General features: G+C 37.0%; 3 protein-coding genes across 4 annotated transcripts in view; 1 reads left to right on the top strand and 2 right to left on the bottom strand.

Moving 5' to 3' along the window:
* Positions 1 to 3,856, top strand: part of LOC138334708 (myophilin-like) — a 16,336-nt gene extending 12,480 nt beyond the window's left edge. For both annotated transcript variants that reach the window (XM_069283398.1, XM_069283404.1), the window contains exons 3-4: positions 139 to 373; positions 2,150 to 3,856. In XM_069283398.1, the coding sequence (XP_069139499.1) occupies positions 139 to 373; positions 2,150 to 2,335 (421 nt within the window). In that variant the 3' untranslated portion in view covers positions 2,336 to 3,856. The remainder of the gene's footprint in view (positions 1 to 138; positions 374 to 2,149) is intronic.
* Positions 3,857 to 11,063: 7,207 nt separating this feature from the next.
* On the bottom strand, positions 11,064 to 39,685 carry LOC138334724 (myophilin-like). Its single transcript, XM_069283416.1, has 4 exons — positions 39,526 to 39,685; positions 35,478 to 35,614; positions 34,934 to 35,147; positions 11,064 to 12,117 (listed from the first exon to the last, which is right to left on the bottom strand). The coding sequence occupies exons 1-4, from the start codon at positions 39,577 to 39,579 to the stop codon at positions 11,941 to 11,943; spliced, it is 582 nt and encodes a 193-aa protein (XP_069139517.1). The 5' UTR covers positions 39,580 to 39,685; the 3' UTR covers positions 11,064 to 11,940.
* An 8,080-nt stretch (positions 39,686 to 47,765) lies between these two features.
* Positions 47,766 to 50,028, bottom strand: LOC138334893 (mucin-2-like). Its single transcript, XM_069283765.1, has 3 exons — positions 50,001 to 50,028; positions 49,600 to 49,735; positions 47,766 to 49,161 (listed from the first exon to the last, which is right to left on the bottom strand). Exons 1-3 carry the CDS (start codon positions 50,026 to 50,028, stop codon positions 47,766 to 47,768), a joined length of 1,560 nt encoding a protein of 519 aa, XP_069139866.1.
* Between the last annotated feature and the right edge of the window lie 22,061 nt (positions 50,029 to 72,089).

The raw sequence follows: 72,089 nt of genomic DNA on the forward strand, positions 1-72,089 counted from the left end.
CCATTGTCATCTCTTCGACGTCGAGCACCCATTTTGCAAGGTATATTTGGTGGCAGAGGTGGGATTTTATCTGGCGGTATGTTTGTATGTATAAACGTGAAAATATTGTTGTTATAGATTTTATATTTTGTTTTCCAGATTTATTGATACGGTTTTGCCCCAAGACCGAAAGTTGGACTTTTCAGTAAAAGCGTTCCAGCCCACGAATACTGTAGCCTTTGCCTCAGCTCGGGCTCGTGAAAGAATTGGGATATTTCTTGAGAAAGTTCGAGAATATGGAATTTCTGGTACAAGTTCATTTCAAACAGACTACCTGTATGAGAGAACGAACCTTGTTCAAGTGTGTACATGTATAAGAGCTATTGGAATTGAGGTGTGTATATAATTTTTTTTGCTTTTTTTTGTTAAGATTTGACCTATTGCTCCCTCGATATAGGAATACAGAGCACCGTCATAAATCATTGTAACACTGTGACTTATATGTTCATTCCAGGAACAATAGTATTTGTAGTGGTTTTAATGCAGCACCAATAATAAATTTACTTTAAAGAAAGCTCTACATTGAGATTTTCAATGTGAATGAAATAAAGGTATAAAGTCTAACTTAATTATCCTATCCAAATTTTCTTCTTACTCAAAATCAAAACCTTACAATTTTTACCTATATCCTTTTAAACCTTTTTCTGAAACCCAGTTCAATCCTTTTCTTGAAAAATGACGAATTCAGATTTGAAAAACCTCTTATTTGTAAGGTAATTAAAGCCTATCCTACCTGTATTACATACTGTAATAACTCACAGAAAGTGCTTGGTCACAATGGCAGGTCTTATACTCCAGAAATACATACGTATTGATATCGGGGTAATTTAGGATGATTCATCAATATACGGTCATATTGAATAAACACCACAGTACCCCAAGAGGAATTATAACATAAGTTGTTTAAATTTACTTGAATTTGATTAGTGTTGTCGAAAATCTTCAAATTCGAATTTTTCGCTCTTTATACTACATGAATGTGTAATACACACTATAGCTGTAGTTCAATCGCTATAGTAACATCATCATACGTCCATCATTTCTATCCTTGTGCCCGTTTTTGGCTTTACTTTTGGCCTGGTTTAAACTACATACCGACTTTTTGATTTATCCCTTGGTATAATGGCAATATTATTTGGAATATATACATTAAATACGGCAGTTTTGTATATAATGATACCTATTAGCCAGTTTTGTAGTATACATAAACGGCTGACAATAGCACCCATTTACTCACTGACTCACAGCTTACTAAATACTGTTCCTTATCATGACTTCGACAGCAATTTAGATAAAAACTTGGCTAATGAATGGCCCAATTCACAAGTCTCCTGGTAAGAAGAGGGATAAAGCGCCCTTTAGAGGAATTTGATGCATTTTGTTTCAATGTTATCGACTCGGGTCGAACCTAGATCGCGGTCGTTACGTATTAGTAACATAGCCTCCAAGAATGAAATTCCACTCTCGTCTAGATGCTAACAGTGAGACATAGGTGTAGCATTTTTATCCCATTTAGCTGTTTCTATGTGAACGGACTAATTGGAAGTGACATACAGCTACTCCCCATCCCTGTATCGGAATATCCTCTAGTCAATCTATTTGACTGAATCAGAAAAAAACCGTAATATTTCTGTAAATTCCGTGAAAGCACCCGGTGACTCCCGGATTTCAGATATCGGGAGAGAATGCAAATCAAAATACATTTAATAAAGTTAAAACAGGTCACGTTTTGTTACATATTTTGTGAGGGAAGTCGGGAATCAATGAATTAAGTATACATGTAGGTTATGTTGATGGCAAGTGGTGCAAAACATTTCTAAATACAACATGTATGTTACAACATGTATGTTACAACATGTATGTTACACCATGTATGTTACAACATGTATGTCCCTGTAACCAGTTCGATAGAAAATAATCCTTAAACGATATTCATTAGGCTTCCTGCTCTCCTTTTGTGTAGAAAATTTTCCTTTCGCCTTCTTTCATCTCCTACTTCCAAATTATTTATCTGTTTCCCCTGTTTATTCTCAGTGTCAATGTTAATTACATTACATGGCGTTCTATGACTAATTACATTACATCGCGTTCTATGTGCTTACTTTACCAGGCCCAGACGAGGTCAGACTATCATGGACCATGTATTTGGCCAAAGAAAGCCACGGAAAACAAGCGGTCATTTTCTGAGGAGCAACTACAGGCAAGCAAACAGACCATCAGTCTCCAATACGGAACAAACGTCGGCGCGTCACAAGCAGGACTTAGCTTCGGCAAACAGAGGATGATAATTGATTGACCTTGATATGTGACCTTCATGTTGTTTGACCTTTGTATATGACCTTGATGTACCAATTATACATATGTTTGCGGCTGTGACATTTGTGTGATATTAAGCTCTCACTAGAGTAGAGTTTTATGTTAACACACAACATGGATGTGACATTGTCATATGACCTTGAACTGTTCAATGGCACATACCTCGAATTACAAATGTAATTAGACAAACAAAAATATATATCTGTTTAGGGTTACCCGAACGACCCTAATTTTTTTCATACTTTTCTACGAAAAAAAATAAAAATCGGGATTTTGATCTCAGACTCCGGTTCCGGCCATTATTTTAAAGTGAAAGACACTAAAGAAGAAAAATAATCCTGACCTACCGACCCAATTTGTTTGGCCAACGTAACCCTAAACAGACATATATATTGGTTGGCCTTATTGTATATTTTGTACCTTGTTTCATACCTTGACCGGTTAATGACCTTTATGGTAAAATTTAATTTGATAATATGTAAATTTAGTGTTAAGTAGGCCTGGAACACTGCTGTGCCTTTCCATTCTGATATGTTTTGAATTAGTTTTACAACCTTCGATTCTCATTCTGTATACCAGGAAGTGTTTCCGATAGGCGTTAAAATAGCAGTAGCATTAGTGATGGGTCTGTTGTGCTTTTTAAAACATTTTCGTGATGTTTCCAATTTGTCTACATTATGTTACATGTTAATTATAATAACGGCTAATATCAGCGTTTTTGTCCAGACCTTACAGAAATCGATGTATCCAATTTAATTTAACCTTTTATCACATCACACTGCAAAGTATGTACATCATTAGAATTCAATGTTAATCATTTCCTTTTTCATGTACATCGTGTGTTTATTGTAATATAACCATATGACCGATAAGGCACTACTCACTAAAGTCATATAAAGCTATGATTGATTCAGTTCTTTGGTGTAAATCAAAACTTTATGTATAGATTGTATCACCTGTAACCAAATTACCTTATTAGGATACTGATACCTTAATTAAGTTTTCATTTCGTTTCATTTCGTTTCATTTCTCGACATTTTTCGTTTATTAAAACATGTGCAGTCTTTTTATATTTTTTTAATATTTATAGTTTAAAAACGTCATGATGAGATGTTACAAATAGTGAAATGTTACAAAAGAGTCTGATAATTGTGACATCATACTAAGCAATCTCTTGTCAACAAATGGTATAGTAGATTGCACCATGGATCGAAGAGTTATTTCCCTTGGATTGAAATGTTCCAGCGTCAACAATACACAAAGTATTTGCTAAACACCTTTCTTGTGTTTGTTTTGTTTGATATTTTCCTATTATGATAAGATACAATCATGTTCAGTTTAAATTCGTCAGACAGTGACGGGTATACTTGAACTAGTTATTACTGATTTGAAATCTAACTAAAGTTGCACAAGAATGTTTAAATTTTTCTTGTTTTAATTATTTGTAATACTTGATATACTGTTGATTATTTCATATCAAATAAATCCTCGCAAAATCAAACATTGATTTTATCTCTCTGTATTTTAGATAGGTACATGGCATGCATCCACCATACATTTCTGATAAAAATAATATGAATTCTATATGAACATAAAGGCCACGGCAAAACTCCATGAGTGATCAACATAAGCTCAAGTGATCACCCTTCCATTAGAAAAAATCGTTTACTAATAGTAGGGGCTAGTTATAATTGGCGGAATGTCCCATAAGAGCAAATTTAAAGATCATTCAAGGACAGCCCACCCCTGAGTGCGATGTGGTGTGTCCGTATGTATTAACCTGTTTTTTGTTTTACCTGATCTTCGGTCTATATAGGCAACAATACCTCTGGACCTCCTCAATTTAGACTTGAGTCACTTGAATTATCACTGGTTGCACATACATCGCGTATTGAGAGTCTGCGGTATATTATAGTTGTAGTGAACACTTGAAACGGCTAGACAAGTTGTTATTGATAATGGCACAAGCCTTTAATTATGTGATTATGGATTTATCGATCACAGAATAATACTCAGCATGAATGGTAGAAACCGCTGATTAACGGATTATCAATCTTGACGAGATGATGGACTACGTATGATGGGCAATATCGAGTATGATTAAAACACTATAAAACGTCATTAACTCTGTCCATTTCTACTAAAACTATTCCCTGATACTGTGGCAATCTATGAGCAATACCACCCATATCTGTTGATCTGACGAGTCGGATCGCATGAGTTTGTTGTGCGGAGGAAAATATCACGAGTGATGATATTTTCTATCACGAGTGATGATATTTTCCATCCGCGCAACAACCGGTTTCATTTTTTCCAAACAGCTTCCAAGATTGCCGCCATAGCTTTTTATTGTTCCAAATTGAATTGCTTATAGATATGTAACTACTCGTCCAACTTGCCTGGAATCGGTTTCAATGTGTAGTTTAAATCATACTCAAAAATGTTAAAGTGAAAAGAACCATAATTATGAGTAAAAAAAAATGAGACTATTTCATATTTTCTAAAACCGGTAAGAGTGTAACGTACCGGCGGGGGTTGTTACCAAGATATGCTTGGGTCCCTATTATGAATTACCAACTATACTACAGCAGCCAATATATACAGATAAGCTAGGTTACAACCAGCAACACCAGTCAATGTTCTATGTACAATACACGTTATAAGCACAATATGACAGAGTACCTCCCTGTACTACAATGAACTAGATGAAGGGAGACAACTCCTATAACAATAGAGCGCAACACACTCAGTGCTGATCACGGCCCTTCACATCAACAATATAACGACTGCCTGTCGTTAAACGTGTACACCGACACACTGTTAGCTCGTAGCCCGCTGACTGCGAGCGTGTCGCCAACACTAGCTGTTACCAGCCCTACTCACGACTACCTATGTCGTGACCCTACTCACGACTACCTAGCTAGTGGTCGTGAGCTGATGTCGCGAGTAACTCGACCCTACGTATAGCTCTAACCTCAACAGCTATACAATACAACTACTGGTCCTATCGCTCGGTATGACACTGATCAAGGCAAGACTTATTCAGCCACTTCTATCTTTCAGTGCCACTACCTACTACCTTGTCGATGTTAACAGCTCGACGTTCAGGACCAAAAGGTGAACAATCCGCCAGCTCGCTCCCTTTTATACTGCGAGAGAAAGCAGCGCCATTAGCGGCAATTATCGTGATTATCTCGGAACTCCTCGGGTTTAATTAACGTATTAGGTGTTCGCTACATTAAAGTCACCAAAACGCTTACACTGTATACTGCCCCGACAATGAAGCGTCTGCCTAACGTTAACAATAACAACACACGTACAGCGAAGCATATGTGTTACACATGACATAGCGGTAAGACCTATTTTCGCCACACTACCCACGCCTCCGAAAAACAAGCGACCTCGCTTGCAAACCAACATTCATTAAACATGAAACCAACGAACTATGTTCAATAATTACAACCACCTTCACCACGATATGTACCTCTGATAAGTATTTCCTGGACATTGCTCGAGGAAACAGAAGTAAAGAATCCCTTGCTCATAGGCTAATATGATTTTGCAAAGTCAGAGTGCCACGCTGGTGGGCGTCTCGCTCGCCCTGTCCGTCTTGGTGTTACTAGCGTGTCCTCATCCTTCTCACTATCTGATGAGGTGCTGTCTGCCAACTTCCCTGAAGAGTTCTGCATATGGCATGTCTCCTGTGATGTTGTAGCATCTTCTATGAAACAACTCTCATCGACCTGGACCTTTGCATCCTTTAGTCCGCTACGCTCCCTGGCACTCTCCCCTTGAAGAATCTGCATCTGTCTTCGTTTCAGCCGGTCTGCATGTACCGCTTGAGACTTCCCTTTGCGACCACAACGTACCCTATATGTTACATCAGTCAACTTGGATAGTACTTTAAATGGTCCACGCCATCTGCATGCCAATTTCGGACTCAGTCCTGCTTTCACATTGGAAAAGAACACAAAGACTTCATCACCTGGTTTAAACTTTTCCCAGGACAGTTTGTTGTCATGATTAGTTTCAGGCTGCTCACACAAGATGTCTATTGCTATGCGCTCCATAGGAAGTCCAGTTTCAACTACCTGCATCGGAGCTCTCTTTGTCTGGTTAGGAGTTTTGCCTCTACAACACTGTAGGCAACCGACAACATAGCGCTTCACATCAGCCTGATTCCCCGGCCAGTAATATGACTGCCTGATCTTTGCAAGTGTTTTTCTCAACCCCAGGTGTCCTGCAGCCTTATTGTCATGGGTATGCTCTAATGCAGTTCGTCTTTCCGATTTGGGAAGGACAACTTGCAAGGTCCCATTAGGACTTTTCCTATATAGCAGGTTATCTTCCAAGGATAATGCCTCAAACTGAGACCAAAGTGATTTCACAGTCATGTTGCGGCTCTCAGTACTCTTGAATGGAGGTTTATTCTCATCCTTTACCCACTCAATAACAACTTTAATATCCTCATCTGCTTCTTGTTGTCACTGTAGATATGGCTTTTGTTCGCTGTCTGCTCCGAGATTCATCATACGCACAGGTACAGTAGGCATGTTCTGAACTAGTGACCTTCCGACTAATGCTGTGTCTCGTCGTAAAAAGGTTTCAGCACCTTCAACTAAAAGCATTTTTCCTCGGATATGATCACCTGGTGGGGTGCACACTTTCCCCGGCACAATAACCTCACTATTTGCCGGCAACAAAACTTGCTCGATAGAGTAAATTCGAAAGCAACTTATTGCATCCTCGTACTGGGTGGCGATTTCAATACCATCCAATACTAAACGACCTTTCTCAAAGTCTAGAGACCCATGCCTCTCCTTCATGACATCAAGCCCCAATATGCCATCTGTACTGATTCTGGCTACGACTGCCTCTATATTCATATTCTTGCAGGCTTCGAGTCGCACCATGAAACTACCACGCCCGACAACGTGTAGCTTGTCACCCCCTGTCGTGGAAATATCTTGGTGTACCTTGGTAAGTCTCGGTCTGGCTGATGGTGTGATGCTATCAAACACTCGTTCTGAGATTATACTAACAGTTGCCCCGGTGTCTACCAAGAGTTTTACCTTGGATCCATGTACATCTGCTTCTATGTACATACCAGCTTCATGAGCTGCTGCAGAGGCACCAATTGAAGCTTTAGATAGCTTCTTCCTACGCCTCACTCCAACTCGCTGGGCTGTTGGTCGGCTATCCTTTTTCTTCAGCTGTGGGCAATCCCGCTGGAAATGTCCTTCTTTCTTACAATTGTAGCAGTTATTTCCACTCGGTCTGCGCCTCCTCTCTTTCATTTTCTGAAAATCCGTCTCCAGTGTAGCGAGTTTCTTCTGAATATCTTCCAACAGTTTGACCATCTCACTGGACTCAGATTGTTTGGTAATATCACTACCATCGCCGGCACCAGCCCCTTTGACCTCACACACGCTAGCCTCTGTCTCAGTGGTGGTGGCACGTAGGAAATTACGTCCATCTCTATGTTGTTTCTCACAACGGTTGTATGCCTCGAGTTCCACTGCTAACCGGGTTGCATCGGTCAAATTGCTGGGACGAGCTTGTTTTATGCGAATTTTCATGTCAGAATCGCTCAATGCCTCTATAAACTGCTGCTTAGCAAGAGTCTCCCGTACATCACTGGGCACTGTGGGGTATGCCAGCTTTACCAGCCTCCTAATTGCTTGTCCTAGCTCAGGCAGTGTTTCTGAAGCCTTTTGCTTTCTTTCCATAAGCTGTACGCGGTATAGCTCTGTCTGGTCAGGCGGAGAGAAGCGCTCCTCCAATGCAGTCATCAAAGAGTCGTAATCCTGCTGCTGAGAGACATCGAGATCCCCAAGTATACCTTGAGCTTGTCCTCGTAAAGCAACAGCCAGGTACAAACCCTTCTCATAGTCCGACCAATTGTTGATTCTAGCACATGCTTCAAAGTGCGATTTATAATCAATCAATGCTGTAGTACCATCATAGGTCGAGGCTTTAACCGATATATATTTAGGAGATCTGTCTGAGTTGGGTCTCCTTCGTTGTTGACGTGTATCACCTTTCCTATAAGTCACTGGGCCATCATCTCCATTGCTCTGATCATCATCAAATCTCAGGCCATGAGATTTCCTATCCTTGCTGTTGGAGTGAGTTTGACTACTCGTAGCATGCAGTGGGTTATGCAACATCTCCATACTATGTTGCTTCATAGACGAAATCTGTCTCCTTAGCATCTTGATCTCATCTTCAATTTTCTGAGTATCCTCACTAAAACTCTTTCCATTTAGCTCATACCCAAACTCAGGGTCCTTGGTTTCAGAACTGGGTATAGTCATGATACCCGAGTCCGACATTCTCAATATTCCGCTGGACTTGGTCACAGGGGTCGAGTAGTCACGAGCCATTGTGTCAGAGACATCATGATCATCATCCAAATGTTGGCCATCTAAAGCAGTTTGAAGGTCCTGACCGATATCATAACTGTACTTTGCTGCCATATTTACAATATAATTTTGACAAAATAACAACGACCTCTAAAATATCAAATATTTTAATGTATGTCTCAACACACAATAACTAACAGCAAACTATGAATAAACAATACATGTACTACTGTAGCATAGAGAGTTAAAGGTTAACAGGGATCCCGCAACGCTGCCACCAAATTTATGTAACGTACCGGCGGGGGTTGTTACCAAGATATGCTTGGGTCCCTATTATGAATTACCAACTATACTACAGCAGCCAATATATACAGATAAGCTAGGTTACAACCAGCAACACTAGTCAATGTTCTATGTACAATACACGTTATAAGCACAATATGACAGAGTACCTCCCTGTACTACAATGAACTAGATGAAGGGAGACAACTCCTATAACAATAGAGCGCAACACACTCAGTGCTGATCACGGCCCTTCACATCAACAATATAACGACTGCCTGTCGTTAAACGTGTACACCGACACACTGTTAGCTCGTAGCCCGCTGACTGCGAGCGTGTCGCCAACACTAGCTGTTACCAGCCCTACTCACGACTACCTATGTCGTGACCCTACTCACGACTACCTAGCTAGTGGTCGTGAGCTGATGTCGCGAGTAACTCGACCCTACGTATAGCTAAGAGCTGCAAAGCTCTAACCTCAACAGCTATACAATACAACTACTGGTCCTATCGCTCGGTATGACACTGATCAAGGCAGGACTTATTCAGCCACTTCTATCTTTCAGTGCCACTACCTACTACCTTGTCGATGTTAACAGCTCGACGTTCAGGACCAAAAGGTGAACAATCCGCCAGCTCGCTCCCTTTTATACTGCGAAAGAAAGCAGCGCCCCTAGCGGCAATCATCGTGATTATCTCGGAACTCCTCGGGTTTAATTAACGTATTAGAGGTGTTCGCTACATTAAAGTCACCAAAACGCTTACACTGTATACTGCCCCGACAATGAAGCGTCTGCCTAACGTTAACAATAACAACACACGTACAGCGAAGCATATGTGTTACACATGACATAGCGGTAAGACCTATTTTCGCCACAAGAGTTACCTCCCTTCATTTACTGATCAGCAGGGATCCGCTCTAGGTCCAAGTTCATTTTGTTGTATTTAGTGACATAAAACTATTTTGAGATCATATTGGTGACCTGTAGATGTGCAACTTTTGCAGACCAGGAACCAAGATGGCCGTCACGACATGCAATTGGTCACAATTGAACAAAAAGGAACATGGTTAAGAACACAAATCTAATACGATTATAGGCATTGCTGTGCCTAACATATTAATTTTAAATGATGCAACTTTTCCAAAAGCATTTTCTTCTGCGAAATAAAATTTATTTACCGGTAAAACAATGTCACGTCATCATTCAGGGGAGGTCACTCTTGTTAAATTAGGCTCTGTGAAGATTGGGAGAACTTTATGTGACGTCATACGTCACAATAAGATCTTGTTATCCTTGTGCGGTATCTGACCTGCTTTCATGGGGTACATCAGTTTTAACCCTTCCATCTTCCTATGTCACTACATCTATCATTCCTCTTTTACGTTTTGTTTCGATATATAAATATATATTGAAAGTGTCCCGCCCACTCTACGCCCGCCTTTGAAGGCGTTGTTCTACCAGTTCAAACGAGGAGATAATCCACCAGGTAAACTCATTCTAACAATACGTTGGTGTTGGCCCGGTTAATCCTGGAATGACACCTATGTGTACATTTAGTATTTCATTAGAGGAACATTAACATACACGAGGTCACTATAAACGGTCCTCTATTTCCTGGTCGTAATACATTTCTAACGATAAAGGCGATGGACTGGCTAATTACATGTTCCTTTGCCTTCCAAGCGGAGACGATTTTACAGCTCGGTTCGGTTCCGTGTCAGATTAAAATTCAACAATTTATATAATGATGCTTATCAGTTTCACTAATTATCATAATCTATTTTACTTACTATGTGGTACTAATCAAACAATCCGGAAATATAAATATGGAATGAACTGCTTCGTTTTGAATGAATTTCATTAAAATCGAAGGCAATCTTTATTAATTTCTGAAATATACCTTAAAGTCCTTGGAGCATTGGAAGTTTGATAAGTTTAGATCCATCTGATTATGGGGAGTCGAAATCTGATGTGTGTGTTGGTATTTTTTAACAATGCATTCTTTACTTTATCTAGTTCTCCATACCAAAACACCAAACAAATAATAAACCAGCTGTAATTCGTGTATTTCGCAATATTTATTTAAATGTAAAATAACAAATTATTAAATGATGATTTTTGTTCCCCAAATGAAGGAAATATGTAGACTGACAATATTGTAAGGCATTGGTCCGCTAAATGCGTTTACTCTCTCAAATCAAAGTCTCACTCCCTCACATGTAGATTTGTTCTTTCGGCAAATGTGCCGCCATAATCCATCCTTGCATACGCAAATATAGGTGTATAACGTCTACGTCTGCGTAAACACACGTGTGGTACATGCAGCTCACGTTCTGCTTTGAAATGCATTAAATACACGCGTGCACTTGTAGCACCGAATTTAACTTAAAACTGGCGCGCACACACACGTTTAAAGTTGCTCCACCGCTGACAAATGGTAATTTTTCACTATCAAAAAACAGTGGCAGACGATTTAGTACTTTTCTTCAGTTACAAAAGTTACTTACTTTACACCATTACCACCATTGAAAAGTTTGAGCTTCTAATTTTACTTCAAGTTAAAAACATGAAATATAATTAACTGCATCCCGAAAAAAATCCGTGTCACTATATCCTATATGGAATGAAGTACTAATTGCGCATGCACCAAAGGCGAAATAGACTATTTTATATTATTTTTTGTGTTAATTACACATATATATACACGATTAAACACCATTTATTGTTCAAATAATGAATATCATTTATGCTCTGTCGGCGGTGGAGCATCTTTAACATATATGAAACATACATATAATGATACATAAAGAATATCCAATGATACCGAATCTGTCCTGTTACTAGCATGAAAAGTCACTTTTTCAAAGCACATTTTTCACTAGAATTGTAATTCATTGCTGATAAGTCCTTGTCCTAAGATGGCCATTGGTTTTTGTCTATTGCTTTTGATCAGGCTCCACTATGTGACGTTGGCGGCCAAAGTTTTGTCCCGCCTGGGACGCTCCTTGGTTTGAACCGTACTGTAGACTTATAATATTTTTTCCTGCCTCTAATTGTTCTTGTGTAAATTGTCGCTCGTTCTTGGCAGCTTCTTTCACTTTTGATGTACCCAACTGGGAAAAAAAGAATCAATAATAGCAATACAGGGGAACATCAATGGAAATATTAAATCATTGTTGTCAACTTTTCGAACGTTCCTTCATTAGCAGTCTCCTTATGTAAAAGTTATTTTGAGGTAATTTTGAGAACAGTTATTGAATTTCCACCCGCTGGCTATCTATTTTTCTTCTAATGTTTGATTCCACATGTTTGGAAGTGTGTGGGGATATCACGTTATCAATCTTCAGATGTAGCCACAGGGACCTGCACGAATTTTTAACCAAATATATATTATAGTAATAGTAATTATAGTAATATTGTAGTGATATACGGGGCGTAGGAAGCCCCCCCCCCCCGTTCCCCAGGACCCCCGGGGGGGGGGGGGGGGGGGGGGGGCAAACATGTCTTTTTGCCCCCCCCCCCCCCATTTTCGCCGACTGAAATTTTCTAAAAATGCTTATTTGAAAGAAAAAAGGGTCCTGCACATTTTTCGTACTTCATTCTAGAAAATTTTCCGGCGCATTTCCTAAAACATAATGTCAAACCTTAAATAGTAAAATTCAATACACACGAACTAGACTAAAAATGTCGATCAAGGGATTCTATGTACTATTTTTAAAAAAAATGCCTCTTAAAACATCAATTTGTTTATGTCTTAGTGAGACAATTAATTCATTTTTTAATGTTACATAACAATGTGCCGATGGTGTGAAGCCGGTATATTCAGATCGAGTAGGGTTGCATAATGTTATGACGACACAATTAAAATTTCTAAATGCAGGTAGCTTTAAATCGAAAAATTACCATGTTAAAAACGCTTTATAATCTTTAAAATACATCGTAAAACTCATCACAGCCATTCTAAATCGTATTTTTTTTCCGGGGGAGACCCCCGGACCCCCTAACACCAAATTCTCGCGCCTTTGGGCGCTCGCAAATTCATCAAAATGCATCGTAAAACTCACCTAAGCCATTCTAAATCGTATTTTTTTTCAGGGGGAGACCCCCGGACCCCCAAAACACCAAAATCTCGCGCGTTCGGGCGCTCGCAAATTCAAAATCATCTAAATGCATCGTAAAACTCATCTAAGCCATTCTAAAAATCATCAACATTCTAAATTTTTTTCAGGGGGAGACCCCCGGACCCCCAAAACACCAAAATCTCGCGCGTTCGGGCGCTCGCAAATTCATCAAAACTCATTTAAGCTATTCTAAATTCTAATATTTTTCCCAGGGGAGGCCCCGGCCCCCCAAAACACCAAAATCTCGTGCTTTCAGGCGCTCGCAATATCATCAAAATACATTGTAAAACTCATCTCAGCGATTCTAAATTACAATATTTTTTCCCCGGGGGTCACCCTCAGACCCCTAAAACACCAAAATCTCGCGCTAATCTGGCCAATTTGCGTATTCGTTAATTTTCTTTTAGTGACCCCACTGTCTATAACAAGGACTAAATTTAATGATATATGAAAAATGCACATAAAGCATATATGGTTGGGAGTTGAATTAATTCAAGATTGGTTTTAAGCACATCTTGAAGTCCTTTAGCAGCACTGATGTTCACCGCTAAGGCCTGGGCAGCCCTGGCAACTTCGGGGGGAGACTTACAAATGGCAGACATGTTGAATACGGAATGCCGAACTCTCGTGTTATAACCGGAAGTGTGCGAGATTTGAGGATTAGGGATCATTTATTATTATTATTTTTTTAACTACTGTTATCATTTGTAACTCTAATATTGTCAGCATAGTCATGCCAAAAAGTTTCAATTGGATCTAAATATCTTTTATATCATGTTGATATCTTATGTTAAAATATCACTGAAAGTATTCACCGCGTGAGTGTTCAAAATATAAAACACATTTTCTCTATTCTCATTGGCTAAAACGTACACGTGGGGAATCACGTTACTCAAAATGATATGTTTCACGGAAAGATGGCGAAAACCCTGCCACTTCAGGCATATTTTCCGGGTAAAACAGCTGGTCCAAAATATTATCATTCAATCTAAAACCATCTGTGTATTGGTAATTATTTGCCTGTGTACTCTCGTGTACGAAATCATACTTCGCTGATACTTCGCTGATGTCGGCCTCGTTGAAAGTGTACACACTTGTAGAGAGGCATTGATGGTATTATAGATCTTGGTGGAGATAGGGGTTTTTCCCCCTCCTACACCGACTTTTGAGTTCCGGCTACGCACGCACAGATATTATAGAGTTATTTACAAAAATTTAAAAGTATCACTATTAACAAAAAAATAAAATATCTATAAATTCCAGTCATAGGGACTGAAAATATTTATCATTTTAAAATATTGGTGTCAAATGAATTGAGGGTACCCTATGTGTATACGTACTAGTTAATAGATTTAGTTTCATAAAATTATGATCTATCTATAGGGTAGATTGATACAATGATATATAATGGGGAACACTGATACAAGTGGCGGGGCAATCCCCAAACAACTTGTACTACTTAATAGTAAATGAGTATATAAACCTGAGTAGACTGGCAATCAGAATTGGTCTATAGGCTGCATATGTGTTTAATAGAGTCTCTTTTGCAGTTTCCTTAGACCAAATCTATTTTAAAGTTACACTACCGGCCTCACTAAGGATGTTCACTTAGGACAAACTTGTTGTTGGTCTTCCAATATTTGTTTAGCTGAGTCTTAAAGCTGTTGATTGACTTGGCGTTGACTACCTCGTTTGGTAATGCATTCCAGTGGTTGACGACTCTATTGGAGAAGGCATTTTTTGTTGTATTCAGCCTGACCTGTCTCTTGAACAGTTTGTTGGTATTTCCTCGGGTTGACTGGTATGGTCGACTACTAAACATTGTGTCTGAGACTATTTTATCATGCTTATTAATAATCTTGTATAGTTGAATCAAATCACAACGTTTTCGTCTATACTCCAGTGTAGGGAGACCCAATGTTCTAAGTCTGTCTTCGTAGGACAAGTCTTTGATATTTTTAATCCTCTTTGTAGCTCTCCGTTGGACATTTTCGATTTTGATGATATCTTTTTGTAGGAATGGTGACCAGATGGTAGTGGCATATTCTAAGTGCGGTCGTACCAGGGATTTGTAAAGAGTTCTGAATATATGTTGGTCCATGTATGTAAATGACTTAAAAATTACTCCCATGATACGATTTCCTTTTTGTGCTGCTATGTTAGCTTGTTCCGAGAAGTTCAGCTTCTCATCTATGATCACACCTAGATCCTTTTCTGTTGAGACTTTCTGGATAGTTATGTTTGAGGATTCGTTCCGAATGTTGTATTGGGATGTTTTCTCGTTGTTACCTATCTCCATATGTTTACATTTGGTAAGATTGAGAGTCATCAGCCAGTTCTCTGCCCACTTTACCATTTTATCTATGCTATTTTGTAGTTCTTGTCTGCTACCCGGAGTAGATATTTGTTTGTAAAGTTTGGTGTCGTCAGCAAACATTTTAACGAGGCATGGCACAACTTCTGGAATATCATTTACATAGATCAGAAACAGTACAGGTCCCAGAACACTTCCTTGGGGAACTCCACTTGTTACAGGTAGACTATGGGAACATGTTCCGTTAACAATTACTCGTTGTTCCATGTCCGTGAGAAAATTTCTTATCCATTGGAGTACTCTCCCTTTAATACCATATTGTTCCAGTTTGTGTAGCAGTAAGCTGTGACATACCTTGTCAAACGCCTTGCTGAAGTCCAGGTATATCACATCGGTATTGTGCCCTTCATCCATTGATATTGTCCAGTCTTCCAGGCATTCCAGTAATTGAGTGGTGCATGAACGTCCCTGTCTGAAACCGTGTTGCTCTTTTGTGAATAGGTTGTTGGTATCCATATGTTTGACAATTTCGTCTCTCACTATTCTTTGTAAAATCTTGCTAGGTACTGAGGTCAGGCTGATTGGTCTGTAGTTACTTGGGTCTTTCCTTGAACCTTTTTTGAATATTGGGCAGACGTTGGCTTTTTTTTTTCCATGGGTCTGGGAGTGTCCCTTCTTGGATTGATTTGTTGAATATAATAGTTAGTACACTTTTTATTTCATTAACTGTTTTTGCCAGCAGCATTGGATGGATATTATCTGGACCTGGTGATTTGTTAGGGTTGATTTTATTGATGGCTTTTTCAACTTGTGCGACAGTCACAGTAATCGTCTCAAGGGGTTCAGCATAATTTCTGGTTGGAAGGTGTGGTCTTTCTCTGATTCTTTCCTCTGCAGTAAACACACTGGCGAAGTATTTATTCATAGTGTTGGCTATTTCTTCGGAGGTCGATGTTAGCTCTCCTGATGGCATTGTAACATTTCCAATCGTTGTAGCTGTGTTAGTTTTAGTTCGAACATATTTCCAGAAAAGCTTCGGATTAGTTTTTATTTTGTCAGCCAGGTCTTTTTCGTAGTAGTATTTGGAATGCCTCAGAGTTTGTGTAGCTCGGTTCCTAGCCATTTTATATTCAGCAAAATGGTATATCTCCTTCCCATACGTATTATTATACATGTATACTGTATAAATACAGTTGTGCCAATATGTGGTGTTTTTAGGGATGTAGCACGACGTCGTTTCCGTTTTTTCTTCAATATTAAAATAGAGATATGCCTAATAAGCAACAAGAAAGAATATAACATATGATTTTTTAGCCCACCACCATCAGATGGTGGGCTATTCAAATCGCCCTGCGTCCGTGGTCCGTCGTCCGTCCGTAAACAATGCTTGTTATCACTATTTCTTAAACACTACTGCAGGGATTTTGTTCAAACTTTACATGGAGGGTCCCCTTGGTCCATATTTGTGCCATACAGATTTTGAGGCTGATCGGAAAAACAAGATGGCCGCCAGGCAGCCATCTTTGATTTTGGCAGTTGAAGTTTGTTATCGATATTTCTTGAGAACTACTGAAGGGATTTTGTTCAAACTTCACATGGAGGTTACCCTTGGTCCCTAGTTGTGCCATACAGATTTTGAGGCTGATCGGAAAAACAAGATGGCCGCCAGGCAGCCATCTTTGATTTTGGCAGTTGAAGTTTGTTATCGATATTTCTTGAGAACTACTGAAGGGATTTTGTTCAAACTTCACATGGAGGGTACCCTTGGTCCCTTGTTGTGCCATACAGATTTTGAGACTGATCGGAAAAACAAGATGGCCGCCAGGCAGCCATCTTTGATTTTGGCAGTTGAAGTTTGTTATCGATATTTCTTGAAAACTACTGAAGGAATTTTGTTCAAACTTCACATGGAGGTTACCCTTGGTCCCTTTTTGTGCCATACAGATTTTGAGGCTGATCGGAAAAACAAGATGGCCGCCAGGCGGCCATCTTGGATTTTGATAGTTAAGGTTTGATATCCCTATTTCTCAAAAAGTGCTGAAGGGATCTGTCTCAAATTTAATATGTAGGTTTCCCTAGGGACGTAGTTGTGCATATTGCATTTTGAGACCAATCGGTGAACAAGATGGCCGTCAGGCCGCCATCTTGGATTTTGATAGTTAAAGTTTGTTATGGCTATTTCTCAGATAGTACTGAAGGGATCTGTCTCAAATTTCATATGTAGGTTTCCCTAGGGACCTAGTTGTGCATATTGCATTTTGGGACTGATCGGTCAACAAGATGGCTGCCAGGCAGCAATCTTGGATTTTGTTATTCAAAGTTTGTTATCGCTATTTCTCAGAAAGTACTGAAGGGATCTGTCTCAAAATTCATATGTAGGTTCCCCTAGGGCCCTAGTTTTGCATATTGTGATTTGGGACCGATCGGTCAACAAGATTGCTGCCAGGCAGCCATCTTGGATTTTTATATTCAACGTTTGTTATCGCTATTTCTCAGAAAGTATGGAATGGATCTTTCTCAAATTTCACATGTAGGTTCCCCTAGGGCCCTAGTTGTGCATATTGTGATTTGGGACCGATTGATCAACAAGATGGTCGCCAAGGAGTCATCTTGGATTTTCATAGTTGAAGTTTGTTACCGCTATTTCTCAAAAGGTACTGAAGCGATCTGTCTCAAATTTTATATGTAGTATGTTTGAAAAAGTTTAAAAAGTAGAGAAAAGATCCATCTTTCCTTTGTCAGATATAGATCATTCTTTGGTGGGCGCCAAGATCCCTCTGGGATCTCTTGTTTTTATTTATATGTACAATTAATAGAGATTTAGACAGTATATCACCTTAATTTACAATTATTGTCAGTGTAGATTGTAAATTGAAAAGTCTGCATCATATAGTTTAGAACAGGGATTTAATTAAATCACAAATAGACTATTAGAAGTGTACCATTTTTGGCATCCTCGATACTCCAGGGGTTCCGATCACTTACGATCTCTACACCCCTGGACTATCTCATAGTGAAACTGGAGGCAACAGAATAGAACAGGTAATTTATACATCAAAAGAGCCGTATAACGGTACACTGTGGTTGACTGTGTGGCTTTGATGTTAGGCGTCGCTCTCTCTGTAATCTTCAAAGGAAATGTTTGCTAGCCAGTGATTGGTCAAACATTTTCAGCTGAGCTGCCTTCAAATTTCACTATGAGATAGTCCAGGGGTGTAGATATCGTAAGTGATCGGAACCCCTGGGGTATCGAGGATGCATTTTTGGTAGCGTACCAATTTGGGTAGTCTAGTAGTGTTACGTTATAAGCAAGGATTTATAAGTCTCATATACGTCCTTTGTTATAACAATCTGATTAATATACATATCCTTATTATCACTACGTTTGATAAGAGGATCTGACAACATCCCATTAGGGCTCACGTCCAGATGACCTTTGGAAATGGCCAATCAAATTGGCACTGCCAGAATCTTGACTGGGGACGAAAAAGTTTGAAAAATCTGTCCAAATCACTTTCTTGTACGTAGTCGTTTAGCCCAAAGAGCACCATCCTCGATACTCCAGGGGTTCCGATCACTTACGATCTCTACACCCCTGGACTATCTCATAGTGAAATTGAAGGCAGCTCAGCGGAAAACACTTGACCAATCACAGGCTAGCAAATATTTCATTTGAAGACTACTGAGAGAGCGATGTCTAACATCAAAGCCACAGAGTCAACCACAGTGTACCGTTATATATATATAATATACGGCTCTTTTGATGTACATCAAATGACTAAGTTACCTGTTCTATTCTGTTGCCTCCAGTTTTACTATGAGATAGTCCAGGGGTGTAGAGATCGTACAAGTGATCGGAACCCCTGGAGTATCGAGGATGAAAGAGCACAAAAAGCTAAATCACAGTCTTAATGTACTGGGACGAAATGGCGTATAAATAGACGTGGCAATAATGTGGAAAATGTATGAAGTACACGTGGTGGTATCCGAATGGGACCCTTTATGGATGTTCTGATCAGATCCTCTATGTTTTAATCAGATTGTAGTTATAAGTTATGTCATCCACGTCCTTTAACATTGGAAAAACAAATTAAAGGCCCACTAGATCTACCTTTCCGAAACAAAAAATAAAATCTTCTTAAATAGCTTGACAGCTGATGGGAGCCGAGAAAGAATAAGATGAGGTTACAGCACCAAATAAATGCAAGATCCCCTGCGTAATCTAACAGTTCCACTAGGCCTATATATCAGAGATTTAGATACATTTGTAGTATTATCTATGTTTTGCCGTCTGGCCCACAGGAAGACGGGGCCTGCGTGAAAGATAAATTAAACGACTCGCGTTATGAAAATTAACATTTATTTCATTTTAAATTAATTGTTCAGAAGAAAATGATAAGTGTAGTTAACGCATAAATCAATATTTTTTCTGACTCCACAAAATTATCAATCTCGTTTACTACAGTACCCATTTAAAAAAAGAATCAAAAGCCAGTTCGGAAAGTTAGCTCATCATCATGATAGAATTACATTAAAAAAGAGTTAGATAATGGTTATTAATATATACGTCCTTGATATTTCTGATCAAAGTGCATGTGATATCATACGTTGTGTAAATTACATCAACGCATCGACAAAAATAATGAACACTCCCCAATACGTCACCGGAAGTAGAGTTCACATTCGCTTCATTTGAGGTAAGACTAGCGTATAGATTTCCCATAGGCGACAATGCTAGCATTAATAAGTGTATCTAAAATTCTGTTCATACAAATATGACTTACTTATACTTGTTGGAAAGGTAATTCAGTCACGAATACAGTTACGAAGTGAAAAAAGCGTGTTCACCAATAAAACTTCTTCCAAAATCCATGCTCGTCTAAAATAAAGCAGTCCCGCACAGAATACTAAGTGAAAACACAGGAAATTGTCAAATTTTCAAAAATTACCCTAAATATCCCCCAAATGCAAAAATTAATGCTCAAATATTATTTTCAAAGAGTAGAAAAACATGCATTTAATATTTATGGCATTAGTTGACAAAAATGGTTTATTTTAAGCCAATAGTCCACCCTCTAACATGAAGTTCAGTCTCGAGCCATCAACATTAATTTTTGGCCAATCAGAGGCGAGATTCTATTTATAGGTGTCTTACCTATACAACACCCTGTTGTAACTGATTGTAAAAATTATTACCCAAACCTATACAGTATGTTATACCAAGTACACATCAAAAGAAATTTTTCAAAAAATATGAAATATTAAAGAAATGGGGCCACTTTTACTCCAAGTGTACCATGCCCCCTTGGGCCGCGGTGGCCAAGTGGTTAAGATGTACCGACATATTACCACATGCCCTCCACCTCTGGGTCGCGAGTTCGAATCCCATGTGGGGCAGTTGCCAGGTACTGGCCGCTGGTCGGTGGTTTTTCTCCGGGTACTCCGGCTTTCCCCCACCAACAAACCTGGCTCGTCCTTAAATGACCCTGGCTGTTAATAGGACGTTAAACTAATCAAACCAAAAACCAGTAAAAAATTAAACTCCATAGCCCCAGGCATTAACCCCTCCCTGCCACAGTAAACAACTATGTATGTTGTCATGTAAAATACTTTTTCTTGTAAAATAATGTTGTTTGTTTTCCCCAAAATGTCTCCATAATATTAAATTAACTAAACAGTGAATAAGCTATGATTCTAAAATGAAATAACATGCATTAAAATCCGCTTGTGATGAGATAATTGTCAAAACAGTAAAATCCTGCAATGTCGCTCTATAGGTAAGACTAGCGTATAGATTTCCCATAGGCGACAATGCTAGCATTAATAAGTGTATCTAAAATTCTGTTCATACATATATGACTTACTTATACTTGTTGGAAAGGTAATTCAGTCACGAATACAGTTACGAAGTGAAAAAAGCGTGTTCACCAATAAAACTTCTTCCAAAATCCATGCTCGTCTAAAATAAAGCAGTCCCGCACAGAATACTAAGTGAAAACACAGGAAATTGTCAAATTTTCAAAATTACCCTAAATATCCCCCAAATGCAAAAATTAATGCTCAAATATTATTTTCAAAGAGTAGAAAACATGCATTTAATATTTATGGCATTAGTTGACAAAAATGGTTTATTTTAAGCCAATAGTCCACCCTCTAACATGAAGTTCAGTCTCGAGCCATCAACATTAATTTTTGGCCAATCAGAGGCGAGATTCTATTTATAGGTGTCTTACCTATACAAAACCCTGTTGTAACTGATTGTAAAAATTATTACCCAAACCTATACAGTATGTTATACCAAGTACACATCAAAAGAAATTTTTCAAAAATATGAAATATTAAAGAAATGGGGCCACTTTTACTCCAAGTGTACCATGCCCCGTTGGGCCGCGGTGGCCGAGTGGTTAAGATGTACCGACATATTACCACATGCCCTCCACCTCTGGGTCGCGAGTTCGAATCCCATGTGGGGCAGTTGCCAGGTACTGGCCGCTGGTCGGTGGTTTTTCTCCGAGTACTCCGGTTTTCCCCCACCAACAAACCTGGCTCGTCCTTAAATGACCCTGGCTGTTAATAGGACGTTAAACTAATCAAACCAAAAACCAGTAAAAAATTAAACTCCATAGCCCCAGGCATTAACCCCTCCCTGCCACAGTAAACAACTATGTATGTTGTCATGTAAAATACTTTTTCTTGTAAAATAATGTTGTTTGTTTTCCCCAAAATGCCTCCATAATATTAAATTAACTAAACAGTGAATAAGCTATGATTCTAAAATGAAATAACATGCATTAAAATCCGCTTGTGATGAGATAATTGTCAAAACAGTAAAATCCTGCAATGTCGCTCTATAGGTACGACTAGCGTATAGATTTCCCATAGGCGACAATGCTAGCATTAATAAGTGTATCTAAAATTCTGTTCATACAAATATGACTTACTTATACTTGTTGGAAAGGTAATTCAGTCACGAATACAGTTACGAAGTGAAAAAAGCGTGTTCACCAATAAAACTTTTTCCAAAATCCATGCTCGTCTAAAATAAAGCAGTCCCGCACAGAATACTAAGTGAAAACACAGGAAATTGTCAAATTTTCAAAATTACCCTAAATATCCCCCAAATGCAAAAATTAATGCTCAAATATTATTTTCAAAGAGTAGAAAAACATGCATTTAATATTTATGGCATTAGTTGACAAAAATGGTTTATTTTAAGCCAATAGTCCACCCTCTAACATGAAGTTCAGTCTCGAGCCATCAACATTAATTTTTGGCCAATCAGAGGCGAGATTCTATTTATAGGTGTCTTACCTATACAAAACCCTGTTGTAACTGATTGTAAAAATTATTACCCAAACCTATAAAGTATGTTATACCAAGTACACATCAAAAGAAATTTTTCAAAAATATGAAATATTAAAGAAATGGGGCCACTTTTACTCCAAGTGTACCATGCCCCGTTGGGCCGCGGTGGCCGAGTGGTTAAGATGTACCGACATATTACCACATGCCCTCCACCTCTGGGTCGCGAGTTCGAATCCCATGTGGGGCAGTTGCCAGGTACTGGCCGCTGGTCGGTGGTTTTTCTCCGGGTACTCCGGCTTTCCTCCACCAACAAACCTGGCACGTCCTTAAATGACCCTGGCTGTTAATAGGACGTTAAACTAATCAAACCAAAAACCAGTAAAAAATTAAACTCCATAGCCCCAGGCATTAACCCCTCCCTGCCACAGTAAACAACTATGTATGTTGTCATGTAAAATACTTTTTCTTGTAAAATAATGTTGTTTGTTTTCCCCAAAATGCCTCCATAATATTAAATTAACTAAACAGTGAATAAGCTATGATTCTAAAATGAAATAACATGCATTAAAATCCGCTTGTGATGAGATAATTGTCAAAACAGTAAAATCCTGCAATGTCGCTCTATAGGTACGACTAGCGTATAGATTTCCCATAGGCGACAATGCTAGCATTAATAAGTGTATCTAAAATTCTGTTCATACAAATATGACTTACTTATACTTGTTGGAAAGGTAATTCAGTCACGAATACAGTTACGAAGTGAAAAAAGCGTGTTCACCAATAAAACTTTTTCCAAAATCCATGCTCGTCTAAAATAAAGCAGTCCCGCACAGAATACTAAGTGAAAACACAGGAAATTGTCAAATTTTCAAAATTACCCTAAATATCCCCCAAATGCAAAAATTAATGCTCAAATATTATTTTCAAAGAGTAGAAAACATGCATTTAATATTTATGGCATTAGTTGACAAAAATGGTTTATTTTAAGCCAATAGTCCACCCTCTAACATGAAGTTCAGTCTCGAGCCATCAACATTAATTTTTGGCCAATCAGAGGCGAGATTCTATTTATAGGTGTCTTACCTATACAAAACCCTGTTGTAACTGATTGTAAAAATTATTACCCAAACCTATAAAGTATGTTATACCAAGTACACATCAAAAGAAATTTTTCAAAAATATGAAATATTAAAGAAATGGGGCCACTTTTACTCCAAGTGTACCATGCCCCGTTGGGCCGCGGTGGCCAAGTGGTTAAGATGTACCGACATATTACCACATGCCCTCCACCTCTGGGTCGCGAGTTCGAATCCCATGTGGGGCAGTTGCCAGGTACTGGCCGCTGATCGGTGGTTTTTCTCCGGGCATTCCGGCTTTCCTCCACCAACAAACCTGGCACGTCCTTAAATGACCCTGGCTGTTAATAGGACGTTAAACTAATCAAACAAACCAAAAACCAGTAAAAAATGGACAACTCCATAGCCCCAGGCATTAACCCCTCCCTGCCACAGTAAACAACTATGTATGTTGTCATGTACAATAGTTTTTCTTGTAAAATAATGTTGTTTTTTTCCCCAAAATGCCTCCATACTATCAAATTAACTAAATAGTGAATAAACTATGATTCTAAAATGAAATAACATGCATAAAAATCCGCTTGTGATGAGCTAATTGTCAAAACAGTAAAATCCTGCAATGTCGCTCTATAGGTAAGACTAGCGTATAGATTTCCCATAGGCGACAATGCTAGCATTAATAAGTGTATCTAAAATTCTGTTCATACAAATATGACTTACTTATACTTGTTGGAAAGGTAATTCAGTCACGAATACAGTTACGAAGTGAAAAAAGCGTGTTCACCAATAAAACTTCTTCCAAAATCCATGCTCGTCTAAAATAAAGCAGTCCCGCACAGAATACTAAGTGAAAACACAGGAAATTGTCAAATTTTCAAAATTACCCTAAATATCCCCCAAATGCAAAAATTAATGCTCAAATATTATTTTCAAAGAGTAGAAAACATGCATTTAATATTTATGGCATTAGTTGACAAAAATGGTTTATTTTAAGCCAATAGTCCACCCTCTAACATGAAGTTCAGTCTCGAGCCATCAACATTAATTTTTGGCCAATCAGAGGCGAGATTCTATTTATAGGTGTCTTACCTATACAAAACCCTGTTGTAACTGATTGTAAAAATTATTACCCAAACCTATAAAGTATGTTATACCAAGTACACATCAAAAGAAATTTTTCAAAAATATGAAATATTAAAGAAATGGGGCCACTTTTACTCCAAGTGTACCATGCCCCCGTTGGGCCGCGGTGGCCAAGTGGTTAAGATGTACCGACATATTACCACATGCCCTCCACCTCTGGGTCGCGAGTTCGAATCCCATGTGGGGCAGTTGCCAGGTACTGGCCGCTGGTCGGTGGTTTTTCTCCGAGTACTCCGGTTTTCCCCCACCAACAAACCTGGCTCGTCCTTAAATGACCCTGGCTGTTAATAGGACGTTAAACTAATCAAACCAAAAACCAGTAAAAAATTAAACTCCATAGCCCCAGGCATTAACCCCTCCCTGCCACAGTAAACAACTATGTATGTTGTCATGTAAAATACTTTTTCTTGTAAAATAATGTTGTTTGTTTTCCCCAAAATGCCTCCATAATATTAAATTAACTAAACAGTGAATAAGCTATGATTCTAAAATGAAATAACATGCATTAAAATCCGCTTGTGATGAGATAATTGTCAAAACAGTAAAATCCTGCAATGTCGCTCTATAGGTACGACTAGCGTATAGATTTCCCATAGGCGACAATGCTAGCATTAATAAGTGTATCTAAAATTCTGTTCATACAAATATGACTTACTTATACTTGTTGGAAAGGTAATTCAGTCACGAATACAGTTACGAAGTGAAAAAAGCGTGTTCACCAATAAAACTTTTTCCAAAATCCATGCTCGTCTAAAATAAAGCAGTCCCGCACAGAATACTAAGTGAAAACACAGGAAATTGTCAAATTTTCAAAATTACCCTAAATATCCCCCAAATGCAAAAATTAATGCTCAAATATTATTTTCAAAGAGTAGAAAACATGCATTTAATATTTATGGCATTAGTTGACAAAAATGGTTTATTTTAAGCCAATAGTCCACCCTCTAACATGAAGTTCAGTCTCGAGCCATCAACATTAATTTTTGGCCAATCAGAGGCGAGATTCTATTTATAGGTGTCTTACCTATACAAAACCCTGTTGTAACTGATTGTAAAAATTATTACCCAAACCTATAAGTATGTTATACCAAGTACACATCAAAAGAAATTTTTCAAAAATATGAAATATTAAAGAAATGGGGCCACTTTTACTCCAAGTGTACCATGCCCCGTTGGGCCGCGGTGGCCAAGTGGTTAAGATGTACCGACATATTACCACATGCCCTCCACCTCTGGGTCGCGAGTTCGAATCCCATGTGGGGCAGTTGCCAGGTACTGGCCGCTGGTCGGTGGTTTTTCTCCGGGTACTCCGGCTTTCCTCCACCAACAAACCTGGCACGTCCTTAAATGACCCTGGCTGTTAATAGGACGTTAAACTAATCAAACCAAAAAACAGTAAAAAATTAAACTCCATAGCCCCAGGCATTAACCCCTCCCTGCCACAGTAAACAACTATGTATGTTGTCATGTACAATAGTTTTTCTTGTAAAATAATGTTGTTTTTTTCCCCAAAATGCCTCCATACTATCAAATTAACTAAATAGTGAATAAACTATGATTCTAAAATGAAATAACATGCATAAAAATCCGCTTGTGATGAGCTAATTGTCAAAACAGTAAAATCCTGCAATTTTTGCTCTATAGGTAAGACTAGCGTATAGATTTCCCATAGGCGACAATGCTAGCATTAATAAGTGTATCTAAAATTCTGTTCATACAAATATAACTTACTTATACTTGTTGGAAAGGTAATTCAGTCACGAATACAGTTACGAAGTGAAAACAGCGTGTTCACCAATAAAACTTCTTCCAAAATCCATGCTCGTTTCAAATATAGCAGTCCCGCACAGAATACTGAGTTGAAAACACAGGAAATTGTCAAATTTTCAAAATTACCCTAAATATCCCCCAAATGCAAAAATTAATGCTCAAATATTATTTTCAAAGAGTAGAAAACATGCATTTAATATTTATGGCATTAGTTGACAAAAATGGTTTATTTTAAGCCAATAGTCCACCCTCTAACATGAAGTTCAGTCTCGAGCCATCAACATTAATTTTTGGCCAATCAGAGGCGAGATTCTATTTATAGGTGTCTTACCTATACAAACCCCTGTTGTAACTGATTGTAAAAATTATTACCCAAACCTATAAAGTATGTTATACCAAGTACACATCAAAAGAAATTTTTTCAAAAATATGAAATATTAAAGAAATGGGGCCACTTTTACTCCAAGTGTACCATGCCCCCTTGGGCCGCGGTGGCCAAGTGGTTAAGATGTACCGACATATTACCACATGCCCTCCACCTCTGGGTCGCGAGTTCGAATCCCATGTGGGGCAGTTGCCAGGTACTGGCCGCTGGTCGGTGGTTTTTTCTCCGGGTACTCCGGCTTTCCCCCACCAACAAACCTGGCTCGTCCTTAAATGACCCTGGCTGTTAATAGGACGTTAAACTAATCAAACCAAAAACCAGTAAAAAATTAAACTCCATAGCCCCAGGCATTAACCCCTCCCTGCCACAGTAAACAACTATGTATGTTGTCATGTAAAATACTTTTTCTTGTAAAATAATGTTGTTTTTTTCCCCAAAATGCCTCCATAATATTAAATTAACTAAATAGTGAATAAACTATGATTCTAAAATGAAATAACATGCATAAAAATCCGCTTGTGATGAGCTAATTGTCAAAACAGTAAAATCCTGCAATGTCGCTCTATAGGTAAGACTAGCGTATAGATTTCCCATAGGCGACAATGCTAGCATTAATAAGTGTATCTAAAATTCTGTTCATACAAATATGACTTACTTATACTTGTTGGAAAGGTAATTCAGTCACGAATACAGTTACGAAGTGAAAAAAGCGTGTTCACCAATAAAACTTTTTCCAAAATCCATGCTCGTCTAAAATAAAGCAGTCCCGCACAGAATACTAAGTGAAAACACAGGAAATTGTCAAATTTTCAAAATTACCCTAAATATCCCCCAAATGCAAAAATTAATGCTCAAATATTATTTTCAAAGAGTAGAAAACATGCATTTAATATTTATGGCATTAGTTGACAAAAATGGTTTATTTTAAGCCAATAGTCCACCCTCTAACATGAAGTTCAGTCTCGAGCCATCAACATTAATTTTTGGCCAATCAGAGGCGAGATTCTATTTATAGGTGTCTTACCTATACAAAACCCTGTTGTAACTGATTGTAAAAATTATTACCCAAACCTATACAGTATGTTATACCAAGTACACATCAAAAGAAATTTTTCAAAAATATGAAATATTAAAGAAATGGGGCCACTTTTACTCCAAGTGTACCATGCCCCCTTGGGCCGCGGTGGCCGAGTGGTTAAGATGTACCGACATATTACCACATGCCCTCCACCTCTGGGTCGCGAGTTCGAATCCCATGTGGGGCAGTTGCCAGGTACTGGCCGCTGGTCGGTGGTTTTTCTCCGGGTACTCCGGCTTTCCCCCACCAACAAACCTGGCTCGTCCTTAAATGACCCTGGCTGTTAATAGGACGTTAAACTAATCAAACCAAAAACCAGTAAAAAATTAAACTCCATAGCCCCAGGCATTAACCCCTCCCTGCCACAGTAAACAACTATGTATGTTGTCATGTAAAATACTTTTTCTTGTAAAATAATGTTGTTTTTTTCCCCAAAATGCCTCCATAATATTAAATTAACTAAATAGTGAATAAACTATGATTCTAAAATGAAATAACATGCATAAAAATCCGCTTGTGATGAGCTAATTGTCAAAACAGTAAAATCCTGCAATGTCGCTCTATAGGTAAGACTAGCGTATAGATTTCCCATAGGCGACAATGCTAGCATTAATAAGTGTATCTAAAATTCTGTTCATACAAATATGACTTACTTATACTTGTTGGAAAGGTAATTCAGTCACGAATACAGTTACGAAGTGAAAACAGCGTGGTTCACCAATAAAACTTTTCCAAAATCCATGCTCGTCTAAAATAAAGCAGTCCCGCACAGAATACTAAGTGAAAACACAGGAAATTGTCAAATTTTCAAAATTACCCTAAATATCCCCCAAATGCAAAAATTAATGCTCAAATATTATTTTCAAAGAGTAGAAAACATGCATTTAATATTTATGGCATTAGTTGACAAAAATGGTTTATTTTAAGCCAATAGTCCACCCTCTAACATGAAGTTCAGTCTCGAGCCATCAACATTAATTTTTGGCCAATCAGAGGCGAGATTCTATTTATAGGTGTCTTACCTATACAAAACCCTGTTGTAACTGATTGTAAAAATTATTACCCAAACCTATAAAGTATGTTATACCAAGTACACATCAAAAGAAATTTTTCAAAAATATGAAATATTAAAGAAATGGGGCCACTTTTACTCCAAGTGTACCATGCCCCCTTGGGCCGCGGTGGCCAAGTGGTTAAGATGTACCGACATATTACCACATGCCCTCCACCTCTGGGTCGCGAGTTCGAATCCCATGTGGGGCAGTTGCCAGGTACTGGCCGCTGGTCGGTGGTTTTTTCTCCGGGTACTCCGGTTTTCCCCCACCAACAAACCTGGCTCGTCCTTAAATGACCCTGGCTGTTAATAGGACGTTAAACTAATCAAACCAAAAACCAGTAAAAAATTAAACTCCATAGCCCCAGGCATTAACCCCTCCCTGCCACAGTAAACAACTATGTATGTTGTCATGTAAAATACTTTTTCTTGTAAAATAATGTTGTTTGTTTTCCCCAAAATGCCTCCATAATATTAAATTAACTAAACAGTGAATAAGCTATGATTCTAAAATGAAATAACATGCATTAAAATCCGCTTGTGATGAGATAATTGTCAAAACAGTAAAATCCTGCAATTTTTGCTCTATAGGTAAGACTAGCGTATAGATTTCCCATAGGCGACAATGCTAGCATTAATAAGTGTATCTAAAATTCTGTTCATACAAATATAACTTACTTATACTTGTTGGAAAGGTAATTCAGTCACGAATACAGTTACGAAGTGAAAACAGCGTGTTCACCAATAAAACTTCTTCCAAAATCCATGCTCGTCTAAAATAAAGCAGTCCCGCACAGAATACTAAGTGAAAACACAGGAAATTGTCAAATTTTGTCAAAAATTACCCTAAATATCCCCCAAATGCAAAAATTAATGCTCAAATATTATTTTCAAAGAGTAGAAAACATGCATTTAATATTTATGGCATTAGTTGACAAAAATGGTTTATTTTAAGCCAATAGTCCACCCTCTAACATGAAGTTCAGTCTCGAGCCATCAACATTAATTTTTGGCCAATCAGAGGCGAGATTCTATTTATAGGTGTCTTACCTATACAAAACCCTGTTGTAACTGATTGTAAAAATTATTACCCAAACCTATACAGTATGTTATACCAAGTACACATCAAAAGAAATTTTTCAAAAATATGAAATATTAAAGAAATGGGGCCACTTTTACTCCAAGTGTACCATGCCCCCTTGGGGCCGCGGTGGCCGAGTGGTTAAGATGTACCGACATATTACCACATGCCCTCCACCTCTGGGTCGCGAGTTCGAATCCCATGTGGGGCAGTTGCCAGGTACTGGCCGCTGGTCGGTGGTTTTTCTCCGAGTACTCCGGTTTTCCCCCACCAACAAACCTGGCTCGTCCTTAAATGACCCTGGCTGTTAATAGGACGTTAAACTAATCAAACCAAAAACCAGTAAAAAATTAAACTCCATAGCCCCAGGCATTAACCCCTCCCTGCCACAGTAAACAACTATGTATGTTGTCATGTACAATAGTTTTTCTTGTAAAATAATGTTGTTTTTTTCCCCAAAATGCCTCCATACTATCAAATTAACTAAATAGTGAATAAACTATGATTCTAAAATGAAATAACATGCATAAAAATCCGCTTGTGATGAGCTAATTGTCAAAACAGTAAAATCCTGCAATTTTTGCTCTATAGGTAAGACTAGCGTATAGATTTCCCATAGGCGACAATGCTAGCATTAATAAGTGTATCTAAAATTCTGTTCATACAAATATGACTTACTTATACTTGTTGGAAAGGTAATTCAGTCACGAATACAGTTACGAAGTGAAAAAAGCGTGTTCACCAATAAAACTTCTTCCAAAATCCATGCTCGTCTAAAATAAAGCAGTCCCGCACAGAATACTAAGTGAAAACACAGGAAATTGTCAAATTTTTCAAAATTACCCTAAATATCCCCCAAATGCAAAAATTAATGCTCAAATATTATTTTCAAAGAGTAGAAAACATGCATTTAATATTTATGGCATTAGTTGACAAAAATGGTTTATTTTAAGCCAATAGTCCACCCTCTAACATGAAGTTCAGTCTCGAGCCATCAACATTAATTTATTTTTGGCCAATCAGAGGCGAGATTCTATTTGCAGGTGTCTTACCTATACAAAACCCTGTTGTAACTGATTGTAAAAATTATTACCCAAACCTATACAGTATGTTATACCAAGTACACATCAAAAGAAATTTTTCAAAAATATGAAATATTAAAGAAATGGGGCCACTTTTACTCCAAGTGTACCATGCCCCCTTGGGCCGCGGTGGCCAAGTGGTTAAGATGTACCGACATATTACCACATGCCCTCCACCTCTGGGTCGCGAGTTCGAATCCCATGTGGGGCAGTTGCCAGGTACTGGCCGCTGGTCGGTGTGGTTTTTCTCCGAGTACTCCGGTTTTCCCCCACCAACAAACCTGGCTCGTCCTTAAATGACCCTGGCTGTTAATAGGACGTTAAACTAATCAAACCAAAAACCAGTAAAAATTAAACTCCATAGCCCCAGGCATTAACCCCTCCCTGCCACAGTAAACAACTATGTATGTTGTCATGTACAATAGTTTTTCTTGTAAAATAATGTTGTTTTTTTCCCCAAAATGCCTCCATACTATCAAATTAACTAAACAGTGAATAAGCTATGATTCTAAAATGAAATAACATGCATTAAAATCCGCTTGTGATGAGATAATTGTCAAAACAGTAAAATCCTGCAATGTCGCTCTATAGGTACGACTAGCGTATAGATTTCCCATAGGCGACAATGCTAGCATTAATAAGTGTATCTAAAATTCTGTTCATACAAATATGACTTACTTATACTTGTTGGAAAGGTAATTCAGTCACGAATACAGTTACGAAGTGAAAAAAGCGTGTTCACCAATAAAACTTTTTCCAAAATCCATGCTCGTCTAAAATAAAGCAGTCCCGCACAGAATACTAAGTGAAAACACAGGAAATTGTCAAATTTTCAAAATTACCCTAAATATCCCCCAAATGCAAAAATTAATGCTCAAATATTATTTTCAAAGAGTAGAAAACATGCATTTAATATTTATGGCATTAGTTGACAAAAATGGTTTATTTTAAGCCAATAGTCCACCCTCTAACATGAAGTTCAGTCTCGAGCCATCAACATTAATTTTTGGCCAATCAGAGGCGAGATTCTATTTATAGGTGTCTTACCTGTAGGAGTTGGAAAACTTCTGTTGTAACTGATTGTAAAAATTATTACCCAAACCTATAAAGTATGTTATACCAAGTACACATCAAAAGAAATTTTTCAAAAATATGAAATATTAAAGAAATGGGGCCACTTTTACTCCAAGTGTACCATGCCCCGTTGGGCCGCGGTGGCCAAGTGGTTAAGATGTACCGACATATTACCACATGCCCTCCACCTCTGGGTCGCGAGTTCGAATCCCATGTGGGGCAGTTGCCAGGTACTGGCCGCTGGTCGGTGGTTTTTCTCCGAGTACTCCGGTTTTCCCCCACCAACAAACCTGGCTCGTCCTTAAATGACCCTGGCTGTTAATAGGACGTTAAACTAATCAAACCAAAAACCAGTAAAAATTAAACTCCATAGCCCCAGGCATTAACCCCTCCCTGCCACAGTAAACAACTATGTATGTTGTCATGTAAAATACTTTTTCTTGTAAAATAATGTTGTTTGTTTTCCCCAAAATGCCTCCATAATATTAAATTAACTAAATAATGAATAAACTATGATTCTAAAATGAAATAACATGCATTAAAATCCGCTTGTGATGAGCTAATTGTCAAAACAGTAAAATCCTGCAATGTCGCTCTATAGGTAAGACTAGCGTATAGATTTCCCATAGGCGACAATGCTAGCATTAATAAGTGTATCTAAAATTCTGTTCATACAAATATGACTTACTTATACTTGTTGGAAAGGTAATTCAGTCACGAATACAGTTACGAAGTGAAAAAAGCGTGTTCACCAATAAAACTTTTTCCAAAATCCATGCTCGTCTAAAATAAAGCAGTCCCGCACAGAATACTAAGTGAAAACACAGGAAATTGTCAAATTTTCAAAATTACCCTAAATATCCCCCAAATGCAAAAATTAATGCTCAAATATTATTTTCAAAGAGTAGAAAACATGCATTTAATATTTATGGCATTAGTTGACAAAAATGGTTTATTTTAAGCCAATAGTCCACCCTCTAACATGAAGTTCAGTCTCGAGCCATCAACATTAATTTTTGGCCAATCAGAGGCGAGATTCTATTTATAGGTGTCTTACCTATACAAAACCCTGTTGTAACTGATTGTAAAAATTATTACCCAAACCTATAAAGTATGTTATACCAAGTACACATCAAAAGAAATTTTTCAAAAATATGAAATATTAAAGAAATGGGGCCACTTTTACTCCAAGTGTACCATGCCCCGTTGGGCCGCGGTGGCCAAGTGGTTAAGATGTACCGACATATTACCACATGCCCTCCACCTCTGGGTCGCGAGTTCGAATCCCATGTGGGGCAGTTGCCAGGTACTGGCCGCTGGTCGGTGGTTTTTCTCCGGGTACTCCGGCTTTCCTCCACCAACAAACCTGGCACGTCCTTAAATGACCCTGGCTGTTAATAGGACGTTAAACTAATCAAACCAAAACCTTTAAAAAATTAAACTCCATAGCCCCAGGCATTAACCCCTCCCTGCCACAGTAAACAACTATGTATGTTGTCATGTAAAATACTTTTTCTTGTAAAATAATGTTGTTTTTTCCCCAAAATGCCTCCATAATATTAAATTAACTAAACAGTGAATAAGCTATGATTCTAAAATGAAATAACATGCATTAAAATCCGCTTGTGATGAGATAATTGTCAAAACAGTAAAATCCTGCAATGTCGCTCTATAGGTACGACTAGCGTATAGATTTCCCATAGGCGACAATGCTAGCATTAATAAGTGTATCTAAAATTCTGTTCATACAAATATGACTTACTTATACTTGTTGGAAAGGTAATTCAGTCACGAATACAGTTACGAAGTGAAAAAAGCGTGTTCACCAATAAAACTTTTTCCAAAATCCATGCTCGTCTAAAATAAAGCAGTCCCGCACAGAATACTAAGTGAAAACACAGGAAATTGTCAAATTTTCAAAATTACCCTAAATATCCCCCAAATGCAAAAATTAATGCTCAAATATTATTTTCAAAGAGTAGAAAACATGCATTTAATATTTATGGCATTAGTTGACAAAAATGGTTTATTTTAAGCCAATAGTCCACCCTCTAACATGAAGTTCAGTCTCGAGCCATCAACATTAATTTTTGGCCAATCAGAGGCGAGATTCTATTTATAGGTGTCTTACCTAAACAAAATCGGCTAGTATTAGCGTATAGTGACCAAGCCTAGCAAGTGTAAATATATGAAAAATGAACATAAAGCATATATGGTTGGGAGTTGAATTAATCTCCTCCTGTTGGTGCGGCGGGGGGGGGTTTACAAAATATTGAGGACCTTTGCCTCCCCATTACGTTTCATCTTCCTACGCCACTGATATATGTACAATACTGTTGGTTAGAAATTCGTGCCAGATCCCTGTGATTGTAATCTTTTGCAGCAACGGTGCACCAAAATATGCATTTTCGATTCTCTGAGACAGAGCTAGATTTGGATCGCATACCTTTCTGCCCAGTGAATCTAGACAGGTGACAACTTGTCCAAGGTTGGCTTTATCTGTGAGATCCACAGTCTGGAATAGATCATCAGCTTTCACGCCCATTTCTTTGGCTCCTTCAATGAATTTACTGATCAAATCCATCTTTTTGAAAGCCATTGTCTGTCGCTTACTTAACATATTTGCGGGAACTTTTTTAGATCCGAGATTCGTGATCATGCTGAAAAAGAAGAATAATAATGTATTCAAAGATAGTGCAACTACACAGGCCATATACATTTTAACATATGAATTGTATGTAAGAGTAACCTTGACACTAGGATTTTTTTTAAATTTGAGTACAGCGGGTTAACACTATATTGGGACCAAACAGAACTATCTCACTCTTCAGCCAAGGAAATATCTGCGACATGGGGCTTCAATGTTTTGTTCCATGTTTTCTTTTTTTTCAGGCGAAGATCGGGACATGATAATAAGTTTATCTTTACCTGCAAAGAAATTGGGAGAACGAAACTAGTATTAACAGAAAATATAAACTTAGTCTTCTTACCGGCCCAGGACGTAGCCATCGCTTAAGACTTCATAAACGTTATCCATGGATCCGTCCGTACTGAATTGCTCCCCGCTATAACGCTGTACCCATTCCAATACCTCATGGGCTAACTCTTCGTTGTATTTACTATTGAGCTGGGGGAAAAAACGTCAGTTCGTGAATGATACGTGATAAATATTACGATGAAGGCTATAAATAGGACGAAAAGGAACAAAATAATGAATCAACAAAAATAGATTTATCAAATGTTAGCAGAGACTAGTAATTTCTGATAATGCCTAACGTCCTGTTAACAGTTATGTGTACGGTCAATAAGGGCGACATCCACTACATACATGTATAATGTTTATTATGGGAGACTGCGGTATGTTCCTGCTGCAGCATGCAACGCGGTTATAAACCCCATCTGACTTACACCGGCCCGTGATGATCATATTTGGTGACATTTACACCAATGTACTTCAACTAGAAGTGAACAATGTAACTACCATTTTATCAAAGTCTCTTTCAATGTCTCAGAGATTCATGCGACAATTTAACACACACACACCACACAACCACCAATACTGAAACATGCCAGAGTGCCAGAGCACTGAAACATGCCAGAGTGCCAGAGCAGTTACTCACCCTGACATCATACTAAAACTGTCAAAATAGACGGTCTCTGAAAATCTTGGACCCTGTACACGAATACAATAATATTTAAGTGATAAGGCAACGACGCCAAGTCCCTGTGATTATTTAGTTTTGCTGTGACGACGGAAGTAACAGATAGCATCGCTTTCTAGACCACATACGTTGAATGAGCTTGGGAGCGAGGAGCTGGACAATCATGTTATCAGAATGTTCGAGGGTGACAAATTAGAATTTGTATTTAACGCGTCTAGAACAGGATGTATCTCCTCGTACGATAAACATCACGTGACTAGGGCGTGGTTAATTATAAACGTGCGCATGCATACACACTAAACCACTTTTATATCTAAAGCGCACTCGAGCAGGAACAACCGAGACATTTATTGTCTGTGATAAAAACGTGCACTAGCGTAGTCATCTTTTCATACATAATAAATTTACAGTTATGCATTTCCCATTTTCCTCAGATCTTTTATCGATTAATCAGTGACATTATGCTATGTAACATATTGCTTTGAATCTAACAGTCGGCAGAAAGTCTATACATACATATATTACGTACCTAACAGGCGGTCGGTTTTAACACTTGTTGGAATATATGCTATCAACGGCATATTTTGTCTGCTGTATATTTGAATCGCTCTCACATTTTGGTGTCTATTCCTAAACTGTAACAATCTATACACTAATACAGTGTATTAAGACATACAATAAATCCCTAAATAGTAAATAGGAATAGCACCCAGTTATCTATAACATGTACTATAGTAATCCTACTACAATGTAACCACACCTACACAAATAATATAGGGCCTAGAGATCAATAACTTATATAACTAGGGTACAGAAATCGATAACTTTTATAATACAAACTAGAGACTAGATATTGATAGCTTATAACCTCGTATACTATTTGGGGCTACAGATGATAACTCTTGTCACTCACAAGGGGGTAGATATGATAAATCGTATCACTCATTAACATTTAGGGGCTAGACATCGATAATTACTTACTGGGGCTACATTTTGATAGTTTATATCACCATTAGGGGCTAGATATAGTAAACTTATAAGACTCTTTCATACGTGGATATGAAGGATAGGGATATTCTACCCGAGGGTCACAAAATGTAGTAAAACCCGAGGCTTGCCGAGGGTTTTGCAACATTTCGTGACCCCGAGGGTAGAATATCCCTATCCTTCATATCCACGTATGAAAGAGTATTTTTCTTTCATACCTCGACGTTTTATTGCAATTTTACAACGATAATATCCCGCCATTTTGAAATAAATTCGAAGAAATCAACGACTGGAAGTCAATTTTCCATACATGAAAAATTACGTGATATTTTCAACACAAATTCCGTTGCTTGCATCTTTAATAGTACAACCAGTCAATATTGTGAAAAAAAATAAAATTTTACAGAGGAAATAGAAATTTTGTTGACGCCGTGACGTCACGATGCTTTATTGCATGGGTAGCCATGCAATACAGCCTCAGGCGACATGAGTGTATTGCCCTAGACCAGCCAGTATTACACGTGTAAGTATGAAAGATATAGTAAACTTATATCACTTTTTATGGACTAGATATAGAAAACTTATATCACTTTAAGGAGCTATTTAAACTACAGCCCAGAATTCCATAACAGATTATGGGCCGACTGAACTAGTTTCTCAATGAAGGCATTGTAAAATGGATACACGCAAGTATTTATAATGAGGAAACACTGAAGTGGAACGACTGGTTTCCCAACAGAAACGGGCACGTCTTTACGAATAGTCTCATTAAAATGTACCCTGGAAGGTTAGGAGTTTGCAGAAGGAAACATTTCCTTACCACGTGATGGATAGAAATTTAATGACAGAATGTGTGTGTGTGTGTGTATTTATACTGTCAATAGGTATAACTATACATTTATAAATAAACATCCTTTCCGTGTTAAATTCATCGTTTGACAACCCATCAATCGTTTGCCATTTCGCCCGGGGAAGATAAATTATGAAATCATCACTTGAGTTGTTGATTTTTACTTGGTAGACATTTGATATTATGATTTACATTATCGCTTATCAGTCGTCTCAAGGAAACCGCCAGTTGATAGAACTCGCGTGAAATGTGCTGATACTGTATACCACCAACATACCCCTTTAATACACATCTAATACACAGAAGGCAGGATGCTGTATTTTACTTATCGCTAAAATTCCAATCCCTCAATTTAAGTTCAGGGCTAGGAAACATTCCACCATACTGAAGGAACTACATGTAGATCATAAGATATTTTTATATATACACTAGGTCGCCTGTACCCCCACTGGGCAATCTCCAATCTCTGCCTGACCCCACGGGCTATCAACACTCTCTCAAAATATTGATAATAAATACTACTTCGAGGTTTGTCAGTTTGATGCAGAAATTCAAACTCCTATTTCCGCAATATATCCCCTCCTACCCCTCCATCAATGAGCCAAATTCACATTTGTATTTAAGTTTTACTGAATTTATTGATTATACTGTCTTCAGAAAATCAAAACCCATTTCACATTATATGAAGATAGCATATTAAGCATACACTATCATGCGTGTATGAATATAATTTGAAATACCGGGACGAATGTAAGTATGTTTCTATACATTAAGATACCAGGATGAATCTAAGTATTTTCCTATACGTAATTAATTTATCCAGGACGAATCAAAGTATTTTCTTATATGTAATTAATTTAAAATACCAGGAAGAATTTAAGTATATCACTTACTATAGGTAAACTATTATATGTGTACGTTATATAATTGGTATGACTAGCAATAAAACATAACGCGTTTAAAGTGCATTCCTTTATGAACATTCTCCAACATACTTTTTCCATCCGGAGTTCAAACACACTTGAAATAACGTCATTGTTGACTCAATGGGTGTGTCGCCTTAATATGGAAATGATATTCAAATGGTCCAAGGATTGGATAAGAGAGCGCGGGCGAGGCAGATTATCATAATACTGCAGACGGTAATTAGAGATGGCTCTTAATGGGTCATTGTTTTCTGTCTGTTGTGTATCAGTTCAGTAGACATAGTTTAAATCTTGTTGGCTTACATGTAGCCGAGCTCAATTACTTTACATCCCCAGCTAAAGTGTTACAGTTATTATTATATGTACATTAGACTTTGTAAACCGCCTGACGCCAGAAGGATCATAACTTGAGTTGTAATGAAATAACACTACCACGGGCATATAAAATTAATAAAGTCACGGGCACCTGTTTGGTTAAACCCCAGAATGTAACGTTTTCAGTCTATCGCATCCTCATTCCCGCTAATTTTCCTTCAGCAGCCTCACGCGATAGCTCGGCATATGCCGGACATACAACTGGACAAGAGACAATGTCACCAACAGGTCGTCTTACCTTGTTTTGGGCTTCAAGTGCTAGACCACTTTTAGCTGCTCTGTTACTGGACATGATGGAGTAATTCCTTATTCCTGGATTTCAAAACGTTTCACAACAGACACGTGTACTAGTTTCTCAACAGACAGATGTGAAACCACAATATATAGTCTAACGGACGATGATTCATGCGTGACCTCTGACTTCACAACTGATTATAACAGCTTCTGTGATTGGCTGATCCACTTAGCAAGGCGTTTCTCGTCGTAGACGATAATCAGCTGGCCTTTCGTAAATGTTTGAATCGATTCAATGGTTAATACGTTAAACATTACAAAGTGTCAGATTAAAATCATGGTACACACAAAGGCACAGCGGTTTATTTGTGAGATCATTTTAATTTGAATTAATTTCATTCCAGTTCATATATAGTTTATCGTGTCCTTATAAGGAAATTGAACTTCTCCGCCTCGTGTTGACCTCGTGACTAAGTGTAAAAGAGATAGCTCCTAAACAAAATATTTACACCAATCTCAAATACAAAACCACAAATCCTAAAAATGTGTGACGTCACGTCCTGCGTTGAGATAAAAACAATATTGTGTTAAGGTCTGGAATGTAATGAATACCATTTACGTACATGTATCTTACCTGTAGCACCACATTGTTACCAGTACTTATGATACACACACCTGTCCAGTAGGTAAGAATGTTGACTTACGCCACTGTGTATTATATATGTAACGAGATTGTTTGTCATAATACTTGACATGGAAAATAAAATTCACAATGTACACTAACGATCTGTGTACATATAGATTTAAGTGCTAATTTATCCTAAACAAATTAAGCTTGACCACAAACCATATTTACAAACAAGCTTACAAGTTGGCCAAATGTGCTTTACACATGTTTCACATTTCCCTGTTTGATACATCCTAGACTGGCCACCAGTCTCTAGAATATCAAAAACATCATTAAAAGTTAACTTGATATTTTTTGTATAGATGGCATTTTTATCCTAGTTTCAAACTTGAGGGATATTATCTAGTATTAGAATTCTGCTGAGAAAATCTTATCAATGACTTAGTGTCTGGTGGCCAGTCTAAGTATACAAAGTATCCTTATACCGCAGTATTTCGGCTCTTTTGCAGCTCCGAATTTTACCGATGATAAACCCCTCAGTCTCCTTGTTATCACTCCATCCCACAGGCAAATATATTCTTATAAACCTGATTTTTGATATATATATATTACGAACGTTTTAGGAAACATGACTCTTTTAACATATTGGCCTTGTTACCACGTTGACCTCAGTTATCGCATTAACCCCAGTTACCACATTGTTCCCAGTTATCGCATTAACCCCAGTTATCATGTTGACTCCAGTTATCATATTGACCCCAGTTATCACATTGACCTCAGTTATCGCATTAACCCCAGTTATCATATTGAACCCAGTTATCACACTGACCTCAGTTATCGCATTAACCCCAGTTATCACATTGACCCCAGTTATCACATTGACCTCAGTTATCGCATTAACCCCAGTTATCATATTGACCCCAGTTATCACATTGACCTCAGTTATCGCATTAACCCCAGTTATCATATTGAACCCAGTTATCACATTGACCTCAGTTATCGCATTAACCCCAGTTATCACATTGACCTCATTTATCACATTAACCCAGTTATCATATTGACCCCAGTTATCACATTGACCTCAGTTATCGCATTAACCCCAGTTATCATATTGAACCCAGTTATCACATTGACCCCAGTTATCGCATTCACCCCATTTATCACATTAACCCCAGTTATCACATTGACCCCAGTTATCGCATTAACCCCAGTTATCGCATTAACCCCAGTTATCATATTGACTCCAGTTATCATATTGACTCAGTTATCATTGACCTCGTTATTAACCCCAGTTATCATATTGAACCCAGTTATCACATTGACCTCAGTTATCGCATTAACCCCAGTTATCATATTGAACCCAGTTATCACATTGACCTCAGTTATCGCATTAACCCCAGTTATCATATTGAACCCAGTTATCACACTGACCTCAGTTATCGCATTAACCCCAGTTATCATATTGACCCCAGTTATCATATTGAACCCAGTTATCACATTGACCTCAGTTATCGCATTAACCCCAGTTATCATATTTAAACCATTTATCACACTGAACTCAGTTATCGCATTAACCACAGTTATCACATTGACCCCAGTTATCACATTGACCCCAGTTATCACATTGACCCCAGTTATCACATTGACCACAGTTATCACATTGACCCCAGTTATCACATTGACCCCAGTTATCACATTGACCACAGTTATCACATTGACCCCAGTTATCACATTGACCACACTTATCACATTGACCCCAGTTTTCACATTGACCACAGTTATCACATTGACCACAGTTATCACATTGACCCCAGTTATCACATTGACCACACTTATCACATTGACCCCAGTTTTCATATTGACCCCAGTTATCACATTGACCACAGTTATCACATAGACCACAGTTATCACATTGACCCCAGTTATCGCATTAACCCCAGTTATCATATTGACCCAGTTATCACATTGACCACAGTTATCACATTGACCTCAGTTATCGCATTAACCCAGTTATCATATTGAACCCAGTTATCACATTGACCCCAGTTATCATATTGACCCCAGTTATCACATTGACCCCAGTTATCACATTACCCCAGTTATCACATTGACCCCAGTTATCACATTGACCCCAGTTATCACATTGACCCCAGTTATCACATTGACCCCAGTTATCACATTGACCCCAGTTATCACATTGACCACAGTTATCACATTGACCACAGTTATCACATTAACCCCAGTTATCACATTATTATCATATTGACCCCAGTTATCACATTGACCACAGTTATCACATTGACCTCAGTTATCGCATTAACCCCAGTTATCATATTGAACCCAGTTATCACATTGACCCCAGTTATCATATTGACCCCAGTTATCACATTGACCCCAGTTATCACATTGACCCCAGTTATCACATTGACCTCAGTTATCGCATTAACCCCAGTTATCATATTGAACCCAGTTATCACATTGACCCCAGTTATCACATTAACCCCAGTTATCACATTGACCCCAGTTATCACATTGACCCCAGTTATCACATTGACCCCAGTTATCACATTGACCCCAGTTATCACATTGACCCCAGTTATCACATTGACCCCAGTTACCACATTAACCTCAGTTATCACATTGACCCCAGTTATCAACATTGACCCCAGTTATCACATTGACCCCAGTTATCACATTGACCCCAGTTATCACATTGACCCCAGTTATCACATTGACCCCAGTTATTACATTGACCATAGTTTATCACATTGACCCCAGTTATCACATTGACCCCAGTTATCACATTGACCCCAGTTATCACATTGACCCCAGTTATCACATTGACCCCAGTTATCACATTGACCCCAGTTATCACATTGACCCCAGTTATCACATTGACCCCAGTTATCACATTGACCCCAGTTATCACATTGACCCCAGTTATCACATTGACCCCAGTTATCACATTGACCCCAGTTATCACATTGACCCCAGTTATCACATTGACCCCAGTTATCACATTGACCCCAGTTATCACATTGACCATAGTTATCACATTGACCCCAGTTATCACATTGACCCCAGTTATCACATTGACCCCAGTTATCACATTGACCCCAGTTATCACATTGACCCCAGTTATCACATTGACCCCAGTTATCACATTGACCCCACTTATCACATTGACCCCAGTTATCACATTGACCCCAGTTATCACATTGACCCCAGTTATCACATTGACCCCAGTTATCACATTGACCCCAGTTATCACATTGACCCCAGTTATCACATTGACCCCAGTTATCACATTGACCCCAGTTATCACATTGACCCCAGTTATCACATTGACCCCAGTTATCACATTGACCCCAGTTATCACATTGACCCCAGTTATCACATTGACCCCAGTTATCACATTGACCCCAGTTATCACATTGACCCCAGTTATCACATTGACCCCAGTTATCACATTGACCCCAGTTATCACATTGACCACAGTTATCACATTGACCCCAGTTATCACATTGACCCCAGTTATCACATTGACCCCAGTTATCACATTGACCCCAGTTATCACATTGACCCCAGTTATCACATTGACCCCAGTTATCACATTGACCCCAGTTATCACATTGACCACAGTTATCACATTGACCCCAGTTATCACATTGACCCCAGTTATCACATTGACCCCAGTTATCACATTGACCCCAGTTATCACATTGACCCCAGTTATATACACATATTGACCACAGTTATCACATTGACCCAGTTATCACATTGACCCAGTTATCACATTGACCCAGTTATCACATTGACCCCAGTTATCACATTGACCCCAGTTATCACATTGACCCCAGTTATCACATTGACCCCAGTTATCACATTGACCCCAGTTATCACATTGACCCCAGTTTATCACATTGACCCCAGTTATCACATTGACCCCAGTTATCACATTGACCCCAGTTATCACATTGACCCCAGTTATCACATTGACCCCAGTTATCACATTGACCCCAGTTATCATTTTGACCCCAGTTATCACATTGACCCCAGTTATCACATTGACCCCAGTTATCACATAGTTACACATTGACCATTGACCAGTTATCACATTGACCACAGTTATCACATTGACCCCAGTTATCACATTGACCCCAGTTATCACATTGACCACAGTTATCACATTGACCCCAGTTATCACATTGACCCCAGTTATCACATTGACCCCAGTTATCACATTGACCCCAGTTATCACATTGACCCAGTTATCACATTGACCCCAGTTATCACATTGACCCCAGTTATCACATTGACCCCAGTTATCACATTGACCCCAGTTATCATTGACCCAGTTATCACATTGACCCCAGTTATCACATTGACCCCCGTTATCACATTGACCCCTGTTATCACATTGACTCCAGTTATCACATTGACCCCAGTTATCACATTGACCCCTGTTATCACATTGACCCCAGTTATCAACATTGACCACAGTTATCACATTGACCCCAGTTATCACATTGACCCCAGTTATCACATTGACCCCAGTTATCACATTGACCACAGTTATCACATTGACCCCAGTTATCACATTGACCCCAGTTATCACATTGACCCCAGTTATCACATTGACCCCTGTTATCACATTGACCCCAGTTATCACATTGACCACAGTTATCACATTGACCCCAGTTATCACATTGACCCAGTTATCACATTGACCCATTATACATTGACCCAGTTATCACATTGACCCCAGTTATCACATTGACCCCAGTTTATCATTTTGACCCAGTTATCACATTGACCCCAGTTATCACATTGACCCCAGTTATCACATTGACCCCAGTTATCACATTGACCCCAGTTATCACATTGACCCAGTTATATCACATTGATCCTACCGTTATCACATTGACCCCGTTATCACATTGACCCCAGTTATCACATTGACCCCAGTTATCACATTGACCCCAGTTATCACATTGACCCCAGTTATCACATTGACCCCGTTTCAGTTATCACATTGACCCCAGTTATCACATTGACCCCAGTTATCACATTGACCCCAGTTATCACATTGACCCCAGTTATCACATTGACTCCAGTTATCACATTGACCCCGGTTATCACATTGACCCCTGTTCTCACATTGACCACACTTATCACATTGACCCCAGCTATCACATTGACCCCAGTTATCACTTTGACCCCAGTTATCATTTTGACCCCAGTTATTACATTGACCCCTGTTATCACATTGACCCCAGTAATCACATGGATCCAGCTATCCCTTAATCACCCAAGGTCGTTACAGTCGTGATATCCACATTTGCTCCCTGTTCTCACTTTTTGACACATGCCCTCATTTTGACCACTATTACCACTTTTGTCCCTTTTTCTTATTTTGACCCTATTGTTATCACTATGACCCATGTTTCTCATTATGTCGATATTACAATAAGTAATCGTTTTGTTGCTTTGACCCCAATCATCGCTTGAACCTTGTTTTCACTTTGACCCCTGTTCTCACATTGAAAAATGTTCCCACTTTGACCCTTGTTCTCACACTGATAAATGTTCTCACTTTGACCCCTGTTCTCACATTGATAAATGTTCTCACTTTGACCCCTGTTCTCACATTGATAAATGTTCCCACTGTGACCCCTGTTCTCACATTGATAAATGTTCCGACTTTGACCCCTGTTCTCACATTGATAAATGTTCCCACTTTGACCCTTCTTCTTACATTGATAAATGTTCTCACTTTGACCCCTGTTCTCACATTGATAAATGTTCCCACTTTGACCCCTCTTCTCACATTGATAAATGTTCCCACTTTGACCCTTGTTCTCACATTGATAAATGTTCAAACTTTGACCCCTGTTCTCACATTGATAAATGTTCTCACTTTGACCCCTGTTCTCACATTGATAAATGTTCTCACTTTGACCCCTGTTCTCACATTGATAAATGTTCTCACTTTGACCCCTGTTCTCACATTGATAAATGTTCTCACTTTGACCCCTGTTCTCACATTGATAAATGTTCTCACTTTGACCCCTGTTCTCACATTGATAAATGTTCTCACTTTGACCCCTGTTCTCACATTGATAAATGTTCTCACTTTGACCCCTGTTCTCACATTGATAAATGTTCTCACTTTGACCCCTCTTCTCACATTGATAAATGTTCTCACTTTGACCCCTCTTCTCACATTGATAAATGTTCTCACTTTGACCCCTCTTCTCACATTGATAAATGTTCTCACTTTGACCCCTGTTCTCACATTGATAAATGTTCTCACTTTGACCCCTGTTCTCACATTGATAAATGTTCCCAACTTGACCCCTCTTCTCACATTGATAAATGTTCTCACTTTGACCCCTCTTCTCACATCGATAAATGTTCTCACTTTGACCCCTCTTCTCACATTGATAAATGTTCCCACTTTGACCCCTCTTCTCACATTGATAAATGTTCTCACTTTGACCCCTCTTCTCACATTGATAAATGTTCTCACTTTGACCCCTGTTCTCACATTGATAAATGTTCTCACTTTGACCCCTGTTCTCACATTGATAAATGTTCTCACTTTGACCCCTCTTCTCACATTGATAAATGTTCCCACTTTGACCCCTCTTCTCACATTGATAAATGTTCTCACTTTGACCCCTCTTCTCACATTGATAAATGTTCTCACTTTGACCCCTCTTCTCACATTGATAAATGTTCTCACTTTGACCCCTATCTTACGTTTCCTCGTTCTCCTGTTTGTTTCCAACATATTTACTATTTAGTTTTAATCCTAAACCTTCGACTTATTCAGTCTCACCACCAATAAATCAGATTTATTCACAGTCAGCCAGTCTATACGATAGTCTGTGTAATGAGACACGCGTAGGAGACTGTTGGTATTTACACTATGATGAAATGCAATAAAGCCACTTTCGTATCGACCTTTTAAACACAAATAATGCACTAGTGTGAGTGCGTCCACAGGGAAACGGAGTATGTTGTAGTCTACATTACATATCTCTAAATACGTCATAATGTACATTTTGTATGTAGAGCATTGTTGCGATATCGTAGCTCTAGACTATGGGTGGACAATTTCTTACAATGCGGACGAAGTAACGGCAGGATATGATTCTTTTTTCTTTTCAAAATCCGGTGAAAATTAATCCATTCTTTGTCCAGGAAGAATAAGTCAGATAAATATACCCTTTCCAACTCCCAAGGACAACTCACGTGTGTAAACGTATAAAAATACAATCTGCTCAACATGTGGTGTATATGATTTGACAACTGGTAAATTCATCCATTTGTTATCAAGGCCTACTGATCTGGCCCGGAGGGAGTTAACAATCACAGATAGGTAGATAGGGGATATGGTGTGTTTATCACCCTAACATGATAGTCGCCCGTGATAGCTGGGACTTGATCTACTTACATTAATCATGTTCGAATTGGTCAGTTTAGTTCGCTTCTCTCGGAGGGTCGGTAATGCTAATGCGATTCCCTGGAGGGTCATTGTCCCGAAATCACAGGGAAGATGATGTACCGACTTATTATTAAGATCACTGTAAGGGAGACGTTCAGGCTTATTAACATAGAGGGGAGACGTTCAAACTTATTGGTGTAGAGGGAACGTCAAGTCTTATTGGTGTTGTAACGTCACGACTTATTGATGTGGAGACGTCACTGCTTGTTGGTGTGGTAACGTCACGACTTATTGGTGTGGAGACGTCACTGCTTGTTGGTGTGGTAACGTCACGACTTATTGGTGTGGAGACGTCACTGCTTGTTGGTGTGGTAACGTCACGACTTATTGGTGTGGAGACGTCACTGCTTGTTGGTGGGGTAACGTCACGACTTATTGGTGTGGAGACGTCACGACTTATTGGTGTGGAGACGTCATTGCTTGTTGGTGTGGTAACGTCACGACTAATTGGTGTGGAGACGTCACGACTTATTGGTGTGGTAACGTCACGACTTATTGGTGTGGAGACGTCACGACTTATTGGTGTGATAACGTCACGACTTATTTGTGTGGAGACGTCACGACTTATTGGTGTGGAGAGGTCACTCCTTGTTGGTGTGGTAACGTCACGACTTATTGGTGTGGAGACGTCACTGCTTGTTGGTGTGGTAACGTCACGACTAATTGGTGTGGAGACGTCACGACTTATTGGTGTGGTAACGTCACGACTTATTGGTGTGGAGACGTCACGACTTATTGGTGTGGTAACGTCACGACTTATTTGTGTGGAGACGTCACGACTTATTGGTGTGGAGAGGTCACTCCTTGTTGGTGTGGTAACGTCACGACTTATTGGTGTGGAGACGTCACTGCTTGTTGGTGGGGTAACGTCACGACTTATTGGTGTGGAGACGTCACGACTTATTGGTGTGGAGACGTCATTGCTTGTTGGTGTGGTAACGTCACGACTAATTGGTGTGGAGACGTCACGACTTATTGGTGTGGTAACGTCACGACTTATTGGTGTGGAGACGTCACTGCTTGTTGGTGTGGTAACGTCACGACTTATTTGTGTGGAGACGTCACGACTTATTGGTGTGGAGAGGTCACTCCTTGTTGGTGTGGTAACGTCACGACTTATTGGTGTGGAGACGTCACTGCTTGTTGGTGTGGTAACGTCACGACTTATTGGTGTGGAGACGTCACGACTTATTGGTGTGGAGACGTCACTGTTTGTTGGTGTGGTAACGTCACGACTTATTGGTGTGGAGAAGTCACGACTTATTGGAATGGGAACGTCACGACTTATTGGTATGGGAACGTCACGACTTATTGGTTTGGGAACGTCACGACTTATGGGAATGTGAACGTCACGACTTATTGGTATGGGAACGTCACGACTTATTGGTATGGGAACGTCGCGACTTATTGGTGTGGAGATGTCATGACTCACTGGTGTGCATACGTTACGACTTTTCGGTGTGGGAACGTCAAGACTTATTGGTTTGGAGACATTACGACTTATTGGTGTCGAGTGGAGACGTTACGACCTATAGCAGTCGAGGGAGACGTAATGACCTAATATAGGGGAGACTTTACGACTTATAAATGTCGAGGGGAGACGTTACGACTTATAGGTGTAAAGGGGAGACGTTACGACCAAATAGAGGGGAGACGTTACGACCTATATGTGTAGAGGGGAGACGTTACGACCAAATAGAGGGGAGACGTTACGACCTATAGGTGTAGAGGGGAGACGTTACTACCTATAGGTGTAGAGGGGAGACGTTACGACCTATAGGTGTAGAGGGGAGACGTTATGACCTATAGGTGTAGAGGGGAGACGTTACGACCTATAGGTGTAGAGGGGAGACGTTATGACCTATAGGTGTAGAGGGGAGACGTTTCAACTCATTTAATAGCACGATCTAGATCGCAGGAGCAGAGAACATTCTGACTTATCGTTGTAATCACTGGATAGGAGACACCTGGTTCCGTTGGTGTGAAGGTGAGATGTTGCGAACTGGATGTGTGAAATAGAGATCTCTAGAAGGAGGTGACGTCTCGAGTCGCGATCACTAGAAGAGAGACGTCCTGGCAAATTAATACGATTACTGTTAACCTTTCAACTAATTGATGTGATCAGAAAAATGCCCTTAAGTTCCCCTGTGGTCACAAGGGAAATAAAGTCAAGAAGACATTTTGGAGCCTTTTTAGGCTTCAAGGTGGCTCCTGTCGATCGCATACCACTAAGTGTGTAACTTGTATTTTAAATCTCTGAAGTAAATCCTTCTTTTCAAGACAGCGTCATATCTTATCACAGGCTAAATTCTATGCAAACACCTGATTTATTTCCTACCATTGAAAAGGAATACATTATCCTTCATTTGAAGTTAGTTGACAACGTTGATAATTTATACAAGATGAAATTCAATTTGAGACCTTGCGTAGTAAAACTGCTATGCCCTTTGTTGCGTCAACAGAGGGTATAAAAGATGTTACCGACAACGTCAATGTGGATTTATAAAGATCAGTTAGCTGTTGGTGATCTTTGTACCTGTCAGAGGTGTTATATTGAAATACTACTGTGAAGTCATACAAAATTATATATTGGAGAAAATATGTTCATGGGACCAAGAATGTATGAGAGTATAAGGTGTTCCCGGAATATTCAATTTTGTGGATTTTCTAAAACGTCGTACCCGATATATCGTCATTCAAAGAAAATGTGTTGTAAATATTGTAAGATTATGATATATTTATTATTAACTTAAAGAAAAACACAACAAGTGACTGTAAAATCGGTAAAAATGGTATTAATATATCCGGTATAATTTCTTATGAATTAGAAAAATAAAACTTTCCGTCAAAATCGCTGTACATGCGAAGAAAATAATAATATCTATGGGAATCCTAAAAGTCCTCCCGGACGGCTAAGAGTGCAGTTCAATCTTAACGCATGCGCAACACCCACCACTCTCCGTAGTAAACAAAACATGGCTACCGTAGTTTTGAACCAAAATGTTTCCGCCAAAACAACGAACTGACTCACCTAAAATGCGAAAGGAAAGGTAATGGAGCAGCGACAATCCCAACAACTGACTCGGTAAACATTACGACGCATGGAGAGTGTTAATACAACTTGTTATAGTGAAGAGAACAGTTCAAACGAGCACGCGGCTCCGGACCGCTACTGTAACAGTTACGTACCTAGGCCTACTACGTACCCGGTACTCCCTGCTCAGCTGATTGTGAGTGAGTCTTCGTATTTTGATCATTATGTAAATAGTCCCTAGCAGTATTTTTTCATAAATGAGTGGTCACATATGGTCACATGTTTTATACCTGTTCCCCAATCGCGTAAAACGTAACCCTGTGGTAAATAGCGGTTCTTTAGTGGGGCCTCTTTAGGGGTAATGAATGCCCTGTATGCTACCGGTCAATTCATACAGTTCTGATATATATATTTATAGATTTTTAATTTGTAAATTTTTGTTCTGTACATGTTCTGGTAGTGTTATACACATACATTGTATATAGGATTTACATTGTAGGTTAATTGGTAAAATTGTATTGTATATGTTCTGATATACACATATACATATGTACATGTAGGTTTTAGCTTGTTCTTTAGATATATTTGGAGGACAGTCAGGACACATACAGTATATTATTTCTGGTCATAATAATAAATAGTGTTTGTATATTTATTACAACTGTACCTGGTTCATGTGTATATGACAAACTTTACAGAGTTGAAATGTACTGCAGCCATGTATCATTTATAATTATTCTGAATTTTTGTTGGAACTATAGATAATGAATTTTGTATCTTTTTTGAAACAATATTTGATTCTATCAAATGCATCAGTGACACATTCACAACTTATAAAATGTTTTCTCTAAAAAAAAAAAACCTGTAGAATGAACCTACATTTATTCATTTGTATATATTTGAAATTGATCATTTCAATTTTTGTCATATTCAACAGATATAAAAAATTGCTGGTTCTTTTTTTCAGGCACCATGCATGCATAGTGACATGAATACAGAAAGTTCATCCCTTGGACCTGTATACAAGTGTATGTATACATATACATACAATTAGCATCATATGAAGACTGAAGAATGTTGATTTGAGTGCTCTTGAAAGTAAACTTTTCCAATATGGACCTAGAAGATCATGAACAGAACATTTAAACAGTATTAATTTATTAAATGTTCCTTTCAACTGTAATCATTAAATAAAATTATGATGCAATACTTTTTCATTGTTTAACTTTGTAGAAATATTTGTTTATATTAGTCCTCTAGATCCAGTGATTATAATTCTTGCATCCATATGCCTGCCCATTTGTTTGTCAGGGCTTGTGAGATAGCTTTTCAATTACTTTTAAAATATAAGGATTTTTTTTTTACATATAGCAATATAGATAACATTGTCTTAGGATTTCTAAATTCTACTTTACAAGAGAGTAGACTCAACATATAAATAAAACCATAAAACTAGCAAGTTATCTGAAATGTTAAAAATCTTTTTGTCTGAACCAAATTTCACATTTATTGTCTATGTGTAACTTGTACATAGACCATTTATGTATTAATACTGTAGTAACAGTGATTACAAACACATAGACTAAAATGTAGTATGTAGTACTATGTACATCTGTCTTTGATTTGAGTTCTAAACAAAAAAGTGGTACCTATTGGGAAGTTGTGACTTGGGCGGAGGGTGAAATACAGAAGAAATAGCTACACATGGAAAAAAGAAAGATATACAGTACCATATGGATTCAAAGTTGCTCCAAAATCAATGAGACTAAATAACCAAAAAAAAAGCCATGTAAACCCCAAATATGCAATGACCAGATCAATGATAAAGCACCCTTCCACTTCCAGTTATCTGTAGCTATTTCTTCTATATTTCAACCCCCCCACTCAAGTTACAACTTCCCAACCTCATGATTCTTCTGTCTTTTAGCCCCCCACTCCCACCCCCCAACACACACATACCTGATTGATTGTCATGTTATTTCAGGTTCCTATTCAGGTATTATTCCTAAAAACCTAAAAGGGTATACACACTGTGTACTCTCAAAGGAGGGGAACCACTTCATTCAAAAATGGAATTTACAATTTCATCTTAATTTTGAAATTTTCAATTTAATTATTAATTACTGGACTATTAAAACAGTATAGAACCCCTCGGCTACAGACAAAGTACTGTGGTACACATTTCTCTTAATTAATTACTTTTCTTCAACTCAATCATCTTTTTCTCCAGAGCACAAAAAAGAACAGGAAACAACAGAAAAGGAAAGTAACATACATGTAGGCCTATATGTTTTCTGAAAATATATATGATGTGTTAATTCTCACAGCATAGGCCTACATGAATGTGAAGAATTAAATATTATCAATGTTTGAGAGAATTTCCTAGTTGTAATTCTATAGCAGCTACATGGAATATACGTTTACATATATACATTGTACGATACATATACATCATAAAAGTTTCTTTCCTTCCAGCTGGACATTCATGTCATCTCTCTCCAGAACTCAAATATTGTTTACAAAAAAAAAAAACCAACCAGAGACATAGATAATTTAATTAAATCTCTGCAAAAAACTACACGAATAATTGAACACATATATTGTACTTGTAAAATATCTATGTATGAGCTAATTTATTTTCACATCTTTGACAGCTACATGCATGGACGTTCTATGGAACGTTTTCGTGTGGTTTTAAATGGGAAATTATGTTACGATTATTTGTATTTAACCTTCATGATTCGGTTGATGTAAAATACGACGAATGCTATGCTGCAATAATTGCCCCTTGCCGGGGCCCCATCTCTGCATCGGCCGAATATTTGTGTCGATTTCCATGTACAAGATGCTTTTATCGAAAAATGATTACAAAGCATTGTCATTAATGAAAGAATACTTCATTTGCATCAAATGTATAATCTCAAAACAACAATTTGCATACCGCATTAGTGGTTTATCACACGAAACGAAACCGACACGACTGAGAAACACATGTCCATGTTGACATTTCCACGCAGCCTCGTTTTCAAAGAGTTTGGAGAATTTATATTTAGAACTGTGCTAAATTTACACGGGGCTTCCCCAAAATTTCAATGGTCAAAACTGGACACCGTAAGCAGAACTTGACCATCATTATGGTATACAATGACTTTTGGAAGGCCAAAGAACGCATTTAGACTGGTTTCCTTTGCCCGATATATTTATTATTAACTTAAAGAAAAACACAACATATATTTTCAATAATTTCAAAACTTTCCATAAAAATTGGGAAAATTAGCAAGGGACTCTTTCACGAAAAACAATATAAATTATTCATGAAAGAGGTTCTTTATAGATTACTAGATTACATTCTTCCTAGAGACAGCAAGTATAGTAAAACAGTTCTCAAATGTTGATATAAAGGGCTTTAGTTTCATCGTTATGCTAAATGCTAATAATGCTATCTCTAACTTGGGTCCGATCCTGTACATGTAGCTTGTATTTATGACAATAATATGCGTTTAAACTAATATATATGTTAATAAGAATATTCAGCGAATTATCTCCCTTGGATCATTAGTAAATGTGAAATTGACAAGTACTTCATGGCTTAGACCCGGAGTCCGAGGTGACTTGACTACGGTAATTCATCTTTATAAATGTCGATCCAGGCACACGTCACACTGCTCGGGTGACCACCCACGGGCCAATCATTACACATAATATGCGACAGAAGAATTTTATCGAACATTCTACAAAAAAACTACTATGGTATTGAAAGGAAATCATATGAGCTCTCAATAAATTCACTAAATCCGTTTATTGATTTTTCTTTTTTACTTGACAAATAAGGCGGATTTTTATTGAGAAGTTACTTAGAATAATTCATTTGGGAATCCAATAGTTTTCGATACATGTCATCTCCATTTTAACAGTTATATTGATGATATAGGGGAAACTTTGATGAATGGGGTAACTTGTGTCTAATCTGTCTTGTCTGGGTTTTACCAGGAAATTTATTCAAATCACATAAGAAGATCTAACAACCGATTGATTTCGGAACTGATTTTTGTAATTAGAGCAGGATTACTGGTTAAAGGTATATGAGCAGAATATTTCGGAACTGATTTTTGTAATTAGAGCAGGATTACTGGTTAAAGGTATATGAGCAGAATCTATAGGCAATACCATTGTAATAGAGGTAAGAATAACGAGATCACCTTCCGAGAAACGACACCTTCAGACAGGAGAACGGAGCTCTATACTTTGAGCGACACATACCATGGTATCTGTCGAGTTAAATCATTTAAATAGTTTACACAAATCGAGAGAAAAGCCCTTAGGTAGAAATACATCTGTCTGTACATAGGGGTGTAGTGTTCAGTACTGGGTAACAAGAGCCTGTCCGGGTCAGAGGTCACATTCCATCTGTCCCGCCCACAACGACTCAGACAGTTTAAAAGGCTCACATTACCGTCTGCTCATTTTACAAACGTGACTATTAAATTGTACAAATGTCTCCAGACGACGATCATTCCTTGTGTTTCTGCATTGTCATCTAGCTCAGCTGTGGTAGAATTGTCATTCATAACATCGCATATAGAATTTACCACCACCACTACAACTATTATCGTTGTCATCATCATCATTATCATCGTCATAGACGTTGTCGTCGTCGCCGTCGTTGTCATCACCGCCGTCACCAACAACACCACTATATGGACCTGGCACGAATTTCCATCCAACGGTTTAGATGTGTGTGTGTGTGTGTGTGTGAGAGAGAGAGTGTGTGTGTATTTGTGTTAGTATCTATAATACATATATATAAATATTTGTCATTGGTTGAACCCCCACTGTCGCTGTCTTCATCGTAAGGTGACATGGTACCATCATCACCACCAGTATCATCACTATCGTCGTTGTTTTTATTGCCGTTATCCATACCTGTCGCTATCGTAATCACTAAAATCAACAAATACGTTGACGACAGTCAAATAACGACAACAGGGAAGACTGCAACTTCATGTCGGTTTGAGTTCACTCCCTTCGTATTTGTGTTGGGTGGGGGGGGGGGGGGGGGGGTCGCTTGTCGTGTTCTTACTATTGTGTTCTCACGTTGTCGGTGGATTAAAAAAGTGTTGAAGATTATAATATGGTTATCTGCGCAGTTATAGTCAATCAACGGAAGGTAATTAGGACGACGATGGGAAACGACCCGCGCTATGGAAATTAACATTTGATTTGTTTTAGTTCAAATGTTCATAAGATGATGATAGTGTAGTATAACAGTAAGCTAATAATTTGTGACTCTACAAAAATATCAAACTAGTTTTAGAACTCCCATTCTAAAAATCAAAAGGGGTAAAAATAACTCTCACGAGCCTAGCGTTCTTGAAACCGATCGAGCTAAATTTGACAGGCATATTGCAGTTAATATCCAGCAAGGTTATATACATGATCATGTTCTGTTTCATAAATTTGGTTACGTTTTACTGTGTATTGAACCCTCGTTCTTCTTACTGGCAGTTACTGAAAAAAATATGCTAATTTATCTAATATTCCGGAAAAAGCAATTCAAAATAAGTCTTTTCTAAGTGAGGCATTTGATTGCCATGATGGTGCATTTTCTTTCACAGGTGTTAAGTCACAGGACCCGATTTAAATACGGAGTAAGACATTTATGATAGTGAAATATTCTGTACCATTACACCATCTATATATAAAAGTTACCCTTCCTCGACATTTCAGGGGTTACTATCTCTGTCGTTATATCAAATAAACAAGTAAATACATAGGGAAATATATGAAAATAGTTGGCATACTATATTATATTTACGACCGTCAAATATCTTGGTATTTTACAATATACAGTATAAACCAGTGTGTCTGTTGAAGCCAAAACAGGAAAACGGGTCTACTATACTTAATACTTCCGGTTTTTGGCGAGGATCACCTCGCCATTGTGATCGTGGTTGCAAAATTCTCTTTCAGTCAATTTCCTCAATATGATTGGCTTAGAACTTGCTCGCAGATACTAGCGCTCCTAACGGCAGTGTATTCAACAACTTTGATTTTACCGGGAATTTTAAATAGCAAATTTTGAATATGAAAGTTACTGAAATAAGCGTATCTGTAATGTTGAAATAGGAGAAGTAGATAACTGCTTTCATATCCTTACCATATACACTATCCAAATGATCTTAGGTTGGAAAATTTTCACTTGAATTGTTTACAATGTATTTAGACTTTCCGTCCCGAAAATGTTGTTAACAATGCATGAAGACGTTTCGTCCCGAAAATGCTTCGCTTCGCCCCACGCGTTTTGTCCCTACTAGTGACAATTATCCCGCAACGGAAAAAATGAAATCAATGTTTCACCTCAAACATCAAAATTTTTACAATAATGATTTTTGTAATTTGAATCATATTAGTTCGGGAGCAAATAAATCTCGGGACGAAATGGAGATTTGTTTATCACGGCTGCGTTATGCCACATGTACGTGTAAATCCACAATGGAAGAAAGACAACTCTAAGAAAATTTAGGATAAACTTTGTAAACTGATCAAATAGCGCGTGAGAGACGATGAACATTTTCTAAATGTCCAAGCTGGCGTAATCTTCCAACTTACGGCAGTTAATAAGGTATGAATATTTACCACATCCATAATTATCGATAATTTTATAAGCACATGTATACATTATCAGATTATATATACATATTAAAGCACGTATAGAGGTTGTCACTAAAAACATTTTAGCCACATTCATCACATGTAGGCCTACAGGAGCTTGACGTTCTGATAATATATATAACGTATTCAGTAAACTACGTAATTAACGAAGTATTTTTGGTCCGAATGACAAAAATCATACATAAAATGTTCGTATAACTCGAAGTGAGATTTTTTTTGGACTACTTCATTTGTAAATCGATGAAAATGCCGATTTCTTTTTCATAATTCTTCCGTAGAACGGCACTTAAAAAGCTGTTTCAATCTACAACAAACGTGGAGAAAACGGTTAAATGTTTAGCAATTATCCTGAGTTATATTTCATCAACAATCATCAGAGATTAGTAATTAAAACTTACATAAACATACTCCCGATTCTCACTTGCATTGTGTGATCACTCGAGCGGAACTAATCTCTACCACCTGGCGCAGTCTTACAAAGGGGTGTTTCTCTTAACGCCAACATATTTATCAACAACAGGTAGGTGTTGTTTTAGGAAACAATCGGAAGGCAATTATATACTGTTTCATATAAGCTGTCTTTATTTTCACCTGTAAAGTCACTTGAGATTTACCTGTATTTCAATCAGTATCATAGGTAACATTGGTGGGTTTTGGATAAAAATTCCTTCAATATATTCCGTATTATATACAACGTAAATTATTAATCATTGATAATCAGTGCTTTAATATGCTAAGAATTAATATGGAGCTACATGTGGATTATTAAGAACGATGCATTTTGAGTTCCAGGTGAAATATTTTTTTACAAATCATATCTCAATTTTATCAGAAAAACAGGTTTCTTGATCAGTGTATATTCTAATGTAACAGTATTCTGTTTTGACATAGGAGTTCCAGTAGGGCTACATTCTTAGCCAACTTTATTTCTTGTGACCGTGCATAGTTGCGCATGATTTCTCTTATCGCATAGACGTACACCGTGAAGTATTTGGTTAGAAAATGAGTGGAGAAAAACAATATCACAAAAGTTTAAATTAATATTGTCGGAAATTTTGACCTGTTGATTATAGTTTAAGTTGGTAATCTATTGAAGCCGACACAAACACACATTATGATGTTTTATAAACATTGGTAATAATATATCATTGGGGTTTAATGCTCTATATGTATTTTTGATACAAAATATTTTTAGAAGTCACTTAATAATGTAAAAATACTAAATGAAATGAGATTGAAGACTGTTACTTAGGGTCTTAACCATATTCATTTTAATACACATTATAGATGTTAATGTTGCAATACTGGCAAAATTATTTCAAGTCCATATGTTGAAGGTCTTGTAATTCTCAAAATGTTGCAAACTTTTAGTGCTCAGAATACCAAATTAACAGTTTTCTAATTTTTTCTGTTTAAAGATTATAGTATATATACCAATTTGTATCTATAGTAACAATGTTTGACCGAAATTCAACCATAGGAAAGAAATTTATATGTTATTTCTAACATGCACAAAAATATATAATTTTACTGCGCTGTTAACGGACAACAGTTTAATTATTGGGTGCTCTTTTGCTATAATGATATACAAATGTACATGTACATTTACATTATAATGTAACATCACGCTGATCTAGAAATACCATCTTAGGACAAGAAAGCAGGAAAATTATATAATTATGATAAATGATGCATCCTAATGCAACTTTCAAAATATATTGTATGTTCTGTTAACTTATGTTCTGTTAACTTAAAAAGGTCAGTCAAGTACAAGTAAAATTTGGAAATCATATTTGACATAAATTCACTTACTCTTTGGTAGGTTATTAACGCAGATGTTACATGTACATGTACTATATATGTATATAAGGTCACTTAACAGACATATATGGAAGACCTTGTGGAAATATATCACTTTTCAACAGGCAAAAGGCTTATATTATTTCAAACTTTTAATCAAATTAGTGTTACACTAAGTTGAAACTGGATAATTCCTTTTTGGATTTTTTCTTTGATATTACTGAATGGTAAAGTTACTTCCATGTGAAATAAGTTTCAAAGAATTTTGCTTGATTTTAGTATCAATCTATTGAAAATCTAATGAGATTTATACCAGAGATTTTAGATATATCAAGGAAATCTTTAAAATTCTTGAAATAAAATCATTGTGAATTTAATTTAATTTCATTCATAGATTCTATTGTTATATTTTCATAGATATTAACAGAAACATATATTATGTATATATGTATCTGATATTAAATATGAACACTTATTGAAATGAAAATTAATCAATATACGGTGTCTTCCAGTCTAGCCAACTTTTGGGATTTTAGGTGAGAAACAGGTAGGGTAAAAGGTTGGCCAGGGTGGAATAGGTGTGTTTTGCTAAAACAACACAGGTTCTACTAGCACAACACTGACAGCACAGGTAAATCCCAGGGAAAACCATATCCTAGTAGATATTCATTAGATGTCGATATTTGATTAAGAATGATACACTTTTGGTTTATGTTGGTTTGTAATGAAATAAATTGTACATGCATAAACTGTAGTATTAACTTCATGAAACAGAACAAATGCTATTCAAATGGATCATGTTGATCAAAAATATTTTTTTATCAGAAAATTTGTGTACCACATATTAACTATTTAAAGAACGAAGTTAAACAAAAACCGTTACCAACAGTATTATACATTGGACCTCGTGTCACACATCTAGTGTGTCTGAGTGAGATATAGATAGAAACATTTATCATTATACAGAAATATTCTAATCTGTCAATTAAATACGATTGGATTGAAATATACTTTACCAAAGTAACATTCGCCAATTCTCCCATAATATCAAACATTTCCATCAGAATATCACTGTTCAATTATTTAGTCCATCAGGGTGTTGTCCTGCGCACATTGTCAAATTAAAGGTCCATTATACATGTAATTGATATACATACCCATTTTTGAGACATTACTATTTACGATTTCAACATTTGAAAGTTGCGCATTGTTTTCTCATTTATGCACACAATACATATGGTATACCCAGAGTTTAATTGAATTTACAAAGAATAGGTAACGTTTCTTTTGATATGAATCAATTTCATATTAAGTATATTTTCAAAAATAATCAAAGCAATTTCAATCTTAGAATACCAGAAGTTTTAGTGTGTTTTTTCAGTCGTAAAAGAGTCGAATAGAAAAAGAGGAAAAGTGTTCCATCTTGTATCAATTAAGACGAAGAACCTTGTAGTTTAGCTACGCCGAAAGGTATTATAATATTAAGTATCACCAGTATCTTGCGGCGCGTCATTATTGCTGTATATGTATATACATGCATTATGTTTGTTTCCTCATTCCAATAAGTTGTAAAAAGATGAAAATAAGTACATTATGTAAATATAGAATTGTGAACAGTAGAATCAAATATCAAAATAAATATAGGTAAGTGACTACTTTTAACTTGAACATAATTAATTACCTGATGGTCACTCAGGTATGACCAAGTCTGACCAAGGTGTGAAAACAGGAAAGTTGGCCAGACTGGAATGATGTTCACTTAAAAAGTTGGCTAGACTGGAATGAACCCAATATACACTTAGATAAGTATCAACACAGGTAACTTTTACAGGTAAATTTACCTGTGGCATTGGGTCTGCCTTTAGGAAAAAGAATATAACCACTGTCACAACAAACTACCCTACAGCTAAATCCAAAATGTTGGCGTTCAGAGATACACCCCTTACAAATGCAATCACACAAAAGCCTACACGATCACTGTTTTTAGTGCGATTACATCTTTGAGTATGAACAATACTAGTTCTTTGAACTTTTTACTCGGCAAAATAAACTTATCACCGTGCCCATGCACACATGCATATGCATATACTTATACTTCTGTGTGCACATTATCAGATACATTATATGACAACTGCTGTATTACAATCAATTTATGAAGGACAAAACTCCAAAGAACAGGAGGACTAAAGATCAACAGAAAATAAATTTCAATAATATTTACTCTAAACTGGTATTGTTATTTATAAAAAAAATGTTTAATTATATGATATTAGCCTTTTCGGGAATTACTCTGTTAATACATTTATTGTTTTCTTATGTTTTACAGAATGTCTACATGCAAGTATCATTTCAATTGGAACCAGTCCAGGAGAAAAAATGTGTGAACAAAATGAAAGAAATCATTTTCAACTGTGGTAGCTTAATACTGTAATAGTTTTTGATATGAAAATAATTACTATCATCATATTCAAATTCCATATATATAATACATTTAATGTTGTAAACATATTTGATCCAAATAATTACCATCATCATCTTCATTCCATATATACAATACACATTAGTGTTGTGATTTGTGAATTTTACTTTAATATGCATATACTTGGTATTTGTTTATTTTCTATGACATCTACATGCTTGAAATAAAAAGAATAAATAAAACATTAAATTTATAACACAATATGACGTTAGTTGTTAATATTTTTAGAAAACATATTAAGATTATTGTTAATAATACACTTATAAAGTTATCATCATCTTCGGCATACTTTATTCAAAATAAATTAGATATTAATTTGCATAACACAGGTTGTCTTATGTTTTCCCTCCTTGACTATCAATCTTCTCTGATCACTCTGAAAATGGTGATTTTACCTTTTTCGGTCGCCACATGAACTGCCTTAAATCAATTATATCCAATGCAATGAGACAACTGCATTTATTATAACGCTGTAAGGCAATTCTGCAAGATCAGCTTACATTGTTAATTTACATTGAACATATACATGCACAGTATGGTACCTTATTTATATCTCCTTTCCTATTTTCAATATACCTTGATGACTTGGAATCTTATCTGGCGGAAAAAGAATGTTAATTGTCTGACAACTATTGACAAATTATTTACAGATAATATTGAAATGTATCCCAAACTTTTATCATTTTATATGGCGATGACACTGTTCTACGACAAATGTTAAACGGATTTGAATAATATTGCATTACATTATTGCATTATATGGAAATTATAATCTAATATATCAGAAAGATAAAAGTTGTAGTATTCTCAAAACGTAAATTGGCCCAACAACACCAGTTTACGTTATGGGATATAGAATTATTTTATAAGAAGGGTATACATATCTATGTATATTTTTTAACATTAATGGTAGCGTTTTTAAAGAAAAGGAAAAAACTGCTTAACAAACAATTAAATCAGTGTCTACTATTTTTAAGAAACAAAGGAATGTATCCCTTCCTGTTGATTTTAAACTGAAAATATTTTAGTCACTTGTAATGCAAGTTTTATTATACTCATCAGAAGTATGGGGATTTGAAAATACAAATATTGTAGAAAAAAATCATTTGTAATTTCCTCAAGTTAAAAAAGTGTATAAAACAATTCATGGTTTATGGCGAGCTAACAAGATACCCAATTGATATTGGAATAAAATGTAGAATGATTACTTTTTGGCATAATGTATACTTAACATGAAAATAGACCAGACGTTTTTAGCTCGCCTATTCGAAGAATAGGGGGAGCTAATGTTGTCACCCCGGCGTCGGCGTCGGCGTCAGCGTTGGCGTCCCATTTCACGTTAAAGTTTTTGAGCAAGCTTCTGTTTCGTCAATTGTTTAAGCTTAAGTCATCATAAATGTTTCTGATTTTATTTTCCTAATGTGTATGGATGCTGAACGTGATAATACAACCAATTTTGGGCCCTTTAGGGGTTTTTTGAGTCTGTTAATTTGTCATATTTCACGTTAAAGTTTTTGAGCAAGTTTCTATTTTGTCTATTGTTTAAGCTTAAGTCATCATAAATGTTTATGATTTTATTTTCCTAATGTGTATGGATGCTGAACGTGATAATACAACCAATTTGGGGCCCTTTAGGTTTTTTTTTAGTCTGTTAATTTGTCATATTTCCATGTTTAAATAGTAAATACTTGAACAACAACTTCTTCTGAATAGGCGAGATTTGCTGTTCTCCGACAGCTCTTGTTTAAATGGCTGTAAGATGTTTAAGATATTTTAGCAGAGCTAGTTTAAATCATGTTTGGATATATCAATCAACTTGCTGTTTTACAAAAGACTTATTACAAAAACTTGTTAAAAGTAGACCAATTGACCAGTTTATTCAGAAATGGTATGACTATATTGATAAGTCTTCTTGAGGACTGACATATTCTATATTTAAGACATTTTGGCATAGAAAAATATGCCTCTTGTCTGTCTCTGCTGCAAAACAATACTTATTAACTGATACTTTGGTCCCAGGAACTTAATGAGAATAGCAATTGAGAATGGACATTTTAATTGACATCAAATTAACAAGGAAAAGGTTTAAGATGCTATAAAGTCAGTTGGCATATAACACCATAGGAAATATTAGAATGGGCTCCTAAGAGTTTAGTACATGTTTCTTATTTAACACCTTGGTGTCCAAGGAATCCTCAAAAGTCCAAACTGGAAGGAACACTAGCAAACTTTATTTCTTATTGTCCAAAAAAATGTTGACTTTAGAAATATATCCTCCAATCATTGAGACCGAGCCATTTAGTACTTTCAGTACTTTGATTCGAGATTGTAACAATGTGGAAAACGGGTCTACTATACTTAATACTTCCGGTTTTTCGAGATTGTAACAATGTGTATCCACCTTTCAGTGTGTAGAAACAATACACTCTCGTCCGGTGTTGTTTAACACCGTAGTGGTGACAAAAAGTTCAAAAATCATAACAATAGCAATATATGACGTTGCACTTTTACATACACAAATAGTATTAACCCTGGTACGTGGCCCCTCCCCTTACCCTCCACAACCATAACCAAACTTGATAAACGCCCTGTGTTCCCCATCGCCATATTCAATGGGTGCATTCCTCTTTTGCAAACTGTTTTGTTAGGTTACATCCCGAAATTGCAAACTGAAATAATTGTATTAGATTTTATATTGCAGGTCGTAATAAAATAGTATCTCCTCTAGAATGCATTTTGAAATGATAGATTATTTCCCCTAGATTCTAGACTGTAATGTAATATTATCTCCTCTAGAATGTAGACTGTAATTTTAAATCATCATATTTCATAGAATGCATATTGTAATGATAGATTATCTCCCCTAGATTCTAGATTGTGATATTAGATTATCTCCCCTAGAATGCATATTGTAATGATAGATTATCTCCCCTAGATTCTAGATTATAGCGTTAGATTATCTCCCCTAGAATGCACACTGTTATATTAGATTATATCTCCTTGAATGCATATTGTAATGAAAGATATTACCCTCCCCAAAATTATACTGTGTAATGTTATATTATGTTAGATTATCTCCCCTACATGCAGAGAATGATGTTAAAAATGCAGTTTTTTGTTGTTAGATTATTTATCTCCCCTAAATTGTAATAATATAGTATCTTCCCAAGATTGGTAGTCTGAGGTCTTACCATAAAGTAACAATTCAGTGCAGTTAAATACATGTATTGGATAAAACCTATGGTTCGACATTTCTTTTAAAGTAAAACAGACTCAATGACCAATCAATTATTTTGTTATCGAGAATACTTAACATTATTTGAAGAAGGAATACATGATCAGAAAAAATGATCACATACAAATACTCATTGTTTTCATAAACACGCGAAAAATCTGTTCATCGTTGTTTGAACATTTCGTAAAATCCTTTTTATTTTTCTAATGGAGACACTCTATAAATTACCTAGATTTTCGTAATACACAGCTGGATGCAATTTTAGTTGAAGCACATCTGTAGAAATATTTCCTATTTAGACTGGCTTTTAGACACAGAAACGAGAGACATAATGTGTGTCACTTATCAGTGATTTCACGGTACGCCGCAGATGTAGATTGCAATGTTCTTTTTCTTTTCACATTCTAAAACGTGTCTATGTGAGTTTACGACTGTATCTTTATATATCTGGTTTACAGAATGTTTCACGCTTCAATGTCAATGCCGCTATACATGACGAGATGTCTGGGGGAAATGTTGTTATATGAAGTCAAGGTTACGAACTTGTATATTTTAAAGAAGAATTTTCAAATTTGTGATGATTTTGTACTATAATGAGAAATCATATGATTATACATTATACAAACTTTAAAACCGATGCATTTTTTATTATTTTAATGACAAAAAATATAAAAACTTTATGTGTACCTAATTTAGAAAATTATGTGTTGCCTTGATTTATTTACCCATGAAGTAGGCCTTCGAAATGTAAGGGTGTCACCACTAATCGTGTATCATTTATGTAAATCGTGGTACATGTATCTATGACGAGTGTAAAGAGTGTATATATTCTGACTTGCTGGGAGGGGCTGCCACAGGCAACTCCATAGCAAACAGGGTTCTGAGAATTAGTTACAGTTGATATAATTATAGACCCACCAGAGTGTCCTACGGGCAAAAATCAGTAAACGTCATACTCTACATAAAAATGATATTAGGACATTCTGGCGGGTCCATTATTAAATAAACTGTAACTAATTCCCAGATCCCTGTATCATAGCATAGTATGCAGGGAATAAATATGCATCCACATTGTTTCAACCCTGGCTACGCCCTTGCATGTATGTGTATTTATACCTCACGTAAAACGAACATACATACATCAATGATAAGTGATTTAGTTTTAATTTAAACACAGACATATGTGTGAAATGAATCACCATCAAATACGTCGACGAAAAAAATCATCGATTTATAAGGAGAAAGCAATGGCGCCGTTTTAGATAGCTATTGCAAGGAGAGAATAGGTAACTCACACGGGAAATAGTTGTATTGTATTTCAATATACAGGTAATAGAATCCTAACTGTTAACACACATAATGCTATAACTGTCCAGCAATATTTCTCACAAGCACGCTGCACCATACCCACACACAAACACACCTTTGATTTCAGGTAAATACCATTCCGTACTTACTTTTGATCGAAGATATTGTTTTTTATTACACCACCGTAAACTATTTAAATACCAGAGCCCCGGTTTGTACATGACGCACCGTCTCAACAATCCAAGGCTTGGTCATATTAAATCTTTTTTAGTAAATGTGCAATTATTATAATAAAGATTATGTAGTATGTACTTTGTATATTTCAACATGTGGACTGAACAATTTCTAAAGAGAGTGATATACGTATGTTATGGAAAGAGAAAAAATATACACGAAAGAAATCCCCAAGAAAATCGAACGTTTGTATGATTTGATATCATATATACTACAATGTAGGGCACGAGCTTTACCGTTTTTTTATCTAAACCCCTAAAACGTCAAAAAATGGTCTTAGGGCACTCTGTTTGGTCCATTATTATACAATCTATAACTAATTCACATATCCGTGTGGTTGTTAGTTGTATTTGTTGTCTTTTTGTTAATGGATAAGAGTTCCGCTGTAGTACTATAAATGATTTCATTATTACAAGGAGACACATTATATACACTCATACAGTCTCCCGGACCACAATACATTGTATGTGTGGAAGGCTGGCCTTAAAGGATGAATTGATATAAACTTTTAGCTTGTTTTCCCATCCTAGCTGTATGTATTGGCATGTGTATATCTCCATTGTTTATTTGAATAAATTAATATTTAAACAAAGAAAATACCTAAAGTTGTGAGCATTAAGCATTATCAACCAAACAGCTTGTGGTTTTTAATTGTCTACATTACGTCTCGTATCAAATGTATGCTCACTGATGGATAACTCCATCACGTTTCTAACAAGCAATAAACATGTATTACGTACTCTCTGTTGTTGCGATTTTATTACATTCATTTTAATATTCAAGTATTGAAAGTTAAAACTATCTTACAAAATTGACGCTAGGACCATAGCATACAGCATGGGAACTAACTGTCTTAAGAAGAGAAGAGAAAAGGAGGATGGAAAAAACCCATAAATACCAAGCACGTTGACTGGGGATGTTTTGTGAAGGAAGGCACAGGTAGAATAGAATGAAGTTTATATTACCGTCACACAAGTTATGTATCATTAAAAGCTAGTTACGGTCGTAAGATCATATATGGAATATGATTAATTACATTACATATAATTTGAATTAAGTTTAATTGTCGTATGATTGACAACATACACGGGATATTAGCTACGTTAGTATGATTGCATCTTAATGTCCAAATCTACTGAACGGCAGAAGGGAGGTAACTAAAAATTAGTTGAACGAAATATTTACAATGAATAATGTCGTATGACTAACTTGAATGACACGGAAATAAATCATATATACAGCAACAGCAAATATCTATCAGATTTATAAAAAATCATTTCGATTTTAAATGAACGACTGACTATTAACCCTAATACAAGCACATAAACATAAACATCGGCAGTCTACATCGGAGCACAAAATATTTCTTTCTATCCGGCGATCAAATAAATAATGTCATGGGTGGAAATGGTGTAACAAACTTAAATTCAGTGAACGAGTGAGCTGATGACACACCTGTGGTTAAAATTGGGAATATTTATCTACATAGACGATGTTTGCTACATTGTACTAGAGTCGCATTAGAAAAAAACATAGCGTGTGTGACTCAGGTGTGGTCACCTTAGCTAAAAATAGGACCAAATAGCATAAGAAAATGTCCAAAGTAGGGCAAGAAAACGAGTTAACTCTATTGAAAATCTCCCATATCACTCGAGACTGAAAAACTTCCAACCCTAGAATATATGAGTAAAAGGAATGATGAGGTGGAAATATATTAAATGCTTCATGGCATTGACTACTTGATTATAACATGATTACATTACATTTTATAATGTCATCAACCAGAACAAGAGGCACTGGTATAAAGTTCTTTCAGGTGTTATCTACCCGGCGAGTAATGGATCGGTGGAACTCCCTTCCTGATTCTGTAGCTGAAGCCGCCACAATTAACAATTTCAAAGCATCCTCTAGAAAATGAAACCCTTTAAAGATGCTCCACCGCCGACAGAGCATAAATGACATTCATCATTTGAACAATAATTGGTGTTCAATCGTGTATATATATGCCTAATTAACACAAAAAATATTACGTAATAATTTATTTCGCATTTGGTGCATGCGCAATCAGTAATTCATTCCATATAGGATATAGTGCCACGGAATTTTTTCGGGATGCAATTAATTAATTTTCATAATTTTAAACTTTAAGTAAAATTAGAAGCTCAAACTTTTCAATGGTGGTAATGGTGTAAAGTAAGTAACTTTTGTAACTGAAGAAAAATACTAAATCGTCTGCTCCTGTTTTTGACAAAGAAAAAATACCAATTGTCAGCGGTGGAGCATCTTTAATGTTTATCCCAGTTTGTATATGGCACAATCGGACAGCAGCCTGATACAAGAACAAGAAATGCAGCTCAAGGTAACTAAGAAGAGGTAACAGGTAAGAGAAATCTGTAGCATACAAGCTGTGTTGTCCCTAGTGCTCCATCACCGACGGAGCATAAACGACACCCATTATTTGAACAATAACTGATGTTAACTTGTATGTATTCGTGTCAAATTAATACAAAAATACGTTTAAGACAATTTTTTGTTCTTGGTGCATGCGCACTCAGTACTTCATTCCATATAGGGCATGGTGTCATGGAATTTTTTCGGGATGCAATTAATTAATATTTTTTATCTTTGAGTAAAATAAGAAGTTCAAACTTTTCAATGGTGGTAATGCCATAATGGTGAAAAGTATGTAAACAACTTTTGTAACTGAAGAAAAATACTAATTCTTCTGCTCCTATTTTTTATAGAGAAAAAATACCATTTAATCAATCAATCGATATTTCCTATTGTATTTATCCGCTGAATTATTTATTTAAAAACTCCCCATCAGACGGTTTTCAGTAGTAAATATATTGTCACCTAGGATCATTGAATATAACAATATCACTTATGTGAAGGTAAAATTGTCACCATTAGATCATTGAATATTACTATATCCCTTATGTGACGGTAAAATTGTCACCATTAGATCATTGAATATTACTATATCCCTTATGTGACGGTAAAATTGTCACCATTAGATCATTGAATATTACTTTATCCCTTATGTGACGGTAACATTATCACCATTAGATCATTGAATATTACTATATCACTGTGACGGTAAAATTGTCACCATCAGATCATTGAATATTACTTTATCCCTTATGTGACGGTAACATTATCACCATTAGATCATTGAATATTACTATATCACTGTGACGGTAAAATTGTCACCATTAGATCATTGAATATTACTATATCACTTATGTGACGGTAAAATTATCACCATTAGATTATTGAATATTACTATATCACTGTGACGATAAAATTATCACCATCAGATCATTGAATATTACTATATCACTTATGTGACGGTAAAATTGTCACAATAGAATTATTGAATATTACTATATCACTGTGACGATAAAATTATCACCATCAGATCATTGAATATTACTATATCACTTATGTACGGTAAATATTTTGTTAGGTGCAAATATCATAATTAAATACTAAAATGCTTTTCTCCAAGACTTAATTTAATACGTCGTCTTAAGGCTCAATCTAAATCAATGCACTTGGCACAATAACATTCAATGTGATATATTTTTAAAAACCTAACATGGGATACATTTTTCGTCGCGATGAACATTGCTTCCTTTAAAGATGTTCCACCGCTGACGAATGGTATTTTTCTCCGTAAAAAATGTGAGCAGACGAATTAGTATTTCTCTTCAGTTAAACAAATTACTTACTTTTCACCATAACCACCATTGAAAAGTTTGGGTATCTTATCTTAATTAAAGACAAAATTATTGAAAGTAAGTAATTTCATCCCGAAAAAAATCCATAAACTATGCCTATATGGAATGAAGAACTGATTGCAGATGTACAATATTTTCGTGTCGATTAGACACATATACACACGATTGAACATAACTTGTTGTTGGCGTTGAAGCATCTTTAAGTACTACTGTATATACAAGATAGAGCTATGATATTTACTTACTTATCATCCGGGCTTCTAAAATGTCTATGATACGTCCCATATGTATCAAAAGTGGTTCTCAAGTCGTTGTGCACGTACCAGTAGAAAAACAATAAGCCTAGCTGGTGATAAATCATTGCCATAATATGAAAATATTAGCAATACAATTAAGATTTTGACAGACGAGATCACTAAGACCATCTAACATTAGGTATGGGAGATCTATTTAGTTGTAACTTGAATAGATTTTTTATGTTATCGAGATATTGTAATACAAACATTTCAGGTAGATCTACTTGTTAAGACTACACTCAGATGTCTGTGTTCTATCTCCATAACATAACAAACGTCGACGCCTTTTTTCCTTTATCAGCTGATAAAGTTTATAAAAATAAATAATGCAAATGTATACCTTTCTATGGGGATTCTCTTGGTATTTGAGTGATCGTATGTCAGTTTTAAACATGACCCACTCTTTTTACAGTAAAAGGACAGTGAGGATTATTATTGTTACAACATTATTTTCACTTCTATATCTAACGAAAAGAAGCAGTGGTCTCCCCTTGATCATTTTGCAAAATAATGGATGCTCAAAAAATCAATAGCGTCATCATCATGAAATCAATTTATTCTTTTGCTACTTTCTCAAAAGATAAAAGAATGACACAGTTTTTCACATGATCATCTGGTAGGAAAATTCTTACACAAACTTCTTTGAACAATTTGTTTGAATTACTTGCGTACTTTGAAGTATTGTGGACATCGGATATAACAGTAAAATAATTCAAATTTAGTGAAGCTAAAGATTTTTGTACATATAGAACAGATTAACAGTATAAAAAGATATTTAAGGGATTGAAACATTTTTTATGAAAGCTTTAAATCACAATTGTTTTCCTTAACTCGTCCCAACATCCCAAGTGCTAAAACAACATGACTCAGTAGGTAAAAAGGTGAATAAGCTTCAGTTGAGAAAATAATATGATCCAGTAAAATTCAGAAGAATTCTTTATCTACTTGCCCATTTTAGATAAGACATTGTCATATATTCATGTGATTAATTAAGACAACCGGGACCAGATCTTTGCACACAGATCCACATAAGGATTAATAAAACAGTTTCAAAAAATCTACATGCATATTGTACTTACATAAAAACTAACACGGCACACCAGCGTCAAGTTGTTATCATATCTAAATAAAATCTTATATTTTTGCGTTAAGATTTGAGATAAATCTCAGAAATTCTTGAAAAAATATCTTTCTCTAAAAAATTTAATATCAATATAAATTACTGAAATATTACTTATGTTTTAAAATCGAACGAGCTTATTCTAAATACATGACTTAATATCAAATCGGTTTTAAGTAGTTCAACAGAGAGGTTTGCATTAAGAACTAAAGCAAAGCAACTAAAGCAACAGAAACTGAACGACTCAAAATTCCAATAATTGACGAACCTAACTAAACAGTTGGATTTAATGTTAAATTATTGGCTAAGATATTATAGCTTACATTTGACACATCGTGGTAAAGGGATCCAAGCCTCCAGATTGGAAAGTATATATGGTTACACAGTTATATAGTTTTAGATTCCGTTGTATTCTTAGGGTATCTGAAGCAAGAAGCGAGAATCACAGCAGTATTATAAAGGTAAAATGATGTAGTTGGGACGTAGGATGCCAGGTATCAAACGGA

This window comes from Argopecten irradians, chromosome 1 (assembly GCF_041381155.1).
Source record: "Argopecten irradians isolate NY chromosome 1, Ai_NY, whole genome shotgun sequence".
Classification (NCBI taxonomy): Eukaryota; Metazoa; Mollusca; class Bivalvia; order Pectinida; family Pectinidae; genus Argopecten; species Argopecten irradians.

Excerpts from the sequence above, each read along its gene's own strand:
- LOC138334724 (XM_069283416.1), bottom strand. The coding sequence starts at position 39,579 with ATGTCCAGTAACAGAGCAGCTAAAAGTGGTCTAGCACTTGAAGCCCAA. Across the intron at positions 35,615-39,525 it reads CACTTGAAGCCCAAAACAAG|CTCAATAGTAAATACAACGA; the intron begins GTAAGACGACCT and ends TTTTTCCCCCAG. Across the intron at positions 35,148-35,477 it reads GATGGCTACGTCCTGGGCCG|CATGATCACGAATCTCGGAT; the intron begins GTAAGAAGACTA and ends CTTCTTTTTCAG.
- LOC138334893 (XM_069283765.1), bottom strand. The coding sequence starts at position 50,028 with ATGAAGGATAATGTATTCCTTTTCAATG. Across the intron at positions 49,736-50,000 it reads TAATGTATTCCTTTTCAATG|GACGTCTCTCTTCTAGTGAT; the intron begins GTAGGAAATAAA and ends TTAATTTGCCAG. Across the intron at positions 49,162-49,599 it reads TCCAGTGATTACAACGATAA|TCGTAATGTCTCCAAACCAA; the intron begins GTCAGAATGTTC and ends GACACCAATAAG.